Here is a 72,089-nt window from a genome sequence, read left to right as displayed (position 1 = left end):
TTTGTTTCTGCAAAGCAGATCATTTTTTTAGATAAATTACTGGTCCTTTCTTTTACAATCTGTCTAAACTATTATCAAATGGGTTTCCCAATAGTAACTTTAAACACATGTAAACATATGCAGGCACACACACATAGCCTTCACAACATTCATTTCAAGTAACATGTTTTTACAATGAGTGCTTCTGAGGAATGAGAAATTCTGAAATATTTTTGACAATGCAGTTTAATCATCAAAATTATTTGTCTGGTTATCAGCCCTCCAGTGATGCTCTGCAAGTCAACTGTGCACACATTGTTTTGGGTATATATGCAGCAATATACAAAATTATACTTTCATATAGAAAAACACTTGCTATATCTCAAAAATGGGTAGTCAAATGCAAAGTACTTTGTTGAGACTTTGTCGTGCTTCACATGGTTTTTTAAATAACACCATGTTGTAACACGCATCTCACACGTTTATCCTCCGTTGTCTAACTGCATGACTCTGAGCAAGTCTGGAAATGGTCCATCAAGATCAGTGCTCTGTCCTGGGAAACAAATACATTAAAATAAAATAAAATGCAGAAATGCAAGTATTTCTAAGTACTGCTTTAAGGAATTAGTTTAGTAGGATCAGCGGTAGACTTCACAAAATCATAATAATAATAAAAAAAACAAAGCAAAAGAACCTCTGGAGAATAAGGACAGTTAATGACAAAATCATGACTTGGCTTAGATACCCCGAAGTATGTGCTGCCGACCAGAGTTATAGCTATATCATATGGTGCCCAAAGATGAGGGCACCCCCAGAAAGGGTCTTCCACTTTAGAAATGTAACCTAGGCAATAGCAGTATTGGCATTTTTTAAATCATTGTAGAAATCCTAAGTGATACCACCATGGCTTCTTATACAAGTCCTAGCACTGCACTTGTGATCCATCAGCAGCTGTAATTGCATTCCCTAACAGCTTGTACCTGTGACAACTGCTCCATGACCATGCCCTAGTTATGGCTCTGCTGTCAACATGAAAAGGTTAAGAGGTAATGGCACAACACTACTGCAAAGATGAAGTCACGGGACATACTGTTTAAAATATATTCATTGTTTTAACCTATGAGGAACTCATCTCATGTCAAAACTTGTAAATGGATGCATTCTGTAATAAAAATGTTCAGTAATTTTCTCCAAAAATGTTGTATTAGCTGAGCAACCTCTGAGCTGGTCAAAATAGAAACTGCAGTTAAGCAGTGCTCACCGTATGGTGACTGGAATTTTTTAGTACTTATTGCCTTTTAAAAAGTGCTTTATATTTCTGAATAAAGACAAAAAGAAAAACAAATTATGAAAACGTGTTGTTGTTCTGCTACTATTAGGTCTCCTGCTGCTGTCATGAAATGAAAAAAGTTCTGTTTTATTTTAAGATTATACTTATACATTTCTGAAGGCATGTGCAGTGATAGCATCTGACACTTTCAAGAATGGTTCATAGGAATGCAGAGAGAGAATGATTCCTGTTAGCGGGTCACTGCTTCAGGGTAATGTTCTCTCTTATGCACTTTCTTTTTAAAAATACATAAGTTGCAAAGCCTACCAGATAGCCATTATTAGTGTGTTTCTTTCAGCTAAAAAGGTATTATTCAGATTTATGCCACTCTGTATTATATTATACGATGTTGTACTTTACTATACCACATTTTATACTAGTGCAGTACGCATAATAAGCTAAAGAAATTATTACATATAAAAGACAGACTGTGAAATATCCTCTGTGAAGAATAGAATCAGAGCTGATTTCATATTTTTAACGCAGATCCCCGATGTTTTAGTTGAGTTTTTCTGCTGCCTTCCTGATGTTGCTTTCACTGTGCATTTCCACTAACTGCATGTTTGCTTGTTTAGGAGTATGTCCTGTATTGTTATATTTCATCATTTCTTTATGTCTCTGCCACTGAACAGGCAGGTGCAGGAATTTTTTATGAATTTTTCCACACTGGCCATCTCATTTTAACAGAACTCACCACAAGAGTGGAGCAAACTCTTACTCTCAGCAACTCACAGGCTACGTGCTCTTAAGTAAGTGCTTCCAGTACTGCCTTCCTGATTTCGTTTGTGCTTCCTGATTTGGTTCCAGTATATGTGGCTTAGTGGTCACAGACTGTGTTAGCTATGTGGACCTGGTGTAACCTTGAGCCATTGTTTATTATTTTCTTTTTGTGCAAATTAGTTTTCATTTTTAACTACAGAATTCACATTATCAGCAGGTCTGGTAAAGGTTTTACACATATCTTTTAGCTTTTTAAACCCTATTATTTTGCTAATCATGCTAGGAGAACTGCAGATCTTCTATAATTTTGGGATCATCAACCCATACGTGCTCCTGTGTATCACTCTGTATTTCAAGCACAGCATGCATGTTGCTTAGTAAGTTCTTTTCCTTGGCCCTTTACATGGCTTGCTGACCTGCTTCTCCATCACTAAGTTTTGGATGTGCAGTGGACAGAGCTACCTCTTTCCCACATAAGATGTACAAGTTGTATCGGCCACTTAGTCCTACCCAGTCCAGCTGCCTTCTACAGCTCCTACGATGCTTATTGGTACCAGTTTGACTAGGTTACAGTCAGTGTATACTTTTCTACCACAGATCCAGCTTGGTTTCTGCAAGTGTCTGGTTGTCTTTTGCCATATCATTCTGGAACCCCTCCTTTTAATTTTTTTGTTTTCTAGGGCTATCCTTTCTATATTTTATAACAATAAAACAACCTTAAAGAACCCTTTTATCTTAAAAGTATTCTTTCAGGAAGTGAGCTTTCTTCTTGTGGAGGGAACATTTATTTGAATGTTGCAGTTATTTCAAGATGCCCTAGTGAGTAAATAGAGAAACTTCCCATCAAGCATAGCAACATATATGTTTTGAATGGATTTGACCATGCCAGGTTCAATGACAGGAACATCCATAAAGTTTTAATCCTCCAACTCATACCAGACAAAAGTTTGTAGGAGAGTTGAACAGTAGAAAGAAATTTATGACTTCAAAGGGTTATGAGCCTCAAATGTATTTGTCCAAACCAAAAGCTGTTGGTCACTGTAAATGGAAAGTCTCCTTCACCCCCTCCCCAAGGGTTGCAAAGTTCCAATTAGTTATTATAATAAGGAAATAAGTACAGAGGGTGCAACTTTCTGCATATGGGCAGGGGGAGGGGTATTTGCTCCTGAAGTTATAGTTTAAATACCATGCCATCCAGATGATTTCATATGAAACTTCATTTGGACTGTGTGCTTTTGATTTATTGTCCTAGATCTCTTTTGTAGAAATTCAACAATTACTGAACTTGTGGCTTGTATATTTTTGTGCCGGCTATGTGGGATGACAGTTTCCTTCTCAGAGTGCTGCTGTTATGCATTTTCCTTCTCCATCAAACTGTTAACCCGCTTTTTGCTGTCAGTCACCATAATATACAACCTTATCATTATGTCACTCAATTTTCTTTTAACGTGATTTTTTTAACCACCATCATCACTTATGTGCAAACAGTCTAATGACATTTGACATAAAACATATGGATGGGAAAAAGAAAGTTCACCCTGGGGATCACTCCAGTGGCTCTACTTGATAGGGAACTAATGTCAGGTGGCACAATGCCAGGGCACTTCTGTGGGCTAGGCTTGTAAAGGCTCCAGGGCCATTAGCCTAGTACACACCTATGAACATATAAATGACACTTTCATTTTCCCTAGCAGCAGTGACATGGGATCAAAACATAAAAAAATACTGTAAAATCAAAGGTGTAATTCTGAAGCCAAAAACAAAATTAAATATGGCAAAACATGGATAAACACACCTATACTCCAAAAATGAAAAGTGTCATTTAAGCACCCAAGACAAAATGAAATATAGTAAAACATTATTAATGAGACAAGGATTTGGAGGTCATGCCGAGCTTATTATCAGGCTGTATGCAGAGGCTTAATTCTATCTGCATGCTAAATCTGATGCAGTAACACATCACTGTCTACCATTACTAGAGATGTGTGTATTAAAGCACGTCTTACAGAGGTATGCTACACTTCAGTATCACAAATTCTGTAGCAAGTAACTAGAGTCTTTGCTTGAAACATTACCAAATAATCTCATGCATGATGAAGTAAAGCTAAAATCGACCCCTGTAAGAAACAAACAAACAAATACAAAAACAGTGCTCAGCACATGCTCTTCAAACAACTTGTATATCAGCCCCCTGTAAGAAACACACAAACAAACAAATACAAAAACAGTGCTCAGCACATGCACTTCAAACAACTTGTATATCAGCCCCCTGTAAGAAACACACAAACAAATACAAAAACAGTGCTCAGCACATGCACTTCAAACAACTCGTATATCAGCCCCTATAAGAAACACACAAACAAACAAATAAAAAAACAGTGCTCAGCACATGCACTTCAAACAGCTTGTATATCAGCCCCCTGTAAGAAACACACAAACAAACAAATACAAAAACAGTGCTCAGCACATGCACTTCAAACAACTTGTATATCAGCCCCCTGTAAGAAACACACAAACAAACAAATAAAAAAACAGTGCTCAGCACATGCACTTCAAACAGCTTGTATATCAGCCCCCTGTAAGAAACACACAAACAAATACAAAAACAGTGCTCAGCACATGCACTTCAAACAGCTTGTATATCAGCCCCCTGTAAGAAACAGACAAACAAACAAATACAAAAACAGTGCTCAGCACATGCACTTCAAACAACTTGTATATCAGCAGACATCACTTTTGTTCACCAAATGCTTTGGTCAGTAGTGTTTAACAAACCAAGTCACATCCATGTGATTTCCTGATAAACTGGTTTACTGTTAAAGAAAAGGTATGTGCCTTGGAGATTCTAGGAGGATGAATTCTTCTCAGCGTGATCTATTTTATAAATGATAGCATGGGATAAATTAGCCTTGTGGTGTTGGCACTATTGCAGTCATACAATTAATCTCAGCAGGACCGATGCTGCATTAGTAAACCACTTTAATATCTGATTTCTTCGAGTAACTTTAAGTCCCAAGTTTCCTACACAGTTCTGTTATCATTTATATTGGTAGTATCTTTTGTTTCATCAAGATAATTCTTACACCACTGAAAACTGTGTGTGTGTGTGTGTGTGTGTGTGTGTGTGTGTGTGTGTGTGTGTGTGTGTGTGTGTGTGTGTGTGTCTATAATATATGTGTTTGTATGTCTAGGCATGCACAGGAGGTTGGCGATGCACTTAGTGGCTCAAACATTTTCCTTGCAGCTTTCTGGTCAGCTACTGACTGGTAAAATGTGCCATGACTTGTACAAGTACTCATACATAAGTTGTCCATGGTAATGAATGGAGACTGTACCATGCAGTGGCACAGTGAGCAGCTGGTGTTTAAGGAGATCCCTATCTTTGGAGTGTTTGTTGGGTGAGGGATGTATTGGCAATGAGTTATACACAGAGAATGAGTGCATACCAGTCACTGATATTCCATTCTCTGAGGTGCTGTATTACTCTTGGTTTGGTACAGTATCAGGATTAGATTATATTACTTTGTGATGCATTTAATTAGTGGCGGGCACAGCTGTGAGTGATTTTTTTTTAAATGTTTTTCTGTTGTCTGTTGAGAAGTGGTGCTAATAAAACAAATGAAATTCTTCTCAGTGAAGAAACGAGGACAGGTAAAATGAAGTTAGCAACTGTCTTTCACTAAAGCATGTCAAAACTGCAATAAACTGTGGTAAATGTAATGTTTTAATAGAAAAACTATGTAGATAAAGTTGTGGATTCTATAGTGTGAAATGCATATGATATGCTTTTTGCTTTCAGTGAATTTTCCCTAGCATATGTATGTCTGTTTACATGTGCATTCTGTGATAGACTGGTGCCCTGTCAGGTGCAAGCTCTAGTATTCATTGGCAATTGAAGAAATGGGTAATAAAAGAAAGTCATATGGAACAAAGGATAATTTTTTGCTAAATAAAATCATAATGGAGAACTGTAAAAAAGGGGAAGAATCCAAGTATGGCATGGACTGACTACAAAAACAGTTGACAGTATATCACATTCATAAATAAAAGAGTGTTTAACAATGTATAAGACACCTTACACTGATCGATTACATTACAGTGACCATGAAACAGTGGCAGACCACTTTGCAATTAAACCATGTTGAAAGATGAATTATTATTCCAAGGATAAAAATTCAAAGGGGGATATTCCAGGGTGACTCAATGTCACAGCTGCTATTCTGTCTTGCCATTAACCCATTAAGCTGCCTACTTAATAGCTTAGGCCATGGCTATAATTTGGCTCCTAGAAAACAACAAAGTGTAAAGACTTCTTATCTTCTCTTTGTCAATGATTTAAAACGGTATAGCTCATCAGATAAGGAACTGAAAGCACAACTGCAAGTAGTCAAAACTTTTTCAGATGATATAAGAATATAATTTCATTTTTATAAAGCAGGAAAGCTGCAGCACCAAGAAAACATCAGCCTGGGACAATAATGTGATATAAAAGATCTTGAGCAGAAGGCAGTGTATAAATATGTGGGAATTGATGAAGGATCAACAATAAAACATGACCAAATGTGAATAAAACTTAATAAAAAATATTTTAGAAGACTTAAAATAATTCTGAAAACAACGTTCACATCTACTAAGAAAATTCAGGCTATAAACCAATTTGCTCTTCTTGTCCTAACTTACAATTTTGGAGTGATTGACTGGCCCCAAAATGCATTGGATAAATTAGACAGGAAAACAAGAAGGATGGTTCATGCTCACCAGATGATTTATAAAAATCAGTACATACCAAGATTATATATTCCCTGTTCCAAAAGAGGTATGGGCCTCTTTGAAATTGATTACATGTATAGATCTGCAATTGTGGGACTGCACACAATATCTGCTGACCTCACAAGACCCAAACATAGTGAAAGTTTTGAAACATGTGGAGAATAAATCTTAGATGACTTCCCTGCTTAGTCAAGTAGAAGCATATCGGCATCTAGCGGGAATGCAAATCAAACCAGAAGTAGATAAAAATCAGGCAGCAATTGAATGTGCCAAAAAACAAAAGAAAGAATATAAACTGGAGGATAAGATGATGAGGCAAGTAATGCGGAAAATGTATAAATGTAGTTGCAAATATAGAAAACTCCTGGAAGAACCTCATGTTGATCAGGATCGAATGCAGGAATGGTTAAGGAGAGGTCAATTCAAACCAAAAGATGAAAGGTTAATATTGGCAGCCCAAGACAGTGGGCTTCATGCACATTGGTTAACATGTGGGAGGAGCAGACAAATGTAGGTTTTGTAGAACAGAATTGGAAACAGTCGCACACCTTGTTGCTGGTTGTGATATACTAATGGCAGAAGGACTGTATACACTGAAAGGCATAATAATGTGGCAAGACTGTTGCACTGGGGATTGTGCAAATATTATGGTGTTTAAGTGGCTGAAAAACACTGGAAATATGAGCCACAAAGCATCATAGAAAATGATGAAGCCTACATCACATAGGATTACCCATTACCAACAGTTCGAAAGATAGATGTTAGAAAATTGGATATAGTGGTTCATGAAAAGAAGGCAAAAGTAGCATTGATCATTGAAGTCGCTACACCCAGTGACTACAGTGTCATGTGTACAGAGAGACCTAAAGTAATAAAATATCAGGATTTGCAGGCAGAAATGAGAGCAATGTGGAAGAAAGATACCCAGATAGTTCCAATAGTACTAGGAGCAGCTGGTCTTATAAAAAAGAATCTACAATCGTATTTAGACATGTTACCAATACATGTAACTCCATACAAATTGTAGAAGGAGTCATTACTGGGCACATTGCGGGTGCTGCAATGAGCACTTCTAGTTAACATCAAAGATCGAAACAATACTAATTTCCTGAACTTTAATCGTACTTTGACTTTAGGAATTAGGTCCATCCCCGTCATGGTATTAGAAATCCAAAAGACTTGAGAAATTACAAAAGAGAGAAGACTTTATAGGTTCTCCTTAGAGCAGGAATTGTCTAGGGACATGGAATCAAGGCCTTCCTTCTCTGTTTCTCTGAGAATGACTAGGTTGGTGTGAATCCATTCAGTGCATTTGAACTGGGACTGTTTGATAGTTCAAGGACCAAGTTAAGTTAATTAGCCTCTTTCCCCCTTCTATTTTTAGTGAGTCTAGTGTAGGACCCATGTCCTTCTATTCCTATGCCCCTTTCTTAGACCCAGTTCTAAACCCAAAGCTTTAGAAACAGCTGTTTTTTTTCACGTTTTTGATGTCACCACAGATAACACTTCAGCTAGTGGCATCAACCCCTCCCTTCATACCTCTCAGTCTCTTAGTGCAAGAAATCTGGACATAGTCTGACATAATGGGGGGACAAAGGGCCACGAATAGGGACACATTTTAAATACTGCTTTTACAACCTTAGAAAGTTGCTACAATAACAGGATTTGTGTTAGCATGCATTTTCTGAAGGATATGAAGTCTTAAACTCAAATGCATGTCATTATTTTGTGACTTTAGTCCTTGGATCATCCCAGTGATTTGTCAGAAAAACACAATTTTTATGAGGAACAGACTAAAAATGTGAGGCAAAAGTCTGGACATTCTGCAAAAATATGTACAGTTGATAGGTATGCCTGCCTTCCACCCTTGATATAGGTGGCCTGTATGCCATCTATTTAATTCATATATGTAGTTAAATACCAAATGTTTACATTTATACTACGTCCTCTGTTACTGCAGACTAATCTGTTTTTATCAAAATGTTTCTGTTCTATTGCAGCATTTTTAGATGTTCCTTTGTAATGCTAGCAGACAATAGTTGCCAAAATTTGAGTACTACAAAACTTACTCAGAAGATGTCCTACAATTTAAGATGAAAGCACCTACATTTTATGGAATAAGCAGAGTTTTACCTTGGATCTGACACTCACAGGCCTATGAAATAAACACAAGAAAGAATGTGGATTATTTGGCTTCTAATAACTAATCTAGAGAGTTTACCCAGTGAACACAAATCAGATACCAGTTGTTTAACCAGGTTATTTCCAAGTTAATGTACCACCCTGTAATTTTCCCTGGGATTTGTCCCTGTCAAGTTATGCAAAAGTTATTATGAGATCTGAAGTTGGTGTCCAACAGTTTATCAGAGTTCAGCTCTAGCCATTTGCTAAGTCAGGGGGAGGGGGGGGGGGTAACTTGATCTGGAATAAAACCACTTCTGAGTTTTCCTGGATTCCTAGTTAAGTTTTAGCATTATCTGCTAGATGATTGTGTAATCTAAGAATACACTGCCCAAGCACAATCATTCAGCATCTCATAACACGTTCAGGTTGATTGCATTTTATTTTTAATATTTGTAGGTAATTTATGTTAGTACTAATGAATTAGCATTCAGACACTGCAGATAGGATTATCGCATGACCACATGTTCCTTCTGCCATTATATTAGATTTCACTTTATACATGACATTTAAATGCATTTAATCCATGCTCTCAACAGAAGGTCGAACCAAAAAAGAATCAATACTGGCACCGTGCAATCTGAAACCCTATCTAAATACTGCTAGAACTGCAGAGATAAATTAACTTAGTAGGAAAGCAGTCACTGAAACATATATTAGCCAAAGTCAGATTTCTGTATTTTTCATGGCATTTTTAAAAATGTGGTGAATTATTGCTTTTCTTTATGCTTTCTTTCTTTCTGTCTTGTCAGCACCGGGATGAAAAAATAGACAAAGACAGAAGTGCATAAGAAGGGTTGGATAGCACATGACATAATTTCTGATTACAGGTATAATATTTGTTATAGTTTTACAAAGTAGGGTGAGGTTTGCGGGTGAATAATTTTTGTCATTGTCATATTGATTTTATTTATATACTTTTTTCATTTATTCAAAGTATGCCTTTTTTATTAGTAGTTTTGTCAAAAATGCTTAAGGCAAATTAATGTGACGAATAGGTATGGAAGAGATTATTGTGTTTGAACTGAAAGGAATGATATTTTTCTTTGTGCTCTCAACATGGTCATTAATTTAAACAGCAGAAGAGAAAGAGATATTCCCCAAAAACTATTTAATTAATATGCTGATCTAAATCTATTTTTGTGAAGCAGTGATTTGCGTTACTGAGTGCATGGCAGGTTTATGAGTGGGTGGCTGGCCGTTGGCAAAATTTGTAACAGATTTAACTATGAAGTGCAGTAAATTGAAAGAGAAAATCTTTTGAGATCATAGGAAGCAAGTCAGCATATCATTTTATTCACTTATTTTCTAAGTTATATGTTTAAGATTTCAGAAATTAAGCAGATATCTTGCTTTGTACATTTCATACAGTAAGAATGCATTAATGCACAATATCCTTCTTGGCAGAATTTCAGATTTTTTTTCTTCATAAGAGACATCCCTAATACATGGGTATAAAACAGCTGAGATGCAGGGAGTTTGTTTCTCATTTTATAACTTACTTAGCAAAGAAATGTCATAGTATGTATGAAACCTGCTGATAGCAGCACTCGTTTTTTCCGTCAACTGCCTATCATAATGAATGTATTCTTTCTGCTTCATAATCTCCACTCTCCATGTGGTGAGTATAATGCCAGGTCTTTAAAGGTGTTACAGAAATTGATTTTTATGTCCCGTGACAAACAATCTGAAATATAAAACAGAGAAATGCAGTCATGGTCTAACATGTCCATATGCTTAATTGCAGTACTATACGTGGAACACCAGCTCCTTAATTAGCTTTTGGAAATGTTTATTGCCTTTAAAATCATAAGGGTCCTCTTTGGATGAAATGGCAATATATGCAATTAGCAAAGTAGATTGGTGACAGACCATAACTTACAGTAAACCAGTCAGCTGTGGAAGGCACTAAAACTGCATCAGGCTTATGTGGGAGAATGATGGATTTATTTATTCTTTGATAATAACTGTACAAACTTAAACAAGTAGTTTGTTAGAAAACACCTTAGCATCTATTACCTGGCTAGCCTTTTCTGCAGTTCTTACAACCTTTTTCTTGATTTTTTTTTAACTATTTTGAACTGTCAGAAGCTTAAATCTACTGTACTGCCACAAGACAGAGTCGATAAGGAAAAACACTGAGTCCAGAATGTCTGGTCAACAATCACTAACTATGTTTTGAGTTATTTTGTAAGAATATTTTTGGTCAAATGTGACAGCTTAGTTATGCGGGGGAGGAAGACAAAATAGTTGTCTTTGCAAACGTTTGAAGCTCATAGCTTATAATTTTACAGGCCCATCTGTGGCTTCTAAACTGTCCTCTTCTATCTACAATCTTCTTTTCAAATCTTTACTCATGATGATACAGCAGGAGCATGTACCCTGCTCACATGTTTTCCCTTCTGCACTTTTCTTAGTTAATTCCCCACAATGCATTTAATGTTAACCTCTCCAGTGCTACTACCTGAAAACATTCCCTTTCTAAATTATATTTGCACCTTTCTGTCTCAACTCCAATAGCTCTGGACAAAGCCAAAAACAATTTAGAGGAAGGAGAACTAAAGGCCCTAAGTCGGAGACATTTTTTAAATATTATTCTAATTCACTTAAAAGTTAATAGAACAACAAATTTTCATCAATATTAATTTTCTGAAAAGTAAAAAGTATGAAACTGTTATGTCTGGCATTACTGGCTGACTTGAATCCTGAGAAATTTGCCAGAAAATCAAAAATTGTATGAGGGATAGGACAAAAATGTAAGGCAAAATCAGAAAGTTTCTGTGAAATCAAGGCCAGCTGAGATGTATGATTTACACATTTTAGACTAATGACTCAATAATTTTGTTTTGGGGTGAAAACTGGATAGTTGCAGCAAGTAAATGACCCAAAATATCCTTATCCTGCCCACCACTGTGTTATTCATATTCAAAATATAAGGTGTATAAACTATATTGGGAATGTAAGGCTAGGCCTCTTAAGATCCTTACAGATCAATAGCCTTGTAAGTACCTATGAACTTTAACCTGTAAACCAACATATGCAAAGATACAGCTTACTGATTCCACACGAGTGATAGCTGGAAAACAGGACAGAATCATGGGTACTGGAAATGTGATGCAGGAACCAATAAGACACCATGCTACCCAGAGACTGGTACTGTATGCACATTATGTATATGTGTGTGTTTATCTTGTATATGCTATGTGATTCCATGTATCACACTATTGATACCATGTTCTAGAACTCCTGTGTTTCTGTCTGTGGTACTCTGCCCTGCATTCAAGTACTTGTGTATATTTGACAAGCACTGGAAAGGGACAGTGTAACATGCAGCAGGGTAGTCAAGAGCAAAATGGAAAGAAAACGGGTTCAGGCACCTAGGTGGTGCGACACCCCCCGTGAGACAGCTGGATGTGGACACATGGCAGGTTGGCAGTTTAGCTGCAGTGACAAATGCATGCAGAATATTCCCTGTGGGAATAGAGGAACCTCCTGCACCCTAACCACAGGTGGGAGACACAAGCCACCTTAGTGATACATTCTACAGCCCCCCTAAAAACCACCATGTGCAACTGTCAGTGGAACATGTGTCTGGCATAGGATGCCAAGTGGACATGAAAGTGTTAGTGTGAAACCTGTGTGCTGTGGGCAAAGCCTTTATTAACACAATATGTAAAGTGATGTGTGCAGTGCTTGGTGCATATGAAACCCAGATATAATCACAACTTCTAGAAATGTGCCACAGTATGGAGAAAATCCTGCACATCACTGTAGTCACACTTATGTTGCAAGATGTGCTTTAGATGATGCTCCCTTACAACAATAGCCTTCCTACGTGGTGTCACAGGCATCCCCCTCAAAAGAGACTCTCGTCGGGTATCTGTCAGGTTCTGTTCCTGTTGCAGAACAGACAGAAGGTCGGATAGCTGCACAGTAGGGCGTCCCAGTAACACCTTCAGCTGACGATGCCATGCCTCTACCTGGTTATTAGTCTGTGGGAAGTCCATGTCAGAGACATCACACACATTCCAAAACCTCAAAGGGTAGGACGATGGCAGTCGTTGCTGTGCAGAGCAGTGGGATGCATATTTGCATGGTCGGCCTTGCACATAATTATGATCCAGAAGTACACCAATCGGCTGTGCACAGTCTGGCAAAGTAGCTACGATGTCCAGAAATGCAGGGACAACATCTTCCACTGGTAAGAATGCCAATGCAATTAGCTTGCGGATAGCAATTGAGAAAGCAGTGTCCATACCATAGAGGGTCACAAGGTGGTGATTCTGGATCTGGCGCCAAATGATCTGTGTGAAATGGAAAAGGCACCCCTTCAGAATACTCTTAGGGAATGCCTTACGGCTGGCATTGATCGCTGCCTTCTCAAAATCAGTCATAATATACTGTGGAGCCAAGGTGCACCTCTGTTCTGTGGCCATACCCTTCAGTATCTCCCACATACTGTTGTATGCAGACTCTGACTTCCTTGTCATGAGACAGTACACCAGGGGGGCAATCCTTGTTGAGGTGGGGGTGCCAATGCAGCCATGTAATGTATACAGCTGGTGACATATATCAGCCCATGTAGGGAAGGTGCCATCCCCAAGAATGATGTCAGATCTGCACAGATCAGTCAGATTCTGTGACATTGTAAGTAGAACCAAGGAATCAGTCCCATCCATATCGGACCTTCTATGGAGGATAAAGCTGCCACTACGGAGTGGATACTGGCTGACATCAATATCCGTGAGTGTTACTGGAGGTGTGGTCATGGATGCCCATGCCCTGGTTATGCTACGATGCAGGGTGGCATGGAAAGGCATCTCTTGTAGTACATTGTCATCCACTGAGCCTAGGACACTCTGCATTACCAGGCTTGGCAAGTCATTGCCGGTTACTGCCCTCTGCCGCAGTTCTGCTCGTAGTGTAGCCACTTGGGCTATTGTTGCATCTGGGCCATGCTGGTGTGGCAGTGATTTAAGCAGTTCTTCCCCCTCATCCTGACGAACAGTGATGGCACGACCTCTGCAGGCCTGTACTCTCCGCTCGATACATGTCCAGTACCGTTTAGGTGGTGCTTCATGCTCCAAATGGTAGAGGTATCCCTCCACTACCAGCATTGGTTTGCCCCATTGGCTGGGCACTGTGCTCTATCTGTTGCCAAGCTGACCAGGGCTATACAGGTACATAGATTCCATCATGGTAATGCCATTTGTTGATGGCCTCTCAGTATCCATCACGGTCAATGTAGCTGCGAACAGGATGTAGACACATCACCGGTACAAGTCACTATCAGATGTTAGAATAGTTGCTGTACACCGCCTTGTGTTGTACCCTGTAAAGTAGCGCTGCCTGCCACAGTTCCCTGTGCAGCTGTCTGTACTCCACCTTGCTCTGACTACCCGTTCTGCAAGGGTTTCACTATGTGCAGTTCACACAGCCATGGGGCTGACAAGTGCTTGTAGTCTGGTAGGCATCTACACGACTTGTGTGCAACACAATTTCTATGTGTACTGAACAGGTCCCCTTTAACTCCCAGCTGTTGCTGCCGGCCAATCAGGGTGTGGGGCCTAGTCTCAGTTTCAGTGACAGAGGTTACATAGGGAAGTTACTCAGTGTTCCACCCTTGTCTGCCTACATAGGCCTGCATACTTGTGTACCCCAGCTCCAGCAAACAATGGATGGGTTTGGCAGCCCCTGCAATACACACATGCTGCTGTGGACTAGGTGTAGGGTTGCTACCCCTGCATGACAGTGTTCCACTACTACAATCTTTATTCCCTGCAGTTGGCTTGGTAGTCTGTGCTTGCCTGAGTTTCATGTTCCCACCTGCCATTGCACTAGGGGGGCTCAGGCAGAACAGTTGCTGTCTGTTGCAGGCATGCCTCTCCATCACTTTGGGCTGGGCATGAAATGGAACTATTCACAACAGTGGTACTCACTGTGACACTGTGTCTATCATGCTGTGACATGCTTGGTTGCTGTTACACCAACAGGTTTTACAGTAGCATGTACTTTCTGAGGGGTATGAAGTCTGAAACTCATCTGTCTGTTCCACTACACTGCTGGATGTCCACATATGTGTGGTATTTAGGCTACATATATTCTGCACAGGTCAGGGCTGTTTGTGCTATTATATAATGGTAGACTGTATTGGCAGGGACTTGCTGTCTGAAAATGCGCATGTACATACACTCTGCTGCAGCTAGTATGGATTGTACTACTTGCTTCCCGGAAATGTTTAGTGTGCGTGTTTGTGAGGACTTCTGGTGATCTACAGGTATGTTGCTTTACTTTTCGTACTGAATGTATTTTTATGCTTTGTGTGGACATGTGGAGTGGTTGAGGTATGATACATTTACTTGCATTAATTTGGCTTTACTTGTTGTTGGCATTCCGCGCCTGTTTACACTGTCAGTTTGCAGCCCACGTAGCTGCTTTAGGGGTTGTCTCTGTTTGTTTGACGTGGGTTCCAATGGCGTATCTCCCTTTCAGCCGCACCACTCTATGGTCTAGCGGTGCTGCAGCCTTCTAGTTTTGGCATTGTAGCTCGCAGGCAATCGTCTTGCGATCTACACGCTGGAACCCAAAGAAAACCCACAACAGAGGTATGTTTTTTTTTCCTCCACAAGCAAAGACTATAAATCACAAATGCATGCAGTAGTGCTATGAAAGCTGATTAGGGCTATTTGCTTTCAGCAAGAACAATTACTGCCTCTTTTACTTCAAGGCCATTTTCAGGTGTACAGCCAATGGGAACTGCCTTCTTGTAGACCTCTACTACCATCTACTGGTACAGAGTTGTAGACCACAAATAAATAGTGTTCTGGGCTTCCTTGCCCTTCAGTATCTCTTCCATCAGTATGCTTCAACCCTCTCACCAAACTCACAAACACACACATGCACACAAACACATTTTCTGTACCTGAGAGTCACTTTTCACGGTGGCCGACTTTCCTTCAGTTGTTTGAAACTGGGCAAGTGCTGTTTTCAGACATTTTATTTTATCAAGTATTTAGCTGAGTTTTACTACCTTGACTTCACAAACAAGGGAAAATGACAGGTATACATATAGTAGATAAAAGCAGACTGTACAGCTCTAGTACCACACAAGGAGTCATTTTGCCTTGCTTGCAAATAATTACTAAAAACTGTAAAATGTTCTTAACTTCAAACAAGGAACTAAAAGAGAAGGCAAAAAACAAGCTTGCTTACTACCAGTAGCAGCCAGTGACTTCAAAGCAAGGAGAGCTGCAGGAATTGATGGAGTTAAGTGGACAGGGCAGGCTACATTATACCAGGGTCAATTCTGAGCGTGGTTATAATTTTAAATAAACAGGTTGTTATGTACTAATTCACATGCTATATAGTTTTCCAGCATTATTCTACGCCTTCATAATACACGCTAAAGTTAGTTTGAAGAAGAGAAAGGATTTTAGATGTATGAGGTATAAATGGCCTATTTGTTGACAGTGTACAGTGTAGACATCTGACTGCAAAACATAATAATAATAATGGCCACAGTAATGTATTTAAGTTTATTTCCAGCAATAACAACCCAGCAAAGTCAGATCAGTGATTGCTTATCTGATATCTAACAACATCAGAGGTCAGTCACTTTCATCATAGACTGTTCCTTAGTATCTAACAGTTATAGCCAACCACATTATTGAGTGCATACACCCCAGACATAAATAAAAACTATAATGGTCACAGTAATATATTTTAGATTGTTTAGCTCAAGCCAAATCAATGACTTTTTAAATGTCAGTTTCATCTGCAGACTACCTCACTACCCATCAGTTATAGCCATTTTATTGTGCAGATGTCTGACTTTGATCAAATGAATGAACAAATAATTAAATGACTTGAAGAAACAAATAAATGAATAATAGAAATAAAGGTGAGTCATAAGAAAACAATGTGAAATTGACAGTTGATAGCTGTATCTTTAAAATGTTTTTTACTTTACGTACAGGTAGAATGGCCTGGATGTTGGTTGTGCATAACAAGTGGGTACATAGAAACACAGACACTTGCATATATATTTTTCCCCCACACAGAAAAAGAAAAATAGTTATCAGTCATTTTCATTCTGACAGGATTTAGGCTCATTTGGCATTCATAGGTGCTCTGTAAATACATGCAACCTAGATTTAAAAGGAAACTTATCAATGTTAGGTTTCTGTTTAGGAAAAAGCAAATACTGAGGGGGCATCAGAATGGCTTATTTGAAAAGAAGATGGCTGAAGCAGTGAGGGATGGGGGAAATTGTATTTTTCAGATAAATAAGTGTGAAAATGAAATCGGAGAATACAAAACAAGGAAATGATACCTGAAGAGAGATGGAATGACATAGAATAATTTGCCTTACAAAGCAAAATGGGATGCTGCCATCTTTGGAAGTCACTATTGTGAATGAGGAAAACATACAGATGAGACAATAATAAAATCAGATTATAAAACAAATATGGTGGTTTGCTGAGAAGAGATAGTGGCAACATATAAAATTTTATAGGAGCAGGCAAACGTACTATTTTGATATGTCTATGAAAGACTATGCATCTGGGAGTCTAAAATAAGCCACTCATGGTTATGTTGTGCAAGAGAGAATCCAGGATGCACGCACCCAACTGAAAACCTCTTCTCCTCACTATGCTCTTTGAAAGGGTCTTGAGAGCATTAATTAAGTTAGTGGGTTGTTTTCTGATGTATATCAGTGTAACTTCACTGGAAATAGGTGTTGCAAGTTTATTTTAATTTAGTTTTCTAACTTTATTGCTAGGCAGTTACAGAATTTAAGACAGTGATTTTCTTACTACTATATTTGAGATTAGCAGATAAACTGAAAGGCAAGGATTTAGAGAAATGGCTGGCAAAATGGGATTAGGATTTAGATCTTAATCTGCACTCCATCTTTGATGCCCTTTGTACCATTATTCATAATAAGAGAATGTTATTCAAATCTAGTGTAACTTATGTTCAGATGTGTTTAAGTCTAATAATTCTTACTGAGAGAACGAATGCTAGTGATGAAGAACTCACACCACAGGAGGAGGGGTAGTATTTGGTATACCTTTAATGTTGACATATATATCTCTCCTCAAACATTGTTGCAAAACCAAATAAGAGTTCCTTGCACAACTGGATGGGTTTTACTGTCCTTTTAGGAAGTATCTAGTAGAATCCAGAGTCTTTAACTTGTCTGCAGAGACTGCTTGTCTAAGCAGTGCTGTACCCTGAACGGTTATGTATACTGTGTCTTCCCTGAGAATAACTGCAATACAGAGAAATAAATAAGCTAGCAGTGTGTGTCACCGCTGCAGTAATGACTGGAGCTGGAAATCTCAGAAGTCTTGAGAAAATGCATTCAACAGCAGGACCCCAGTCACTAGTAGCTATGTTAGCAGTTCATGAACAATCTAATTCAGACAGTGGACTGACATCAGTTTGCTAGTAATTCTAAGGACCATTTGTGGTGATGAGCCCAAGCACTCGTATTGGTAGCAGAACAGAAAATAAAATAATAAACAACATAAGTGCATGTAGCAAAACAGTTTTTAGTCAAACTGTTAACAGCTACTGTGTGTCAGCACGCACAACTCCCTTTCACACAAGATAAGGTCAAGACACGTAAACCCACATATGCGCAGATTCTCACTAAGAGCCTACCAAAAGACCAGAGACATCCAAGTGGCAAACAACATACATGAACAGAATCCATCATCACACACAACAACACATATCAGTGTCTCAACAATTAAGCCCCTAAGGAAAAACACCTCAAAACCTAATGTTCTGATCATAGGTGACTCAATAGTGATACACACAGATGTCCCCCTTACCAGATTGAGCAAAGAGAAGGTCACAGTCAGCTTCCTGTCAGGTGTCATGATCTGTCAAATCATGCATGCACTCAAGTCGCTCAGCAACAAGTACCGTTATGACTCTGTCATAGTACATGTTGGTGTGAATAACTTGAGATGTACTTCTCTGGACTATATGAAGAGATACATGATCAAACTCACAGATTATGTGTCCCAGGTAGGTATGTCCCTAGCCCTAAGCAGCATTCTACCTGCATTTAGGATGATGCCAAAGTACAGACAAAAATGATTGATTTCAATAATTGGCTTAGCTTCTGGTGTCACTCCAGGGGGATTCAGTATCTGTCTGCCTGGGAAGACATGATCAACAATCCATGCTGTTTTGCCAGAGATGGCCTTCACCTGTCTCTTGAAGGCTTTTGGATACTGGCAAAGATGCTTGCCTCCCCCATAGTGCCTTTTTTAGACACTGTCCAAACAACAAAAGTTGCGATATAAAGAAATCCACTAAAGACAATGCTGCTTAATGGTAGGAGCTTAAACAGTAAACTGCGGACCCTGGAAGCACTCCTCACCTTGCAAGATGCTGATGTTTGTGCAGCCACTGAAACTTGGTTCCAGACTACTGAGAGCACCCTGGCTATACAAGGATACAATGTCTTTCACATGTTCAGACCCCAAAATAAGTGTGAAAGAAACAGAGGTGGAGGTGTTTCCATGTTCAATAAATCCAAATACACCTTGAAATTGGTAAAACAATGTGACTTTCTAGAGCTATTCCAGGTCCAATTACCATTAGGTAAAATACCCCTCCACATTATAACTAGTTACTGGTCCCCTACCATGAACCAGGAGAAGAACACAGCCTGCTTGGACTTGCTAGAGTTGCTCAGTGTACAGCCAAACACCTTGGCCATGGAAGATTTCAACTATCCTTCCATCAATAGGGTGACTTACATGAGCAGAAACACTATCACTATTAGGTTCCTGGACTTTGTTAATTTAAATGCCCTAGAACAGTTGGTCTGCACCATTAAAAGTGGCTCAACTGTCCTGGGCCTAGTGCTCACCAACATGGGGGTGGGGGGGTTCACTGCACTACCCCCTGTATGTTGCCCTCACTAGTAAAGTCAGACCATAAATCTGTCTCGTTTGAAGTAAAGATCAAACCTGACAACCCGACAGAAGTAAAAACAACTGAAAACGTTCTCCAAAGCAAACTATTGCCTACTAAGCGATGGTATAAAAAGTTTCAAAGTGCCTGCCAACATAGCCAACAGTGATCCCTATGCAGATGAATACACAAATGCCCTATATAGCCACTTAAACAAATGCATTGACTTGGCTAAACCTAACAGGAACAAAATGGTCTTTCTGAAAAAATGAGCCACCCCGGTGGGCTGTAAGTATAAATAAGTTCAACAACAAAAGAAACTGATATCTAAGAAGAGCTTGGAACTTACTCAACAGAGGAAGAATACCCTCCACAGCTTGAACAAGGAACTCAAATATTTTGTAAAGTCTTCTAAGACTAGCTACAAGTCTAAATTAGCACCCCTAGCTACAGGCATTCATAAGGCATTCTGTAGCTACATCCAAAACCTAAAAGGGAATGCCCAGCTGTTGCTGAACTTATAGTGGATGGTACCACTCATACCGAACCTGGGGAAATTGTCAACCTGCTAGCTGACAGATTTGGAAATAACTTCACCCCCTCGTCCCCAACAGACATACCCCCAAAGCATTCCTGACACCAGTCCTCTACTGAGTATCTCCAAAGAATAGGTCATACAAAAACTCTCTAAGGCCAAAAGCACAGTCTGTATGGGTCCAGATAACATCCCAGGCTGCTTACTAAACAATCTAAAACAAGACCTGTGGAACCACTTGACACTGTCTTTAACCATAACCTGAGATCTGGCTTTGTCCTGGAAGAGTGGAGAACAGCAACAGTAATCCCCTTGCACAAAGTGGGTCCATCAACTGACGCTGGAAACTATTGACCCACAAGCCTAACCAGTCTTATCTGGAAGGGCATGGAAAGAATCATTGTGGACCTTATCCACAAGGACATCAGTGAACTTAGAACCCTTGACCTGACCCAGTTTGTTTTCATCAAGGGTAGATCTTGCTTATTAAACTTAGTGTACTTCTTTGAAAATCTCACCAAAGCCCTGGAGGAGAGCAAAACCATACATACAGTCTATATTGATTTAGCAAAGGCGTTCAACAGTTCCCCATTCAGATATCCTAGAGAAACTCTCGCATCTGGGGATTAACCCATACATTACTAGATGGGTAGCAAACCGTCTCACTGACAGAATGCACACTGTCAAAGTTGGGGAGTCCACCTCCACCAGTAGATCTGTTACCAGTGAGGTACCACAAGGATCTGTGCTAGGCCCTCTACTGTTTGGAATCTATTTCTCTGCAGTCAAGATGAAGGTAGATGGCCTGTGGCTTACCAGTTTGCAGATGAGTGTAAACTGGGCCCAATCATAGAGTCCCCTACTGATGTTAACATATTACAGAAAGGGCTGACACAGACAAATGATTGGTACCAAACTCACAGACTAAAATGTAATGTAAAAAAATGCATCATTACTCCCTTTGGGAAAGAAGTAGACCTTACTAATTAATTATAGTATCCCTCCAAGCTCAGACTCAGTGGTGTGAGACTTGGGAACACAGGTTGATAGCAATCTAAACTTTGAGCACCATGTGTCCATAGTGGTAACAAAAGCATTCTACATAGTGCATCTCATAAATAAGGACGTAGCGTCCAAAACCAGGGAAGTTATAGCTACATTGTACTCGACCCTTATCAGAGCACTAATTGAGTACAATACTCCATTCTGTATGTACCTCACCAGACACCTGCAGGAACATGAAAGACCACAGAGGTTTTTAACCAAGAGAATCCAGGGCCTCCCAGACATGACATACATCGAAAGACTGAAAGCCCTATCACTGTACTCTGTATCATACAGGCTGCTGAGGGGCAACCTGTGCCTGGCTTACTGGGCAGTCTCTGACCCTGACCTATTGGAAATTCTGCGCATCCTCAAATTAAATAGGACAAGAATAACTGACTCCAGGGAGCTCAACGTATCCTGCAACATTAATAGAACATGCTGGAGAGACGGATATCTCTGCTATCATGTCACTCCTCTGGAATAAGCTCCCATATCATGTGAAGCAGAGCTCCTCAATGACCCTATTCAACTGCAACCTTGACAACTGGATGGGTAACTGTAAATTCACACGAGAGGGTGGCACCTATGTCCCTCATAGACAGGGACAATCCGTGCTGATCACAGAATCGCTCTGCTAACAATGACCATCTAAATATGGTCAATAAGAGTACTCTGGTTATTACATGGCTAGGCTTGTAAAGGCCCAAGGGCCATTAGCCTAGTAACCTCCTATGATCCTAATTCAGACCTTGAAGTTTAGTAGTGTAATACAGATGGTTTAAGAAAATGAGTAGTTAACAGGTTTCTTCTGTAGAGCTGGGTTTGATTCCACTTACAAAATATATGACTTTACACTGGTCACTTTAACAGACTTGAGCTCTCAGGTAACCCCTGACATGGCATTTGTGTCTAGTAGGTCTTACTCTCATACAGTGATAATTAAAAGTAAAGAAAAGTACAAAGAAGCTAGCAGCAGCACCTGACTAACAACACCTCTACCTCTATCTGTTCCAAAAACTTTCTTTTCCCCTCTAAAAACTGTTTCTTTAGATTGAAACTTAAATAGACGTGAAGTGTACAAGGACAACATGAACATCAGGCTTCGTAGCCCTTTCCAGCATCTCAGATTGCAGTCATGCTACTAACTTTATTGTGTGATACATTGATTACAGCTCTGCTGGGGCAGTGGAATGATGTCATGCTGACATCATTGATTGTACACTATGGATGATAAATGAGTTTATTTTCCCATCAGTTTTGTAGTCAGTTAAATGTTATGCTTGGAACCCTTACGGACAGCTGCAGAATCCGATGGTATTCTGAAGTCCACTGCATGAATCCCTTTCATTTATACATTTCCTGGTAAACATTTCCTTAACTGTTGTATGCTTCTATTCTTTTATCTTCATTTTATTTTCTTCCACAATGAAAGCAGTATTGCAGAAGGGTATCTCGGCTCATCTGTGCCATCGGTATTGTGTCTTAGATGCAGTATGGAGGGACTGTGAGATGTCATGCAGACAGACGTTCACATCATGTATAGAAATGTGCATCTGCCATTTTGCAGTTAGTGTGCCATATAATGAAATTAATAGCAAACTGTGCCTGACTCAATAAACTTTTCATTTCAACAGCATACAGACTGTTAGGTATTGTGCTTGTGAAGAATGGGGTACATTTTTAAAGGTTAGGGGGTCACAGTGCAGGGGCACTGTACTCCTACATTTCAATAGCCAGATGATGCTATTTTAGGATGTGTTGGGAGAGGAAAAACACAAAATGTTAAAGACACACTGAAAGTAGACTCTACATTACTCCCTGGCAAAGCGAGGCTGGTGTTGTGTGATACAACACAGCTGAGCATGCAGTCTGCACTCAGATAGTTAGCTAGATATTTCAGAAGAGCATTCATTATTTCAATTTACAGAATATATGCAGTCCATAAATGCCATATGGTCATACGTTTTTATATATGTGAGCAGAAACTGTCGTTAGTGATGTCAGTCATTGACAAGTGACAGAGCTGGTATAGCAGATAGAACCAGCTTTGTCACTGTGATACACTAGTGATCTGGGAATATTCCCTTTCCCCACTATAGTGCAATCTCTGACTTGGTATATATAATTAGTAGGAGGAGCTGGGGGTCCAGGGAGGCTTTCTCCCTGCAAAAAACAAAAGAAACAAAAAAATGCATGCTTTTGTTTTTTCAATCTTTTGTGGCTTAATATTTGCTTTTTCAACACTTAAGTCTTTATCATCGTTGAAGTGACTAGTTGCTGTTTCAATAGAGTTTATGTATGACTTTGTTTCATATAGTCAAATGCTCAAATGAGCGATTAGCATTGCATCATGCCAAAAAAGATGAACAATGAGACAGAAGCATAATATTGAATGGGTCGAGACTGTTGTTGTGAGAGATCCCAGTATAGTGGGGACTAGTGTACTGGTCCTTTCCTCAATGTGGTGCGATCTCAGAGTTGGTATATATAATGAGCAGGAGGTATGGAGGCACAGTCTCCCACATGAGGGGGTGCAGGGGAAAAAGTAGATGTTTTGTTTGCCTGTTTAGTTATTTATTTATTTTTAATATTTTTTTTTTGTTTTGCTTTTGACATTAGTTGTCCTTGCTGTTACAGTTGATATTGTGCCAGTCTCCCACCTGAGCATTCAACAATACAATAAGAACCCAACTATGTTTGTGTTTTATATGTGGCAGAAAGACAAAGTGATGCAGCAGGCTTTCAAACAATTAATATATTACTTCATAACTGAGCTGTAGGTAAGCAAGCTTTCATTTATCTGGGGACTGAGACGAATGACCTAGAATGATCGGATCAGCTGTAAAGAAAGTAAAGTTTAAGGTGGCTATTTGTTATAAAAAAAGATAGTCTGCATATTTTGCTAATTGTAATGATGGCTTAGTGTGATAACAACTGTTAAGATGGTAGGATGGTAAGATGTGATGGGCACAGGGCATGCAGTTAACCTATGTTGTTGCATTCGTACCTTCACTCAGTTTGTAGGTAGAATTTTAGCTGAGCTTTGAACTGAGGGGCTGTTGGGTTATTCTGTGTCCTTTGTGTGAGGCTATCCCAAACCATTAGTACCATTTTTATGAATGTTTATTCTGAATAACAAAATCTGATTGAGTGGGGGCTATGTAGTGTTTTTCCACATTCATTGGAAATGTTGTATAGTTATGTCAAATAATTACCCATACAGGATACCAAATAGTTGAGCTATAATTACAATAGATAGCTTTAGTAAGTCTGGAAGATCTTGCAGTTAAGTACTATATATAAAACTCTGTCAAGCTCATACCTCCTTTTTGTTTTGGATAAACCAGTTTAGAATATGACATTGTGATGTTTTTTGGGTGTGATATGACCTATACCAATCCTGTTGTAGGTTATTATAGTCCTGTCAACAGACAAAATTAGAACAAACCAATAAGAAATTTGCACAATTTATAACCGGAATAGTAAACTCGTCATCACTGCCTAACTTTAAAATCTAAATTTGCTAGAGTTATCGAACATCATCTACCCTCACACCTCAAATGGCACATACCCTTTCAAACCCTCAAAATAACCATCAACAGGTCAAGTAATATGTACTGCAATGTTGCAGTGACAACTATGCTCTCAAAATAAGTACTCAGTGTTGGCACAAATACATACCTCTCAACCACTTTGAGCAAGAAATCTAAACAAAGCCATAAATAATGAGGGGACAAAGGCCTAAAAATTGGGACATATTTAAAATATTGTTTTACAAACTTAGAAAGTTAATAGAACAACAGATTTTGCATTAGTATGATTTTTTTGAAGGGTATAAAGTCTGAAACTCAAATGTCTGTCATTATTTTCAAACTTCAGTCTTTCATGATTTGCCAGAAAACCACAATTTTCTAAAAAGCTGACAAAAAATATGAGGCAAAATGAGGACATTCTGGAAAAATCTGAACAGCTGAAAGGTGTGAGATATCAAATAATCAGGCAGATGGTACTCTATACATCTTTTACATATTAAAATTATGAAACTCAACCCCAGCATACAGTGTGCAAGACTCATTCTGTTAACAACTTCAGAAAATCAGTAAAAGAGTACTTAGCAGATATGTAACTAATTCTACCCTATGTAAATATTTCAAATATCCTCAGAAAGTGTACCTAAGCATATGAAATTGGATAAGCTCATAACCTCTAATATGCACAACAATGCCATATAATAATGTAATAACTGTGATGCACTTCATACCCTGTTCATTCTTTGTCTAAAATATTTTATCAGCTATGCATTTTTGTTAAGTATAACATGTTATGGCACTATTACCTTAAAATATATGCTGGTACAGACTAGGAGCCAAAACATCCTATATCTCCCTAACAATATCCGTGGATGCTTCATTTGCATGTATATTCATATACTCACATGTGATGTAAATATGTAAATAGTAGACTGTAAATAATTATTAGCAGTCTTAAATAATGCCTTATCTATCTATCTATATATATATATATATATATATATATATATATATATATATATATATATATATATATATATATATATATATATATATATATATATTACTTTGTGTACTCCAGTAAATGATAAGAAAGCAATGGTCACTGCTGTTTTATTATTTATATTATCTAGATTGTGGAGCTTTCCTCCCTGGACCACCACTCAAAAAAGGGCTTTGGACAGTTGTAATTTTCCAGGACACAAATGCAGTTATTAAATAACTAATTAGTTAAATAAACAGATAAGTAAATAATGTGATTGTCAGAAAGCTATTTATACTATGTATGTTTTTAAATTATTCATAATAAAAGACTAAAGCTAAATGATAAAATCAATCAATCAATCAATCAATCAATCAATCAATCAATCTATCTAGCTAGCTGTCCATTGTTAACCAGATTAATCCCACAAGACTAATGGCATCTTTTCTGGAAAGACCAGGAAAATCACATTACCTGTAAAAAGAACTGTGACAGTCTTAAATGATAAATAAATTAATATATTAATTTAAGTCACTAATAATGACTTATAAGTGTACGTGGTGTTTTAAGTTGTTTTATTTTTGCTGCTAACTGCAGCATTACTCTTTCACTATTATTCACGCCTTCATATTAGAGCCATAATATAATCTTTTTTACAGGTGTATAGTCCCAATAACATAAGTAAGTAATGAGAGGTTCCTGACTCCCCTTCCCCACTATGCAGATGTGTGGTAAGGAAGGTGATCTCATGTTGTTACCAGAGGAAAGGAATATTTAACTGAAGGGGAAGCGAGATTGAAGAACTGCCCTCTCCCAGGCTGTCCAGGTGTACAGTGATGTTCTGTCCACTCCTCTACATTCTGGTGCATTTAACTGTTATATATCTGCTCTAACCCTTCGTAACTACTGTCAGATGAAAAAATGCATAAAACTGCAGGAACCTGTCTGCCAAATAGCACAGAGGATGAAGGCTACGAGTGGTTAATGAGCTGCTTACCGTTGTCTGGGTTTGAATCCCTTCACCATTATTTGTTTACTGCATGCTCTGAACAAATCAGATAATCTGACAGTCATCTGGGACCATTGGGAAAATCTGCCTTTGGACCTCACCCTGCAGTCTCAAAGAGGAAGTGCCCCAGTTACAGCTGAAACCCCCAGCAACACCCCCCCCCCCCAAGAAAGAGAGCTGCCATCAGCTGCTTGATCCAGTCCCCAGCTAACACCTTCAGTGAGCAATATGAAGATCAGTGTCAGATATGTGTGCATATGGTGGGATACTTGTGTGTGTCAGTCCTGAGGTTTATTGTTTGTATGGATATGTGCTTGACAGATGTTGGAGACTCCGCACGTCAAAGGCATCAGGCAGCATGACATTCTTAGTAGTCCCTGCTGTAAGTCGCTTCTTGTCCTGCAACATCATGATTATAGTGCGGTGACACTGTAATAGCAGTAGGGGGCCATGCATTATATATGAGATGACATAGACATAAGATAACCAGACCTATGCTGTGCATACTGATCACATATACAATGCTGTATTTGTGGTCTGGAATATAGAATTTGCTGAGGACAATTTATAGTTGTGTAACTGGGTTACATTTAGCCACAGGTACTGACATGACAAAGACAGGTGTACAGTTTTCCTGAGGTGAGAACAGATTAACTAAGTCTGGCAGTATAGGCACATCCCCTGCAGAAGTTTAGCAAGAGAAAGAGGTCATAACAGCTTCCTTGGCTACATGCATGCACAGATGTGCATATAAATAATATAAATGCTTTTGGTGGCCTAGGCCACACCTGCAGGTGGCAGATTGTGGACCTGTATAATAAGGCCAGGAAAAACACATGCAGTTTGGGGAGGGAGAGGAAGCATGCAAACAGTGGGCTTCCATGATGTGTGGCAATGTTACAAAAGAAGGAAATAGTAACAACACTACATGGCAGGTTATCAGTGGAGATAGTTTCCGTCCATCTACAACCCCTTTTTTCCCAATTTTGTTCATGAGGTCAGGGTGTGAATTCAACATTGACTATCATCTACAACCAAGGTTGACACCACCAGGTGGCTAGCCCTACTGTGGTAGTTCTTCCGCACCACACACGTGCATGTGAACTCACACCTTTGGCCAATTTAGAGTGGCCAGTCCACCTACTGCATATCTTTGGACTGTGGGAGGAAACCCGAGCACCTTGAGGGGAAACCCATACAAACACATGAAAGACATGTAGACTCCACAGAGAAGACACCTCAGTCAAGAATCAAACAGGGGAAACCTCTTGCTGTGAGGTGACATTGCTATCTGCTGTGCCACTATGCCGCCCTTTCAGTGGAGATGGCTATTAAATGAATATTCAGTTGGTAGACTTGGATAGGGTAGACATTAATTTATGCAGTTGTTGGTATTATAAATGAGGATGTTTTACACTGACAACTATATGCACAAAATCTGTTTCTTAGTGTTTCTGTATGGTTGACCATGGTGTTCGTTCCAGCTTAATCAGCACAGACAGACACAGAGTTTGATGTGTCATTTACTTGTTGAGCCACAGAAACATCACAAGGCATGATGACTGTGGAATCACCACCAAAAGGCATGCTGAACATGGAGCCACCACCACGAGGCTTGCTGACCATGGAGCCGCCACCACTACAAGGCATGCTGTCCATGGACCCACCACCACATTGCATGCTAACTATGCAGCCACCACCACAAGGCATGCTGACCATAGAGCCATCTTCAAAATGCATGCTACCGCTCATGTTTCACTTGATGGCTGGGCCTGATTCACGTAGTCCCTCTGGACCACAGATACATATTGTGATACTGCAGGCAGTGCAGTGGGCAGTAAGTGCCCTGTACTGACCTCATCCCCTATTTGTCTATGGTGTGCACTTCATTTAATCAGTGTCCTACACCCCTATGTACATGCAGCAGTACAGATACATGGCATGTGTCAACATATAAAAAGGATATTCAGTTCAAGTGCTGGCCTTGTACAGTCACATGATCAGTAGCCCTATAGTGTTACAGGTCCTGGGTGCAATGCTTGTGTCCCAGGATATTGCCTCACTGGAGATCACTAGTGTGCTGCACCATATTTTGCTAAGGAGATCGCTGTGCTACATGAGGTGATGGTTGAGGTCCATGACATCACTGTTGGTGATTAGATGGTGGTGATGCTGTGCCTGCATTGTCCGAGAATACAGCCCCATCTGAACATATGATGCAGACATGGTTAATACTGTACATGGTGCTCCATGTGACTTGGCAGCATCAAATGTAGCTACACAGCTGAAATTAAGCAGTTTGATGCCACATCCTGGACTGGTGGTGTTTCTGTTTTGAGTGCAGGGATCTGGGAGGTATGGCAGTACCACATAAGGATACATATAACTTTGGCAGTCAGGCATCCTCATGGTGATCCAAAGTCAGCAGTGCTTGGGCATGTGGCGTGAGCATCTATATCATCTGAAGATCTGCTTAGACACAGGCCCAAATGTATATGTGTGCCACAGTGCACTGTATTAGGCTTTCACAACCACAGTCTTCCTGTTAGAAAACAGTAGTGGCGGAGTGAGTCAAGTTCCAATGAAAGTATGCAGACCGCAGGGATAGACAAGACACAGACACCATTGTCACCTTGAATGCAGTCTTTGGTACAGTCACAAAACCACCCATCTCAAAAAATCCCAATCATTCTAACAAGGAAGTGCATTATGAAGTTAAAACATACTCTGACAAATAGAGATTGTGTTTGTTTGTATGTTTGTTTATAATATGGGAAAGTCTTGGCAGATGAGAAGACGGTGAAATTAATTAAAACCCAGGTATACATCTTGGAAATATTTTAGATGCTTTCACTTGATTTTGAAGTTGCCTGCCAATGTGCAACACCTAAGAAATGCAGGAAAACAATCACACCTATCTTAACACAACCTTGCACTTTTCAGTCTTATTATTCTGGGATTGATCCCCGGTTCTCACCTGTACATCTTTTGATCTCATATCTCTGAAAGCAGTTATTTTGCCCATTGGTCTGCTGGAAGTACCATTGTATATGCATCGCTTGTAGCAACGCAGATTGTTCTAGCATTATTTTAAAGGAGGAGAATAATTTCTACAGCAGTACCTTAAAGAGAAACGATAGCTAATGCTATTTAATGCAAGAGAAATAGACAAACATAATAGATGTGAACCCTGGAATTATGTTAAAACTTTAGTGATGAAGACGAAAACATATATACACTGAAAGTTAATAAACTGTAGCCGTAATATTAAGTTATATCCAAAAATGTTCAAAGAAACCTAGGAAACAGTAAAAGGAAACAAGAAAAAAGTGTTCAGATTGTTTTGGCATTCATTTATGTGGCCTTTAGAAAAAGCCTTGTACAAGTATAACCTTTTGATGAGTACATTTAGTGTGAAATCGACCTGAAAGTAAAAGGACAAAATACATTTATTACTGCAGCCAAGAGAATCGACAGCTGTGACACATCACTCAGTGAGTGCAAAATAATTCTTGTATTCAGGGGTAAGTTTAGTGGGAATAGGTGGGGAGCTCCCTGACATATATTGTTTCTTAATGCTATTTTTAAAGATCTAGGTCTTTGAAGACAGGATGTTTCATTAGTAGAAACAAAAAGACAGCTCTAGTAGAAGAAGATTTAAATTAAGGGCCTGCCAGACTTGATTTATCCACGTCTCAAGCTTTAGAAGGTGGGAATGACATTGCTATAGGTGTCCATCAGAACTTCTACGTGAGCTGATTAGAGACCTTTTCAGAGAGGAGCAGAATAAAAAAAAGAGATGATGGAAAAATCATTGTACCTGTATATGAAACAAGAAGCAGAAGGGGAGGATCACATTAACAATGGGTGTGGAAAATTTAAAAATATGTCATAAAAGCATTCTTCTCTGAATGACCAATAAATGCCTATGACATTCTTCTTGCAAACTTAGCTACTTGTTATGGTGGTAGTCTTCCAAACTACAGTTGTTTTTTAAATTTATTTATTACATTTTGTTAACCTGGTAGGTTTCCTCCATTTAGTGTCTTTTTTCCTGATGTGTCCCAGAACTGTTAATGTGGTACAGAAAGAGAGAAGCAAACACAACATATCCATATTAAATATGCTTGTTACAACACCATACAGATGTCTGATATTTTAATAAAGGAGTGTGAAGCACTGGTTAACACAGCAATTAATCCACCATTCTTGTATTGATGCTGATGTCCTAAAGAAAGAGCTGAAAAAGAGAATTTTTCATTTTTGCTGAAGTACAACATTGATCCGCTAAAGAAAAAAAAATGTAAGCATTAACTTCTCCAAATGTGCGCCAATAATTTATTTTGGTTTAGCAGCAGACCTTTGAAATGTTTACCTCCACAATGTGATATATATTTTTATAGCTCATATTATGCTGTAACAACATGTGTTTGCTTTTGTGTTTGGTTATGTAGGTATGTATATAAGGGGGTAGCATGTCATTTCCTTGAATGTTTTTTATATCAAGTGACAAAACCCTGATATCCAGAATACAAATGTGTAGTGGAATGGTGTTATCTGGGAACCACCTGTGTACATCATGGTATGGTGGGGATTAGGGAACTGGCCCTTTCTCTGCTGCAGTCCAATCTCAAAGTTAGCATGTATAATTAGTGGGAGTGTGAGGCATACCTCTCAACTGTCCCTGATTTTGACTCAAACTTTGGCTCTGTCCCTCTTAATCCTTCCTAAAACTAGTGACTTTTGGAGGAAAGGTGGTGAATTACACTTAATGAATAATGACAATAATTAAGAGTTATAGACTTCTTTTACTTCAGAAAATGTGTATTAATTCATATGCTCTGATTCTGTCAATGTTTCAAGTTAATAGCACTAATATTTTAAGTGTCCCTGATTGTCCCTTTTTTTTTCGTGACTTGTCCCTGATTCTGTTGAAATTTGTCCCCAATTGGTTGAGAGGTCTGGTGTGAGGGATGCCCCCCACCCCACAAGGAAGATATTTTTATTTCTTTTTTTTTTTCTTTTTTGATGTTCTGGATGTCAGTGTTTTGTCAGTCGAAGTTCAGGACATGAATCAGTAAGGGGAGTGGTTGTAGCAGCCCATCTGGACTTTGTGTTGGTTCACCATGCATATTTTATGTAATTTCCTGTCTCGTTCACATAGTTGCAATTACGTCTTAGGAATTCCCAGACTGTACCAAAGGTTTCAGGTTGAATAGCAAAAGTTCATCACCGAGGTTCATGGAAATGCTCTGTGTGTGTGTGTGTGTGTGTGTGTGTGTGTGCGTGTGTGTGTGCGTGTGTGTGTGTGTGTGTGTGTGTGTGTGTGTGTGTGTGTGTGTGTGTGTGTGTGTGTGTGTAGGACATGTTCTGTGAATCCTTACTGGTAGACATGCATAACTCATGAACAGAATCTCTGACATGACAGTGTACTACATCCGGGTAGTTCACGGAAACATACAATGCACTGAGAATTCTGAGTGATGTCACACGTTCCCATGGTAGATAGAGAGCTTGCACACATGCAGACTGATTTTTGTTGGATGGAGTGTTTCATATATACTCTTTACATTTGTAGGGCATGTGTGGGAATGAATGAAGTGCATCACAGATGTGGGGTGGGGTGTAGGTTATTGTTGTTGGTTATCATGTACAAAAATAGGTGCATTATATAGCCTCATCACAGGCATATAAAATAAAAACATGCAGTGTCAGTTTTTGTGTGTATATATATGTGTGGGTGTGTGTGTGTGTGTGTGTGTGTGTGTGTGTGTGTGTGCAGTGTATCCAGTTCTTTAGCTGTAGCCGAGTAATTATTTATTATTATTTATTTATTTATTTACATTTGTTGACCGGGAGAGTCCAACTGGACACAGGTCCATTTTCAGCGAAGGCCCGGGGAGAAAAGCTCCACATTAAGTATTATTTGCATTATACAGTTACAAAAACATAGCATTTAAATATAGACATTAGTCCAGTTAAGGGCACAAGACAAGAAGAAAACAGATGTAAAACAGCTGTAGAGCAAAGTACAATTTTAAAATATGGTGACATATACTAAACATGGTTAAAATGTAGTTGAAATTCATCAGTGAACAATTGATACAAACTGTTTCTGAGGTACATAACAGCCATTAGCAGTTGTTGCTACAAGAAGTTAGTATTATGTGGTAGGTAGCTGGAAACATGAGTAGCCAAACTTGCTAAGAGTAGGTTGTTAATAGGGGGCTGAGAGAGGTAGTGGGTGGGGGGAGTGAATGGTATTAGAGGGGGGGTTGCAAAGGCATATCTGGCAAGTTTTGAAGTGTGATTTTTACTAAGGATTTAAAGTGGGTGCAAGAAGTTACAGAAGTAATTGAGGATGGGAGGGAGTTCCAGAGTTTGGCTATAGTGCAGGAGAATAATGCTTCTCCATCAGAGTTAATGGCTCTTGTGACCTGTAGGAGGTTTTTGTGGCTGGATCTTAGTGGTCTCGTGGTTATGCAGGGTTGGAGTAGATTCTGGAGGGATGGGACTTTTAGTGGTTGGTTTATTAGTTTGTGGGCGAGTGTGAGTTGGTACCATTGAAGGAGGTGGAGGAGCTCTAGCCAGCCCAGTTCTTCTAGTGATTGACAGTGGTGAGTATGGTAGGAAGCCCCTGTGGCGAATTTGGCGATTTTGTTGTAGCAAGTTTCAAGCTTATTTAGATCGCATTGTCTAAGGTTAGTAAATATTGGAGAGGCATAGAGTAGGGTAGAGATATGATGAGAATATTCTAACGAAATTTTAGCTGCTTTGGTAAGTAGTTGCTGATTTCTATATAATGCTCCTAGTTTTTTGTGCACTTTTTTAATGGTCATGGAAATGTGAATGTCAAAGTTCAGTTTATTGTCTATTTCTACTCCTAGTAATTTGATGTGTTCTGTAGGATGGGTGGTGGTGTTGTCTTTTGCTGTGATGTTAAAGTGAGAGCTGTCTAGGGTAAGTTTGGTGGGTTGGAAGATTAGTAATTTTGTTTTGTTTGGGTTGAGTATTAGTTGAGCATCGGATAACCAAGTTTCAATAGAAGAAAATGCTTCCTGTGTGACTTTTTTTCAGTTCTGGTAAGGAGTGGGCTGTGCAGATGATGGTTGAGTCATCTGCGTATTGTATGAGTATGCCATGTGTTGTGGCTGAGGCTAGATTATTGGTGAAAAAAGAGAAGAGTAGGGGTCACAGGATGGACCCCTGGGGAACCCCTATGGAGACTGGAGCTGGGGGATAGGTCTTCCTGCCAAACAACTGCTTGTTGGCGGTGAGATAGATAACTCTGAAACCAGTTGATGACTGGTTGAGAGAAGGATAGGTTATTGAGAAGAGAGATGAGTTGTTTGTGTGGGACTATGTCGAAAGCTTTAGAGTGGTCTAGAAAGGTAGCTGAGGAGAGATAACCTGCATTTTTATTTTGTAGGGTAGTGTTAGAGAAAGAGAGTAAGGTGGTTGGTGGTGCTATGGTTAGGTTGGAAACCGTGTTGTGTGTTGGAGAGGAGGTTGTTAGCAAGGAGGTGATCTGAGACTTGAGAATGAATGCATCTCTCTAGTATTTTGGAGAGTGGCGAGAGAAAAGCTATGGGCCGGTAATTGGTTAGATCTGTGGAGGGGCCTCCTTTGTGTAGGGGAATTATGTGTGAGACTTTCCATAGTGTAGGAATATAACTTTCTGACAGAGATCTGTTAATCAAGAGTGATACGGGGTAGGCTAGAGCGTCAGCTGCAAGTTGAATGTATTCACCTGAGAGGTTGTCTGCTGCTAATCTGGTGGTTTTAAGTTTAGTTAGTAGTTGTTTTATTTTGGAGGTAGGAACAGGAGAGAAAGAGAAGCTAGTTGGGAGATCGTTAGTTCTAGTTGGTGTGGGTTTATGGGGGGGGTTGTGTTGTCTAGCTAGTGATGGCACGGTTTGTGTGAAGTGATTGTTGAAAGAGGTCACAATATTTTCGGAGGAGTAAGTTAAGTTAGGAGTGGGTGTAATTACTGTACCTGGGTGGAGGATGGAGTTTATTGAGGACCAGAATTGTTTGGGGTTATGTTGTTGGGAAAAGGTAAGGGCAGACTGGTAGTATTGGATTTTGTCCTGTTTTAGAAGCTTTTTGGTTCTATTGCGTAGTTCTAGGAATTTTTGCCTAGTAGAGGGGTTTTTGGTTTTGCGCCAGTTGTCCCATGCTTTAACCCTGTTTTTCATTTCAGACTTCGTTGTGTTTTTTTGTAGCCATGGGGATTGTTGGACTCTAGTTCGGGAATCCCTTATGGGGGCGTGGTAATTAAGGATGCTTAGGAATGTTTTATTAAAGTAGTCAACTGCGTCATCTATTTTGAGGTATTTTAGAGGTTGGCAGTTACAGTCATTTAGGGATGAGCTGAATGAGAGATGGTTGAAGTTAGTTTTTTTGCGTATTTGATGGTAGATGATGGGTTTTGCTTTATAAAGGTGTTTTCTTAGTAAGAAGGTTGGGGAGTGATCAATGAGGCTGTCAGGTAAGCAGCCTGCTATATATGACGGGGGCTCTTATTGACTAGTATCCAATCAAGGGTAGTGTGTTTGTTGGAGTTATTTATCCTAGTAGGCGACTGGACTAGTTGGGTGAAGTCATGAAGATTTACATGATGGGTTGGATGGTTGCTACAGCAGGATTGCCAGTCAGTGTTGAAGTCTCCTAGAATTAAAGTTTCTTAGGGTAGGTGGTGGGTAGTCCAGCTGAGGAGGTTTTCAAGTGGAGAGATGTCGTGGCCAGGTGGGAAGTAGCAATTATGTTTAGGGTTTTATTTTGGTTTATTTTAAGGTTGGCATTACTCATTAATTACTCATTTCTAGATGTTGCATGTCATAAGACTCAGTAATATACAGCTGGGTACTGGTGTGATTGCTGTGTAAACTATTGTGTCTCCAAATCATGTAGGGCTTTGGTGTGGGCTCTTACTTGTGCACCCCCTCCTCTTTGTGTAACAGGTTTATGAATCCTAATATATGCAATGACTGTCATACATGGCACATGAAAATATGCAAGAAGATTGTCACATTTCATAAAGCTTTTGATCAAAATGTACTAGTTTTCAACACTTTGAACATGTTTTATAAATTGCTGTACACTTTGCAGTTCAGCCTAGCATGTAGCACTTGAATACCATATATTCTTGTGAAACTAAATGCACAGCACTCATTTCTTCCGTACTGTATCCCCATTGTAGTTCTGTACCTTGGTATAGCCTGCATCCTCTAGTGCACTGATGTGTAATGCAAATAGTGTGAGAGGCTATAATCTGACATGTATCAACTGCTGTAAGCAGTGGTTTCAGATCCAGCTTATACAGGTAGAGTTTGGGTTCATAATACACACATTAAGCCCTTAAAAAATTATTTTACTCCACTTGAATTAAACATTTGTAGGACATCTGACTCTGGGGAGCGCACAGTTAGATTAATGGCCTGGCCACTGGATGAACTGGCCATGAAGGAATGAAGATGAGCCATCAGCACAAATTTAGCCATGCATTGGTGGGCAAGATGCTGTGGAAAAAGACCACAAATGAATGCCACACTCACCAGGATGTGGCAGCATAAATCAGTCAAAAAATGTACGAGTCCAAAGCATATGAGGTATGTGGGACTGTACACCTGTTCTGGGGTAATCATTGCGACAAGTGTACGGAGCTTCTCAGCTGACATGAAGAGGAAGGCTGTTGCAACATTCAAGAAAATCTTCTGACTTCTTGCAGAATGAAAGCTTAGCTCTTGCCTTTTCTATTCCAACTTCCTCTGATGTTATGGGTTCAGTTGGGAATGAATGAATGTACCTAATAGAGGAAGTAAAGATTGAGGGTTCAATGGGGGGGGGGGGGGGGTAAGAGAGAAAAGCACCAACAATAAAATAAGTAAATAAATATCTAAATTCTGCATGTCATCCTTGCAGATGAGTTGAACATGGAATATACTGCGTAAGTATTTAATAACTAATTTTTGTTTTATTATTTTGTGTGTCATTTCATCCTGGCAGTTACAATACATTATGTTCAACAGTGAATGGTTCCAATCCAGCATGGTAAGGCTGGAAATAACATGCGACATTAAAGAACAAAGTCTTAATAAGGAAGAGCTATTATGTGGCCTGGAAAGCATGGCATGATGTACAGGAAATGGTCTGGAAAGGTTTCATCAACCAGCACGCAGGTTCCACTTTGAATTTATAAACAATCCAAGGGACACATGTAACCAGATGAATAAACAAGATCCAAATAAAGCATTCTTTGAATGTGTAGTTGCAGCTCTGGAGGATAGCAGGCATGCTGACAAATATATAATGATCTCATTGCAAACTGAAGCTGTGTAGCAACCCCGTGTCTATTAAACTTTGTGATTTGACAGATGCTAATAAAGTTGCTTGACTGAACATCACTTTTGGCCAAGCAGTGCCATTTTCTCTAATGACAGGCTTATCAGAGTTTGAGTGCTCCAAAAATTGCAGCAGTTATTATAGGGCTCATTTACAAATGCAGATTTAATGGTACTGCATCCTGCCAAGTGCTTTATGAAAATGACCATAACACATAAGAATGAGATTAAATATATATTTACACATAATACTATACCAAAGATTTTAATGTGGCAGCATATTCTTTTTGCAGCTAGAAGAATTACTTGTAAGATATAATTCTGATGATACAGTAGATGAGGTACTATCATAAAATATAAAACTGCTCAGACAGTTGCATGTTAACTACTGATTTGTGCTGTGTTCATGACTTTGCCGCTCTGGAGTGGTTATTTTTGAGAAGCCCTAGAGCACAGTGTAGAAATAAGCACAGGAGATGCGTGACGCATGCAGTAAATGGCCTTATATAATGGAGAAGTGATTTGCATTGTTTGTCGGTGAAATAAGTATAATACTCCATAGGTAGCTGTCCTAGGGACTCGTGGTCTAGCCATTGTTATGGTGTGCTGGCTGTCATGTGACTTGCTTGGCAGATACCATTTTATTTTTTTAAACATATTTCCTTCCTTTAGTCATAGCTTCTGTCCCTGCTATCTGTGGATCAGTCCTGAGGCGTGTACCATAAAGAATATTGCTTCTTTCTGTCCCTACTTCCTCAATGTTGTCAGCCCTGCTATTAAGTGATGGGTCTGTTTGCTCCCTCTGAAGGAGAGCTGGTTTTAGCATAATCATCCTGACAGATATTGGGGGCTTTTTTCTTTTTTTTTGACACTAACATCCCACACTCATACCCCCTGTTGCTTATGGGCTGAGTATGTAATAGGGCTATGCAGAGGCATATCATCTGCTTCTGCAAGTGGTATAAACCTTCAAGAAGCCTCACACCACTTGTAAGAAAGTGCTTTGTTGTGTCCTCCCAATATTACACCTCTGGGATATCTACTTCCTTTCCTGTCCCTGAGCAATCACTGCATCATGACTTCTGTCCCTCCCCTGACCAGTTCCTCTATAGCACATGGCACGCTAATCATGGATGAAGGATGGCTTTATCAATGCGCAGATGTTATCCCTGTGTATTATGGGGCTTTGCCAGTATATGATTTTATATAAGACTGAATGACATCTCTGGTACAGTCAGGGTCTTATCCCTATATGCCATGTAGAGGGAGAATTAAATGTCCTTCAGATGAGATAGTAAACTGATGCCCCATCTGCCAGAGTTGATGGTAGCTGAGGTTAATGTAAAAGATCACAGGGATTTTATCTAAAAGAAAAGGTAATTTCCCCTCTGTCCTGCCACAGTTCCTCCTACTCTATCTAAATATTACCTCAGGTGTCCCCTAAAAGAGAAAGAGGCCAGCAGCCAGGTGGGAGTTCCTCAGTCAACAAAGAATAATAAAGTAAATAAAAGAGTATAGCTGATGTACTATATGGCTTTATATATGTGTGTGTGTGTGTGTGCGTGTGAGATATCTATATCTATATATCTATTTATATATATATATATATATATATATATATATACATATATATATATATATATATATATATATATGTATATATAGATATATATATATACATATATATATATAATATATATATATATATATATATATATATATATATATATAAATATATATACACACACACACACACACACACACACACACACACACACACACGCATACACAGTGGATATAAAAAGTGTACACACCCCTGTTAAAATGCCAGATTAAAAAAATATATAAAAAATGAGACCACAGAAAATCATTTAGACTTTTCCCACCTTTTATGTGATGTATAACCTGTACAATTCAATTGAAGAACAAATCTGTTAGGGGAAAAAATATAAAAAATAAAAAACATACAATAAGCTGGTTGCATAAATGTGCACACCCTTAAACTAATACTTTGTTGAAGCACCTTTTGATTTAATTACAGCATTCAGTCTTCTTGGGTAGGAGTCTATCCAGATGGCACATCTTGACTTGGCAATATTTGCCTACTCTTCCTTGCAAAAGCACTCCAAATCTGTCAGATTGCGAGGGCATCTCTTGTGCACAGCCCTCTTCAGATCACCCCACAGATTTTCTGTTGGATTTAGGTCTAGGCTCTGGCTGGGCCATTCCAAAACTTTAATTTTCTTCTGGTGAAGCCATTCTTTTGTTGATTTGGATGTAAGCTTGGGGTCATTGTCATATTGAATGGTGAAATTCCTCTTCATCTTCAGCTTTCTAGCAGACGCCTGAAAGTTTTGGGCCAAAAGTGAGTGGTATTTCGAACTGTTCATAATTCCCTCCACCTTGAGTAAAGCACACTTATGCAACTAGCTTATTGTACATTTTTTATGTTTTATATATTTTCCCCTAACAGATTTGTTTGTTTTTCAGTTGAATTGTACAGGATATTGGTCCCATTAAAGATGGGAAAAGTTTTGAAATGAGTTATTGTGGTCTCATTTTTTATATCACAAAAACCTGGTATTTTAACAGGGGAGTGTACACTTTTTATATCCACTGTATCTCTCTCTCTCTCTCTATATATATATATATATATATATATATATATATATATATATATACATATATATATATATATTCCTTTCACATGATTGACGTTTCAAAACTTTGAACTGCAAATGCTGACCAAAAGATAGAAGTTTTTAAACTTTGAACATTTTCAATGGAGATCACTGTACAGTGCTGAAGGGGAAATTTACCATTGTCCTCACTGTAGTGCAAGAGTTAAAATACTTATTTAGGAGGGGGGTGCGGGGGGTAGGGGGCTTGCGTCTCCTACAAAAATGTAAAAAAAAAAATGATTTTTATTTTTTATTACAATTTCCAAGTTTCAAAACTTCGATCTTATGCTCTTGACCATTTGCAGTTTGGAGTTTTGAAACTTTGAGCTTGTGAAGTAGATCCATAAAAAAAAAAAAAAAATATATATATATATATATATATATATATATATATATATATATATATTTATATATATATATATATATATATATATATATATATATAAAAACAAACCCAACTGCAGCAACCAAACAAAACTGTAAAATTGTAAAATTCCCCAAAGCAGGCAGAAGACGGCTCAATATGCAGCTAAATCCAAAAACTTGATGAACCAGCAAGTAATCGTACCAAAAAACTTTATTGCAGAGAAAGAAAGTTAGCGCTTTCACGGTAATGCCATACCGCTTCTTCAGACAAACATGAATGGGGACAGAATAACTTGTATACAAACGACATCATCTCAAACAGCTTAACAGCCAATAAAACAAACATTCATGCAGCCACATTCTCAGCTTAAAGGCATATAAAGTAGATAATATTTACTGGCATAAAATCTGATAAAAAATAATAATAAAAACATTAACACAAATAAATAAAACATGAAAAATATTCATAAATATATAAACAAACAACAATAAACACCCTACAGCTGTTTATTCCTTAATACAGGCTTAATGGAGACATGATCATTCAACCCCATAGCTAGATGTGCCCCCAACCTCAAGATCCACTCCAGCTCGATCACCTCAGTACGAGTCACCTCACAGACCTGGGCCGATCACACATAATACCTGGAAGACAAAGTTGTGTTCAGGGCCAGTAGACAAAACTTGTTTCACTAAGACACTAAAATTATATTGCTTCTTCATGCAATGCACATGGTCCCTAATTCTTTCTTTTAAGCTCCTGTTTGTCTTACCAACATAAAATTTATAACAGCACTGACAATGTGCTAAATAAACCACATTCCTGGTGGAGCAATCAGCAGATGCCCTCAACTTCCATAAGTAGCCCATGACAGGGTGCCTAAAGAACCTAGACTCATCTATAAACTGACAAAAATTGCATTTATGACATTTAGATGTACCCATCAAAACTGGGGATCCAGACATAACATGTCTAGGAAAACATAACTGTTGCCTTAAATTACTGTGGTTCTTATATACAAATCTAGGCCATCTGCTAATATATCTGAACATCTGCTGTCAGTCTGTAAAATATGCCAGTTCCCGGTAACTATATCTTTCACCATATTTACACCATGGGAAAATTTTAAAACAATGGGAGGACAACAATACCTATGAGGTGATCTGATTGAATGCCTATACAGAGCAGAAAAATACGGACATGCTCTACTCTCACGCTCGGTTATTCTGGCACAAGCTTGATCAACTTCAGCTTAGGTATAACCCCTGATGGCAAACTCTTTCTTCAAATCTGACAAACGTCCTTCAAAGTCAGAAGTAGTACATGACAACCTCGAGACCCTGAAGGCTTGACCTCTCACAATGTTCCCAAATATATGTTGTGGATGCATACACTGCATGTGGAGATATGACGGTCTATAACAGTCCTTCCTAAGCATCCTGGTCAACATTTTGCCATTCTCCAGCCGGATGTTCACCTCCAAGAAATCAGCAGTGACTTGGGAACAAGTGAAGGTAAATTTCAAAAAAATACTTCTATTATTTAAAGAATGAAAAAACATGTCAAGCTCTTGCTTGTTGCCTTTCCAACCAATAAGCATGTCATCAACAAAACATCTGTATATGGCAATATGATCTCTGTGGTGTCCCAATACATGATGGAATTCCCATTCTAACGTCACCAAATTGGCGTAAGAATTAGCGCAGCTGGTCCCCATTGCCACGCCAGATTGTTGCCAGTAACATTTATCCTGAAACATAAAGATATGTTCAAGGTCCAGCTCTAGAAGCATGTACAAGAAGTCAATATGCTTCATGTCAAATTTATTACTCCTAGCCAAAACTGCCCTGACCATACTAATGCCTTCCTGGTTGGGAATGCACGTAAACAGGGATACAACATCTATCGTCACTAAAAATTGAATATCTGAAACATCCCCCTCACTGGTCACATTATATGAATCTCTCAAAAAGTTTTCAGTATCTTTCAATACAACTTCACTCATATCGAGAGCTATTCAAAGTTGTTTGTCCAAATAAATGGACATAGCCTGAGTCAACCAACCACTCCCAGCTACAATCGGTCTAAACTGTGGGAGTGTAGGGTGTTTGTGGATCTTGGGTAAGCCATGAATCTGAGGAATAACAGGAAATTCAGTAATAAAGTAATCAAATAGTTCCTCGGTATGTAGACCTAGATTAAAGCATTCAAGTAAACAATTATACATTCTATTCTTCATCACACTCACAATATCAGCTTCCACATTAATATATGCGTTAGTATCAGACAGCATCCGATTCATCATATAATAATATCCAGAATCTAAAATCACTACACAGCCGCCTTTGTCTGCCGGGCGGATGGCTATATTTTCATTCTTAATCAAATCATTCAAGGCTTGTTGTTCAAATCTAGTCAGATTATTACAACTTGTCATCTGTAATCTATTAATGACTTGTTATATTTCTTTCTCACAAACTGTGAGGAAGACATTAAGTGCTGGTGTAAAAACACTGGGTTTCCTAAAAACCTTAAATTCAGTATCCTGCCTCTCAGAAATATTAGGTCCATCATCAAAAAACATACGTAAAGACAAATTATGTGCAAACAAACGTAAATTAATCATACAGTCAACAAATTCCACTTTAGCTGCGGGTATAAATGATAACCCTTTTGACAATACTGACAATTCATGCTGTGTTAAAATATGTCTGGAAATATTCCAAACTAAGTTGTGGCTCCCATCCCCCACATCTTTTTCAAGGGATGGCTCTGTTGGACAGAAGGGGGTTCTTTGCACTTCTGTCCTTTCCGTGTTTCGTTGTTGAAAGAGTACACATATGTATATATATAGATGGATATAGATATGTAGATTTATATATATATATATATATATATATATATATATATATATATATATATAGATAGATAGAGAGAGTAGTATTGCTGAAAATGAATTCATTTTCAAGTCGTGGTAAGTACCTTCACAATGTGAACCTGTTTTTCACAAATCTCTCCAAGATGAAACTGTTATATTGACTGTATTTTATATAGCACATATCATAGATAGAAGTAGGTTAAAAAATAAAAAAAGCTGGGTGGACAGGACCAAGGATAAAGAATGCCCAGCATAGAATCCTAAAGATATGGAAACATTCCTACAATGGGGCTAGTCCAGGCCCAGGGGGAGGATGTACACTAAACACCGAAAGTGTAATAAGAGACTTAGAGACACAGGTGGACAGTGGTCTCAACTTCGATAACCACATCGCCACAACAGTCAGGAAATCCTTTTGTGTGGCACACCTCATCACTAAGGGTTTTTTATCCAGAAAAAAGGAGGTCATTGTCCCACTATACTCATCCCTCATTAGACCCATTATAGAATACAACGCCCCGTTTGGTATGTACCTCTCAAGACATCTGCAACATCTGGAAAGGCCACAAAAATACCTCACTAAAAGAATCACAGGCCTAAAGCAGATGCCCTATGCTGACCGTCTAAACAAACTCCAGCTATACTCTGTCGCATATCGTCTACTCAGAGGCGATCTCTGCTTAATATACAAGGCCATGTCAAACCCAGAGCTGTTGGACATGCTACACTTAAAGAAATTCCCATCCCTCAGAGCCACATGCTCCAGGGATCTACATCTTGTCATCACAATGAACAAAACATGCTAGAGGGATAGGTTCCTGACCCAGAGACTCTCCAGACTCTGGCATAGACTGCCTAAACATGTCAAGTAGCGCCTCTTTGGCCCTCTTCAAAAGGAACCTTGACAATTGGATGGGAGATAGGAAATTCACCCAGGGGATCACGTCAGTGGCCCTGCTAGACAAGGGTCCAGAGAAGTAAATATTTTGGGAAGAAATAACCAGGGAATTGTTATGACTAGGCTTGTATAGGCCCTAGGGCCAATAGCCTAGTACTAACCTTTGAACTTATGTTATAGAAGGAAGCAGCAGTCCACAAACAAATCACAAAAACTGATAGGCCTAAATATAGCCATACAGGCAACAGAGTGGACTATTGAGGATAAGAAAGAAATTATCTATTGTTACTATTATGCAAAAATCCCAGAATTTCCAGACAGAAGATATACAAAAAGATTGAGTGAAATTAGAGGAAAGAAAATATATTTCCACAAGAAAAACTGTCAGAAGCTGCAAATAAAAAATTGTGTCTGTTAATACAACAGATTTATGAAAAACATTATATACAGCAAGAAACTTTGGGCCATTTGGAAAAAGAAACGACTGAGGAAAAATATAAAAAACAAAATCAAGAAACTTTTGAAAGGAATTAAAAAGAAGTCTGAGCATGGAAAGAATGATGTGGTGCAATATTTATGCAAAGGAGAAAGCCAAATTAATCAACATAAAAAAGGTAGAGAAATACAGGCAAAGGCATCCAGATATGGAAAATTTCACAAAAAAAAAAAGATCCCAAAGAAGGAACGTAGGACAGAAGATTAGTAAAGTAGAAGTAAAAAAAATGAAGTTATGGAATACCTGCAAAGTGAAGGATTTAGTGTAGAAATTCTAACACAAGTTATATCACAGAATGATGGAACAACAACTCCCCCAAAGTAAGGAGAAACAGGAGAAGCAGGAGACATCTGAAGAAGAAATATGGGCATGGGAAAGGAAAAGAGATTTAATATGGTGTAATATCTACGCAAAGGAGAAAGCAAAACTAATCAATACAAAAAGGGCAACACCAAAGGTATTTGAAAAGAAATAACGCAAAGGCATCCAGAAATGGAAAACTTTACAGTACAAAAAATAAGAAAACAAAGAGGAAAAGTAGAAAAGAGGATTAGTAATGGAGAAGTTAATGAAACAGAAACTGAGGTTATGGATTACCTGTGTAGTGAAGGATTTAGGTGAACATTTCCCTTTCCCCACTGTAGTGCTATCTTGGAGTTAGTATGTTTAATTAGGGGGGGTTGGGGGGTGAAGCCCTCCACTTTAGAGGGTTTTACTTGCTTTGTTGTTTGTTTGTATTTTTTTTTTTTGTCCTGGTGACCAGCTGGTTCTTTTCCCAGGGATGGCTTTTGGAGTTCTGTGTTTTCGATGTTTTAAAGTTTCAAAGATGTCATCTCAATGAATTTGTCTTCAATTATGTGATGTTTTGATATTTTGAAGTACACCCATATACACACACACATGTATATATATATATATATATATATATATATATATATATATATATATATGTATATGTATATGTGTGTGTGTGTGTATTTATATATGTATCTCTCTCTCTCTCTCTATATATATATATATATGTGTGTGTGTGTGTGTGTGTATGTGTGTGTGTGTGTGTGTGTGTGTGTGTGTGTGTGTGTGTGTGTGTGTGTGTGTGTGTACATACCGCACAATCTTGGTGTTGGTATATAATTAGTAGGTTGTGTGGGGAGGCAGGAGATCTTGTCTCTTGCAAAAACATTTATGGTCTAACTAAGATTATATCTTGGTGCATACACTGTATGCAGATGATGCTTATTTGTTTTTTTATTTATTTATTTTTTTGGTCTGTGTGTTTTTTTGTTGACATTTATCTTCCTCAATCTTCTAAGGTATATCAATGTATACATGCATACATATGTATACATATATATATGGATCTACTTTGAAAACTCGAAAAGCCAGATTAGTGAACATGATTTGCACAAGATGTAAAATAAACACTTGCCTAATAGGGCCAGATTTACTGCTAACATGCCATCCATATCTCACCGCTGTCTGGCCCTCAGGTCGTTTCACTGGTTAGAGTTTCCAAACCACCTCAGATTTACCCAAGTCCTCATTATCCATTCCATTCTCAATAAACCCTCCTGCTGTCCAGGTCTTTCCTCTCTAGTCTCACTCTGTACCCCCACCTAATCTGTTAGGAGCTCTGATCACTGCCTGCTGCAGATTAACAACCCAAACAAACCTGCCGGACAGAGCTTATACAGCTACTGTCCTGCCATCCTCTGGAGCAGGCTTACCTTGACTTTTTAAGAAGCATACTCCATACCTAGACAATCAAGATCTCTCAAACATTACTTAACCCACCTCACTATATGCCCCTGTAACTCTCCCCTTGAGCCTTGTATAAATCTGGTTCACTACACACCTCTCTCACCCTCCCTTTTTCATTCCTTTTCCCCTTTCATCTCTCTTCCTCTCACCTTACTCCGGCCACTCACCTCCTGCCTTAATACCTCAGGCCTCCTCTCTCCTACCTACCTCCTGTCAGTAAGCTAATAATCTTTCCGGTCTCTCTACAGGCTACCCAACTGTCCATATTTGGACCCATATAATGCTAACTATATATCCTAACATCTCACATCATCTCTCAACACTAACTCCTTCTACCACCCTCCCCAAAACCCTTGTAGCTTGTCCTGTCACCTACTGCTACCCATCTAGAATGTGATAATCTTTAACATTATCTCTTGCTTTGAGTGTATGTTCACTTTCATATCTGACTAGCTTTATTTGTGATTAACTCTTGCTTGCTTCCACTATTGTAAATGCATCTGACAATCGATTCTCATTGTGCTGTATATTTACTGAATTTTGTAATCATCTATTTTTTGTACACTGGAGCTTTTCTCCCTGGGCCTCTGCTGAAAAACGGCTCTGTCCCAGTCAGACTGTCCCGGTCAACAAATGTCAAATAAATAAATAAATATGCCCTTTCCCCCACTGTACTGCAGTCCTGAACTGTGTGTATATAGTTAGGGGGATGTATGGGGAGCATCCCCCCCCACATTTGGTGTGTGGGGGGGGGGGGTTGTAGAGCCCACCTAGGTGGGTTTTACATACTGCATTGTGTTTCTGAGACCTGGCAAAACGTTTGCATTTGGGAAGTTAAGGTTTCAATGTTGCCATCTTGTGAAAGTGATATTCGGTAATCTGGACTTTCAAGCTTTCAAATTAGATCCGTATATATATGCATATTTATAAAGGTCTGTGAGTCTCAGATTTCAAAGGCTGTGAATGAACACAGACGCTGCTTTCATATTTTGTTGCCACAGGAGAAACAAGCCATACGAGAATTGCAGGCAAACACTAATATCAAGATCTGCCCAGCTGATAAAGGAGGCACCATTGTGTTTTTGGACACTCTTGTGTATGATAATAAAATGAGGGAACTTTTGTCTTATATGGCTACTTTTGGATTGACGAATGTTCTACAGTTGAAAATACATGACACACTTTCTGATTTATTGAAGTGTCGTATATTGGATGAGATACTCTATGAGTTTTTATTTGTACCTAGTCCAGTTGTTCCGTATATTAAAGGACTCCCTAAGATACATAAGAACTACAAGGATCCACCTATGTGACCTATAGTGAATGGCAAAGGTTGGGCAACTGAACCTATATCACTGTACACTGAACAGCAACTGAAAGATGTTTTAAAGTCTGCACCAGCACTGTTAAAAGATACTAGACAGTTCCCCGAGACATTATATGAATGGACTGCTTCATTGCACGGCTTTGATTCCTTCTGTATTTTTATTGTAGATGTTCATAGCTTGTTCACTCTCTATGCTTTATGTCAAGGCAGTTTACAAGATTTAAAAAGGTCTGTGATATATTTTGAATCTACTACAGACTTTTTAAGATTCACTATTCAGTATTCGAATGAACAGTTGAGTTTTATGGATGTTACTGTGCACCTTGATGAAGGAGGAGGCATTATGACAGGTGTTCATCATAAGGAATATAAAAGGAGCAGTTTGCTAGATTGCACCAGTATGCACCCATGTCATATTTATGATAATGTGCTCAGAGTTCAATTACTTAGGTATTCAAGATTGCATACAAATGATGAAGAACTATCCATTGCAAACAGAGCTCTAGGTCAGTGCTTCTTATGGAGAGGTTATAAGAAGAAGGATGTTATGGACAAGTTAGGAGAGATTGAACAGCTTAGGAACACTATGGGGAAACTTTTTTGTTCAGAGAAGGTTATGAACGATTCACAGTTGTTGGATGGAAATACTGAACATTAGGTGAAGACAAGAGTGACATTAACTTATTCAAGCAGTCCATTATGTTTGCAACATCATAAAAGATAATTGTCGAATTTTAAGCAGTGATGTTCATATTAGGAGTTTAGTGGGTGAAACCCCTTCTTTTGCATTGAAAAATGGCAAGAGAATTAAATGGCTGACATGTGATAGGACTGTGAAAAGAGATCAGCCTTTGACAAGTAGACAGGCTATGATTTCATGCAGACTATGCACTTCCTGTAGATATATCTCGGAAAGGCAAGCTTTTGTACATCCGACTACTGGAAGAGCATACAGATGGGCTATGCTGATTGTAAAACTAGAATGTTATTTATATTGCTTGCTGCCAGAAGTGTGCTTTGTTTTATGTTGGTAAAATGAATAGTCAGCTGATTTCTAAGCACGTAAGTGACATACGCTTCAGACATATGAAGAATCTTCTAATGAAACGTATTACTTTAAATGCTGGTCATAATTTTCTCTTTTTAGTGTTACAAGTTGTATTAGCAGATCCAAGGGGTGGTGATATCTGTTTAAGAACAGAAACAGCTGAGATGCATTGGATTGGCAACTTACATGCAGAGACACCTCGTGGTATTAACTCATGTCTTCCTCTCCACCCCGCCCTGAGAGGGCAGAGATTGAAACACTGAACTGTGACTGGTTGATGTTGACTTTTATATTCTTGCTTTGACAACAAGTTACTAGATCTGATGAAGGGTTCAGTATGTACCTGAAAGTACTTATCTTTTAGTTTTAACACCAGTTTTTAGTCATTCATTTATAAAATATTCGGTTTTAAGAACTTTATGTGCCTTGCCGTGGTGGTTGTGAAAATGTCTGCTATTCTGTGGTTTTAATTTTTACTTTATCCACCTTTAGTAGTTGTGTTTTTATTCTTTGTGTGTGTGTGTGTGTGTGTGTGTGTGTGTGTATATATATGTATATGTATATATATATATATATATATATATATATATATATATATATATATATATGCACACACAGCCATAGATATATGGCTGTGCACACCCAAACACATGTGTATACATACATGCATACATATCCATTCATCGGTTTTTCATTTACCTGGTTTACACTACTGGTTTACACTTCAGTAGGGTTGCTTGGTTCCTGGAGCTTATCATAGCCATCAGATGGAACAAGTCATTAAAAACCATTCTGTATGGTACATAATAGAATACACACACATATACACACACTACATGCACAACTTCTTACAGTTTAGAGAATGTCATTTCACATGCTTGGATATATTTGGAAGGTAGAAGGAAACTGGAGCACTCGTAGAAACCCCATTGCAGATTTAGGAAGGGTATGTTGATTGTACTCAGAACTGAAGATTCACGCAGGGAATAATCAAACTGCAAAGCTTTTACTTTCTGCTCCATAATTATATGACAATTACTCAAACAAAATCTTACCAAACCATATATCATTGTATCACCATGCATTAACCTCTTAAACAGGCTTTAATACGGGTTCGGCAGAGGTGGGTATAGTCCATTTCCTGCTAACATATTGCTAACACAACTCCAGATAGTGCATTAGCATGGCGACAGAAGGGGTGGGGTGACATCCAGTACAGTAAGTGTTATTTATACTTCTACATCTTGTCAGGACCTTATTGGGAATTATCCACCTCATTGGCTTCTTACTTGGTCCGGTACAGACTGGACATCCATGACCTGTTTCTTGTTAATCACATGTGCTTTGGCCACTATGCAGTTAATGAAATGTACTGTGCACACACACACACACACACACACACCATATGCCTGTGTGTGTGTGTGTGTGTGTGTGTGTGTGTGTGTGTGTGTGTGTGTGTGTGTGTGTTTGTGTATGTGCGTGCATGCGTGTGTGTGCATGTTTATGTGTTTTCATGTAAAAAGTAAGGAGAGAAAGAGGAAAGATACACACATGGAGACATATGTTCACAAGGTGTGTAAAACCGTGTTATGTGGAATAATTCAGTGCTGCTTGTATATCAAGATGCAGATATGTGCACAGCATATTCACAAAAAGGGTGATTGGCTAGGCTTAAAAGTGACCACAAGGGCAGCTAGCCTACTTACCTATGACCCTATGTAATTTTTGCTTATTTACCTTAGTGTTTATTTACCTGTTTCCTTTTGTTGATGCAATGAAACATATAAGTAAAAAATGTTATCACCTGTATCTTAACAATAGACTAAAATGGCAGTAATGTGGATAGAGATGAACATTTCCAGTACCTTGGAATTATTATTGCCTTGACACACTGCTAAGTGGATCAGCTCACACTTTCTTTAGTTTGCTTTATTGACCAAAAGCTATTTGCTCAGTCACTCAAAAGAAAGTTCCAGTTCAGTCATTGAATATAGAACTGGCTCACAGAATGCCACATTTCTCATACTTTCTTCATAAGAGCCTGCTTTTGTTGCTCTTCCTGAGCTCGTAGCCTCTTTGCATACCCATAATGTGAACTAATACAGATGTGAATTGAATGTATTTCTTTATTGATGACCACATGCCCTGTTTTCTAATGAGCAACAACTTTCCAGTTCTGTGTTTTATTCTTTTAATTTTAACTGTGAATAAACATTGAAACTGAACATTCACGCACTTGCATCATTCCTACTCAACTTTTTAATAACATTTTCTATGAAAGAAGTTTCATTTAGGGTTATAATGTATCTACACAGCTTCCCAGACTTTTTGTTTTAAGTGTTCACTCCTGTTGTGAGACAGCAGGATGTTTTACCGATTGACACTCATAATTATGTATTTTTTTATCTTTATTCAGTTTTAGAAAATTTCTAAAACAGGAATAAAATAAGAATAACATGCATTCGTAGCAGATAGTCTTTAAAGATCGTATGTAAAGTCCTGTATGTAAAAATGATACTAAAAGAATATGTGGTAACTTAAGACACAGTACTTAGTCAAAATTATTGTGATACACTATTTATGCACTGTCTTTTGGGGTGGAATTTAAAACATGGTTTTAAAATTTAATATGCTAGTTTTCTACATAGACTGTGTGTATATGTTTTTTCAATGACCAACATATAGACAAAGTCATCCTGACATCGCTAAGTGGACAGTAGCACTTTCTGTAATGATGTTTTCTCTCAGAGTGGCCTCATATTCATATTTATATTGTTTTCAATAGTGAAACATTTTCACCCTGTTTTGTATATATGTGTGTGTTTTTGTGTGTGTGTGTATGTGCACATTACATGCATTTGTTTTACAGAAAATTGGTAAGATAAGAGAAAGAAAGTGGGAGAGAGAGAAAAACAGGGACAGCAGTGCAAATGATATGAATTGGGCAACATGTCACTGCTGCTATATCTTATTATAATTTGCTTATATGTCAGCTCATTATGATATCGCAAATTTTAGTGTCTGATTGTAAGGTAAGGAATGTTTAGTTTGCAACCATTACAGGCTGGCAAAACTTTGCTTTTGATTGCTGTGAAATTCCATCCCTACCTTCCATGAAATAATGTCATCTTGCAAACTGCTGTTTGGTGTGTCTACAGTGGAGGTGTGTGAGTCTTAGGAAAATGTGGAAAATAAATGTCTCTTTCTTGCACATTTTGGGCATACATAGTGAAATTAAAATATACTGCAACTGCAAACAATAGTTAGTTGTACAGAAATGACTACAAAAATGAACCACATCTATGAGTCAGTACGTATACATGATCTTTGAAATAGTAAAGAATAAGTAGAATGCTCTTGTTTAATAGCTATTTGTTAAGAGTCTCACATCAAGAAAAGTGTGAATTATTTCCTGCTTCTGCGTTCTCTAAGTCTTATTCAGAGTTAAGGAAAACCTGGCTAAACCCCTGTCAATCATGTTAAAGTGTTAACACGTCAATACATCCTTGACCTGTGGTGACAGGATGGTGTGGTGTCATTTCTCAAGGGAGTTTGGAGGTCATTTCATACACAGACAAATGCTAGATCCACCAGCCTGACTGTTATACTGTGTAAAATCATTAGGAGATTCTTAATGGAGCTTAGCGAAAGTGGCACAGGAGACCTACTTTAGTTAGATGTAAAACAGTATGGGTTTGTTAGAGGAACGCTTGCCTTACGAATCACATGGTGTTCTTTTAAGTGGCTCTTGATGATAGATTGATTGTGCATGTCGCTTAAATTGACCTTTACTGTTATAATCACCTTTCTTACTACTATCCCACATAAAGAAAAAGCCGACAAATTAAAAGCATTAAATGTCAGTCCAAGTCAGTGGGTAAAACACAGATTAAGTAACAACATGCAATAATTCAAGGTGGCAGGACACTTGTCTATCCTAACAGGGGCTACAAGCAATATCTTATAGGGCTCTGTACTGGAGATAGTTCTTAATGGGTTATTTTCCTCATCCGAAAAAGAAGGATGCGGGTTATGCTGAACACAATATTGGCAACAATTAATTTGGTTCTGAAAGTTTTTCAAAATTATATACTAAAAATACACACGTGCTATAATAGTATTGCTCTCATGTTTAATATCAGTAAATGTATCTTCTAGAAACTTGCCAAAAATGGCACAAGTTATGACTGCATATGAATGGTTATAGCATAAAAGCTGACACCATCATTAAAAATGGAGGCTGACTGGCAGAGAACACTTTGAACTTTGGCCATTGTTTATCTGTCAACGTCAGAAACTCTGTTGTCCATCTAATTCTAACTGACCTGTGTGGCCACTCCACTGATCTGGTCAGTTATGGAATACAATGTTACATTTTGTAACCTTTTCCAGCTGAAAGAACTTGAAAAGGTACAGTGATTTTTTTTTTTTAACTACGAAAAAAGTTGGGGCTGGGAAACATAAGCTATTCAGAATTCTTAAGGAACTGTCAGTATATTCTTTCTTACAGATTGCTTAAAGGGAATCTGTGCATCACCTGCTAGGAGTGGCTGTTTAAAGGGAATCTGTGCATCACCTGCTAGGAGTGGCTGTTTAAAGGGAATCTGTGCATCACCTGCTAGGATTGGCTGCTTAAGGGGAATCTGTGCATCACCTATTAGGATTGGCTGCTTAAATGGAATATGTGCCTCATCTATTAGGCATTGGCTCCTTAAAGGGAATTTGTGCATCACCTGCTAGGATTGGCTGCTTAAGGGAAATCTGTGCATCACCTATTAGTATAGGCTGCTTAAAGGGAATCTGTGCATCACCTACTAGGATTGGCTGCTTAAGGGGAATCTGTGCATCACCTATTAGGATTGGCTGCTTAAAGGGAATATGTGCCTCATCTATTAGGCATTGGCTCCTTAAAGGGAATTTGTGCATCACCTGCTAGGATTGGCTGCTTAAGGGAAATCTGTGCATCACCTATTAGTATAGGCTGCTTAAAGGGAATCTGTGCATCACCTACTAGGATTGGCTGCTTAAAGGGAATCTGCACATCACCTATTAGGATTGGTTGCTTAAAGGGAATCTGTACCTCACCTATTAGGAGATGGCTGCTTAAAGGGAATATGTGCATCACCTATTAGACATTGACTTTTCTGGTCCCATGTAAAAATATATGCCTGGAATGCAACAGTAGGGGAGGTAAAACCAGATTGAGGAATCTAATGCAAAAAATAAGTATCAGTAATAGAAAAACATGACAGATACATTATGCAACACCATCTAAGATTATGAAATGAGCTTCTCATTACAGTGAGGAGACAGCAGTTCAACTTCCTGCATGTACAATGTTGATATATATATGGGAAGCAGAAAACATCAGCATATGGGGTTACATTAGTCATGCTGTGTCATGTAAACAACTATATCATAAACGTGGCAGTTACACCTGTGAAGGTATGACTTTTTGGAGTGGCATTTTCAGAAATGATTACCAGACTTTATCATCATCAGAAATAATTGGTGTGAACAAATATTAGTAAATTTGTGCTACATATAATTCATTATCACATTAATGCCTGAGTGGATGGCAGGGCATATAAAACTAAAATAATTATAACCATAAATAGTAACAAACATTATATCAAACACTAACTACAGAGAGGTATAGTGAGAGTGAAATTTTAATTTTTGCCCTATGTTTGTGGAGTAATGTAGAAAATAAAGGTCCTGTTTACATTATACAGCACATCTTATAGTTAGCAGTGTATAGAAGAACAGAAATTTAAGAACTGTGCTTCTAGCTTATATGCTGTTTCCTTGTTTGTAGCTATTTATGACTACCCAAGTACAGTTTTTGACATTTTTGAGATCGGGGGCTAAAGCACAAACGTTTTGTCACAAACACATACCTCTGAGCTGTCTAGATTTTCTCAGAATTTCCATACTTTTGCCTCATATTTTTGGTTTGCCCTTCATAAAAAATTTTATTTTTCTGGCATATCATTGAGGACTAAAGTCAGTAAATAATAAGAGAAATTTGAATTGCAGACTTTATACACTTCAGAAAATACATGCTAGTGCAAAACTCATTATTCTATCAACTAATTTTATAAGAGCAATATTTAAAAATTATCCCAATTTTTTTGGCATTTGTCCCCACAAGAGGTTGAAACGTTGCACAAACACATCAGCTGACCTAGATGATAAATTCTAAATCATCAGACTTTTAATCTGCTGATTTAAACTGACCAGTTTTTCACTCCCTATCACTCTTGTCCGTAGTGGACCACTGCATGTAGAATTTCAGTTTGCACCCCAACAGTAGTAGCATTGTGTGTGGTCTGTTCCATTTTCCACATGCTTGCATGACAGTGGAGTTACATATAATCTTGGATGACTGCCCTCAACATAGTATGTGAAGGGGAGGCAGAAGGTTTGACTGTTTGCCTGGTTGAACCTCCACCTGTTTTAACTCAACAAGATATTCGAAAGCACCACCCAAAAAAAAAGTCACAAAAATGATGACAAGCTTGCATTTTCTTTCAAAATTTTAACTGAAACAGGAAAGATACAATCAACTGTAAAGCCAGTACACAAAAATTAGCAGTAGTCCTAACACATATATTTTTAAATGAAGTATTTAAAATGTTACCAAATGAAAAGCAGTTTAAAGTTAAACATTAGACATATATATATGTACCAAGTACATACAGAGACATCATAAGCAGTAAGAAGTGAAGTAAGAATCACCTCAACCATCTAAATAAATGCAAAACTAACCTCAAAGCCCTTCCATCTATCAATAGGGAAATTCTTAAAAAATATTAAAAGACACAAAGTGCTAAAACATGACATAAACTTACAAAAATAATGGAAGCACTGAACTTAATAGGCTCATTTTGTTGTGTCTTTCGGCTTTTCACGGTTAGGGGTCACCACATCGGAACTCCGGTCTGCTAATGATTGGCAGTTGATTTTTACATGCTGAGTTGCCAGACCTAATGCACAACCTTCAACGAAGGTACGCCCATTCATGCATGTCTCCACAGAAGACGCTTTAGTTGAGAATCGAATGGGACAACGTCTTGCTGTGAGGCAGCAGTGCTACCACAGCACCACCACCGCAGATAACTTAATAGGCTCATTTACTTAATAGGCTCATTTAAAATGTTAAAATCAGTCCATTTAAACCCAAACTTCAAATTAAACAAAAAGATGATTAACTTAAATAACTACCCCTTCTCAAAAAAAAAAAAAAAACATGTGGGATATAAATGTTATAGAAGTCAATCAATTGAGGATTTGAGAAAAGCCTCAAATCTCCCTAAGAGCAGTACTATAATCTTGAGACAAATCAGAAAGGCAAGCGCTAGGCTTCTGGAAGATCCAGAAGGTAATGAAAATAATATAAATACACGAAATACAATATGGAACCTATTAAATGTGAAGAAGAAAATGTTATCAGAAAATAATATAAATACATGAAATACAATATGGAACCTATTAAATGTGAAGAAGAAAATGTTATCAGAAAATAATATAAATACACGAAATACAATATGGAACCTATTAAATGTGAAGAAGAAAATGTTATCAGAAAATAATATAAATACACGAAATACAATATGGAACCTATTAAATGTGAAGAAGAAAATGTTATCAGAAAATAATATAAATACACGAAATACAATATGGAACCTATTAAATGTGAAGAAGAAAATGTTATCAGAAAATAATATAAATACACAAAATACAATATGGAACCTATTAAATGTGAAGAAGAAAATGTTATCAGAAAATAATATAAATACACGAAATACAATATGGAACCTATTAAATGTGAAGAAGAAAATGTTATCAGAAAATAATATAAATACACGAAATACAATATGGAACCTATTAAATGTGAAGAAGAAAATATTATCAGGAAATAATATAAATACACGAAATACAATACGGAACCTATTAAATGTGAAGAAGAAAATGTTATCAGACTCATATAAACTGATTGTATCCCTTAAATATCAAAATACTATCCTCTACTCTAAGTATTGGATTAAACAAGGACCTGAAATTATGGACAATCAAAAAATACAATCTATCAAAAGAACTTCAAAGCTAATTCCATTTAAAAAAATTTAAATTCACTTAACTAATGATTACAAATAATGCATACTTAACCCCAGTTATAATAAATAACTTTAATTCAACGGTTTACCCAAAATGTCCCTATTGTCAGTTTCAAAAAGTGCATCTACTCCACATTTTTCTGGAGTTGTAAATGCTCCTACAAATTGTGGTGCTCATTGAGACCCAAGTTAGAGAAAATAGGCTACAGGAAATCAACACTTTCATGGGAATTTGCAATTTTACATATTCCTCCTCAAGGATTATCAAAGCAGAAATTACATATATTAGTGACCATTTTCTCCTTAATAAAATTACATATCACACAAAACTGGCTTGATAAGACACTGATGTCATGGGATGGTTTCAAACAGATGGCAATTAAACACATAACAGCACATAACTTAATAACAAATAACCCTAACAAACGTTTCTATTTCTTACAATATTGGAGACTTTTTCTTGACCATATATTGCATTAAAAAAACAAGGTATAGGGATAAGTTAAATAGGAAACCAGGAATAAATCAATAATATGATAATACTTAGGCAGCATAAATTGAATTCTTAGTGACATAAATACTCTCTTATAACACCAGAAGTATTGAAATGTATTATAGGAATATATCACTGTTTACATTTATTTCTCTTTTTATTTTTTCTTATTCATTCTTTGCCTGACATATTTCCTTCACTGCTAGAATGATGCTTTCACAGCTGGCATTTAAGTAATGATAAATCACATCCTGTTATAAACAGCATGAGATCCTGAATCACATCTGTGTAATTTTAATTTGCATAATTTCTGATTTTTCCTAACAAACCTGAGATGGAAACAGTGAAAGTCTGCACATGCCTAAGTTGTGTCCATGGTATGCATTTTTTTCCTTTCTGTCTGTCCTTTTTTATGTGTATACTGTGATAAGAGCCCAGCTCCACTTGTGTTCCCATGCTGCCTTTCATCACAGCAGTTCCATTCTGGCAGAGCACAGCTGGGATTTCTTCCTGAGGCTTGCAGTCATGAGTAAGCATTCCCCTTGTTGTCTTGTTACTGCCAAAAGATGCATTATTGAAAAGCAGTCATAGCATACAAGTTGATAATACTTTCCTTTATTTAGCTCAAATGGGCTAGTAATAGCAGCTGCCTGACCTATCACGGCATAATAGGATAGTGCTGCCTCCAGGTTGCATACATTTTGCTATTCAAATACAAGCTGTAGTCAAGCTTTATCTGACCTTTGACCTTCTTATAGTGCAATAATAAAACATTGCTAAATTTGTAATTGCAGTATTACTGCATAGCAACGTGTGGGTTTCAAGAGATGTAGTTTGTGGACTGGTTTATGAAATACATTTGATTGTGAGTTTTGTTGTAATTTCTGTTTCCTATATAACTCTGGCATAAGCTTTATAAAAGCAGATGCTTTGATTTTCACAAATGCAGACATGGATGGATGAGACATGATAGTACCAGATGCTTTTATTACATTCTAGGATGTAGGGATTCATTTCCAAAACCATATTCAGCTCCAGTGCTCTGATATTATATCTGGCACCAAGCATTCGACAGAGCAACAGAAAACATTTGCTTTGCTCCATTCCAGCTCAGCTTATGTTACATAATTGCCTGTACTTTTGCTGTGCTGCAGTTACTGCAATAACTGGCTGCAATTGTTCTTAACCCTCTCACTGACTAGAGAAAAACAAAACCATTTCCTTTCATCCACAGTTTGCTAGAATTTCTTTTTATCAGAAAGTACAAGCAACCTAACAGATAAATATGAGCTGCTGAACATGGCTGAGAAGCAGAATTTAAGCACTTTAAATTCATTTCATTACGTTTAGCTAAAATCAAACTATAATAATAAATCAGTAACTTGCTTTAAGGGGGTCACTGATGTTGCAATGTTGCCAACAAAATGGAAAACATAAGGTTTTGAGTTCATATTAATTTAACACCTAACTGTTCCTTACATATATGTAAAATTACAAATTATGTGCATTTGTTCATAATGCCATGCCCCATGACACCTTTTCTTGAGGTCTTTTGATTATTAGCCTCCATTATTATTTTACATCAGGAGAAGCTTGTCATCCAAGCAGCCAACAGGGTTATCTGCATTCCCTGTCCCTGGTTCCATTGTCGTGGCTTGGATGAGTTGAAGTCTAATGCTGTAGGCCGTTTTAGTGTGCTCTCTTATATGCTGCCCTGTGCCTGCTACAGATAACAAATGCACTGATGGGATTGCATTCATTCCCAACCCTTGCTGCTACACTAGTTAAGAATTCAGTCCTCTTCTGAATGTCAGTCTTGTAGAGGATCAAGCTGCTATCCCTTCTACCAGCAGTTGCAGTTCCCTTCAGCTCTCCCCAGACATTTTCTTTATTACTCGGGCCTGTCTAAATCCTGGTTGTCTGGTTCTCAGGCAAGACTTTATCTGCCTGCACCATAAAGATGACTTGTATGTTTATGTATAGTGTAGCCACACTCTGTTACGCAACTTGAATCTCTGAGCCTTTATACTGGGTAGGAAAATTATGTGGTATGTTGCTAGGATATATTAGAACAAGGAATCTTGCACAGGAAGATGAACATTGGTGGTAGAGCAATTCAAGTATAATGTTATGGGGATATAGAATTTCCGCAGGGTATATACTACACCTTATTAGGGGCAAATTCTACTTGCACATGCTAGCGTAATGTTCAGTCTGATAGAAATGTTTTTGGATAAAGAATATGAAATGGCTGACATAGACTATATTTTCATGATGGAGACACACTGCGCACTTTTATTTCCTGTCCCTATACTGCAAATGCCAAAATGAAGGCATCACAAGATTATAGAAGATGTTAATAATAGAAAATGAAAGAACATAATTTGTGAGAAAAAAGGAAGGAATAAGAATAACACAGGAAATGGGTTTGGAGAATGGAAGAAGAGATGAAACAAGACCTACGTGAGTGGCTGCCCCCCCCCCCCCCCCCCCCCCAATGAGGGACAGAAACCAGTACAGCAAGGCATTGCATGAAAAAGATGTAAGAAAGTTAGAATTGCCAGAGGTATAACATTTCAATACATTTAAAAGAAGCCTAACATTTTTTTTTCTATAGCTCAGAAATATAAATAACTATAGTTAGAAATCAAAGGAGTGTGCTGCCAATTTTAGTTAAGAGCTAACCTGTTTCCTGGCTTCAGAGACACCATAAATATTAACTGTATTTTAAAAATGAAGGCAGCAAAACTATGAGAGTTAGAATGCAGTTGGTTAGTTAGAAATGCATGGGGTTAAGCAACTACTTTTACACTGTTGACATTAATAGGATACTTGGCTACAACAGAGAGTGCCCCCCCCCCCCAACTCATACAATTTCTAATTGCTCCTTGAAGTGATAAGCTGCTCTGCTTTGCCTTGAGGATTTGTCAATTATTTCCTAGGATTAACATTTGCTACAGTTTTTGTCAGTTATTTCACAGAATTAATATCTGCTAGAGTTAAGTAAGGACTATTGTTACTTGCTCTATTTTTCAGAAAGATCATTACTGGTTTATCATTCTGGGTGATATCTTAAGAGAAACTCATGAACAAGTTCTCCTGTAGGTGTCCTAGTCATCCTGTTTATTAATGTTGACTTTCCCTGCTAGGAGAAAATCATACTAGTTACAATTGTGAAAATTGTGCTACTTTTTGTAAAAGGCCTTAACAATAAGTAGAAATCAAACGATTAATTGCAGGCATTTTTATAGCACAGGGATTGCCTCTTCTTTCTTCTTTTTCTTCTACGGGAAGAAAAGGTAAAATAAATAAATATCTGTCATAAGGAAAATTAAAGCAAGGAGTCTCCTTAAAGGGAAATTAAGAAAGCTGAATTAATGAAACCTCCACAGAGCACTAGTGGTAAATTAGTTGGCTTTTTTTTCCAGTTCTAATAATTGCTTTGAGCCTCAGTTTGTTACAGATCCCATCTTGAGTGCATCAGTGGTTATGGGTTTCTTTTTTGATGTACAGTTCACAAGCACAGTGAAGACAATAGACTATGTCCGCTTGAAGGATTTGGTACGAAGAAGGATAGTCGCCATATATTTAGTAGCATCAGATAACAATGTTCTTTCTTTGGGTTCAAAACATTGAAAATATAAATTTTGTTAATAAGCAGTTGAAGGAAGTTGAGTTCAGAGGTGGATGCAGCTGTGAACAGAAGCAGGCCATGGACTTAATAATTGCTTTTCCAGTGACTACATGTGTCATAGCCAAGGTGTCTTTAAATTCTTGAGGAGCTCCTTGTATGTTATTAATGCTGGACTTGAGGGTACTACCAATAGTCTGATGGCATGTGAGAGATGAAAAAGTAATCCCAGATATGTCTAATCTGGTACTGTGTGTATTTCCTCACAGCCAAAAAATGGCCACAGCTAAAACGTTCTAAGAACAGTTTGTAATTTACTTATATCTGAGACCACTTGTGTGACAAACATACCCATTTTGGTGACTTTTGTAAGAACATGTATTTCTACAGTCTATGGTATCATAGTCATCTGGAATTCATTTGTAAAATTTAAAAAAAAACAGGGATATTACACAAGGGTATGAACTGAAGCTTCAACTTATGCCTTCGCACTTGGCATTTTCAGTGTTTTGCTTTTATTTACAACTTAACTTGTTCATCAGTAGATGTCTGAACTTGCCCTGCTAAAAATATATATATTATTTTTACTTGGAATAGTGCCTAGGTGTGTTTTAATGCATCATGAAGGACCAGAAGCACTGAACATGCCACATCTTCTCTCTGGGGTTATACAACAGGGAAATAGCTGGAACCAAGATACTAAGTTTTGGAAGTTAGTCTTGTGGTCATTTCAACAGAGCATCTTCATGTAGGAAAGCAATCTGAGGGTTTTCTGATAGCAAAATTAAGTGATTTGCTTCATTTCTAACTTTCAATCAAAACCAGAGAGGCAGTATCTTGTGGTAATTTTGATCATTTATAGTAAGCTGAAGAAATATAATCTATTTCTTAGAGCTTGACAGCTATTTTTTATAAACAGCTTACATATGGACTTCCATCTGCTCTGTTTAACTTTTATGCTGTGTTTTTGTACAACTGAAAGAAGTGATACAATGGAATGTATGAGAAGTTATACTAGGTAGAAATAAGACTTTGCATGCAACACAACCGGAATCTGTCAAAATAGCTTACTTTCTCTAACTGACTTTTATGAATAGTTTAGTTTACTTAGCAGTCATTTTTCAAGTGCTAGCAATGGGTTCAGTCTACAGGAAAGGTAAAGGTTTAAAGATGACATTCTCAACAGAATAAAATGTCTGTCTGAAGAATTTGGATTTTACTTGTTGTTAACTGTAGTGTCAAAAGTAAACTTTTAAGAGTTTATGACAAGTTTCCAGCAAATTTCAAACTGCTAATGTATTCTCATCAGCATAAGCATATCATTATTATAGTGGTTTGAGCAGATGTTGAATCAGTCATCCATGAAACACTTGCTTTTTATAGCTATTCCTGCTTCACGTCTTTGGTCCCTGATTAGCCACTGCCTTTTTCCAGTGCAAAGCCTCCCCCCCAGTCCCTGCCCCGCATGTACAAACAGCTGACAGTTGTTTACTTGCACTGCAACTGTTTCCAGATAACAAGGACATGAGACAGTGTGCTGTAGTGTTCCTCCCTATTGTTTCCCCTTTGCATTTTCTGATGTATTGAGCATGTGTATGGGACTTACATTCCCATGCTTGCACTGTACATCAGTGCTGCTCAACAGAAGCAAGAGAGAAGAAATAATCTCAGTTATTTTTTTTTATTAGTATGAGGTAAAAATGTGGATGTTCTCTGAAAATATGGACAGTTCAGAGGTATGACAATCCACCCAGATAGTGCAGAAATATAAGGAAAATCAGGTGCATTTTTGATTCATTAGTTTTTCAGAATGTACCTGAGTCTTCATGTATCTGGTCTGCCTTCTGTAGCATATATCAATAGAAAAGTCTGGCCACTCAATGATACTTCAGCGGCTGGACTTTTTTCTATAGGTATATGCTTGATTTACAACAGGTAGGCTGGTTGGGCTGACCAATCAGCTTGCACATTTTTTTAATACTAATGAGAAGTCATTGTATAATTTTTACTAGGATATGCTATATAACTGTAAAAGATTGTGTAAGGGGCAGGTTAACATTTGAGCAAAATCAGAAACACATTCTTGCTCATAAAATATTGTTTTTTTTTTCATAAACCTTCCGAGTATTTGAGTATTTCATTTTCAGCAATGCTAAACAGTAAAAAAAAAAATCACACCAGTAAGCAACAACATAACATTTATAACATAACAGAAAACAACCTCACAGATTTCATCATTAAGACTGCCATTATAAGCAACTCTACAGCATACTTACCTTCCACACTAGATGTGCCTGTTATTATTAAATGACTTGGGCCTTAGTAATTTACAGATTACCAGACCTTTTATGTAGAGCAGGCCAGAAAAAATATCAGACATCTGGATAGTCTACAAAATCTACGTAGTTAAGAAGTACTCAAACCATACAGACTCCCAAAATAAAAAAAAATGTACTGTGCACACAGTTTCAGGTAGACCATGCTCAGTACATTTTGGATCACCCAGACTACCAGAAGAAGGCAGAAGAACACTAAAGTCCATTTATAAAATGGCATTATTTAGAAAAGGTAAGACTTTTTTTGTTCTTAAATAATGTCATTGTATGATAGCAATAATCTACTCCTGTGTGGGTAATGCATGATTTTCCCACAGTTGGCTTTGGTTAATGATGTCAACCTTGAGTAAATCCTGTATTACTCATACTGACTCATGGATTATTGCTAAATTGTTCATTGTCTTAGTGTTGTTTTGTCTTAAATTATTTTTTTATGATGGCCTGATTATAAAATGTTGGATGTTCTTCATCTCACATTGCTGCAGTCCTTACTTATGGGTAGTCCGCTGTCCTCGGTCGGCCCGAATACCAAAGTATTAGGCTGACGTCGGTCATGGGCGCCTAGATCTGACATCAGAGCGTCAGGGTATAAAGGCGCATGATCGACGTCATATCCTCAGTCTTTTTTGCCGCATGGTCCGATGCAGAAGCAGCTTTGCAAGTGCCGTTCGGCGTTCTGAAATTTTTCGTTTTCGGAGTTTCAGACCGATACCAAGTTGGGCTAAGTACCCCGTTGGGGAATATTTTTGTTTTTTCTTGCCTCAGTTACTTACCGGATGTCAGAAAAAGTGAATAATTGTATTTCTTGTGGGAAACAGATACCGCATAGGGATTACCACTCGCTTTGTATTCCTTGTTTGGGACCGGAGCACGACGTAGTCGGGTGTCGGTTTTGTGCTAGGTTTAATAAGCGCACTATAAAACGGAGGTTAGATGGCGCTAGGTTAGTCTTTGGCAAGAGGTGTACTTATAATATGCCGTCGGATGTTCCGACGCCTGCTTCTACTAAGAAGCGCAAAGACAAATCTTTAAAGCCTAGGCAGGATGATTCGTCCGTTTCGGACGCTGGACCTTTAGAAGCTACAGCTGAACAGGTGGATCCGGCTGAAGTTTCTGTTGAGTCCCAGGGGGAAACTTTGATTTTACAAGATGTGGCCTCTCAGGAGGCAGGTCAGGCTGAAGGGGCCTCTCAGGTTACTATTCTCCCTTCTATGCCTAAGGTGGTTAGGCCTTCTGCTACTGTTTCTAAGGCTCCTTCTAAGGGCAGGTCTGTTTTGCCTTCTTCTGGTGTCAGTTCTGGTTCTTCAGGGTCTGTGCCTAAAAAGCACATGCTTAAAATGGCAGAGGATTTGATTACTTTTATTAGAGGTTCTATTCCCCCTCCTGATAAGAGGCCCAGGATGGAGCCAGAGTTGGAAAGTTTGGAGCAGGCCTCAGATGATTCAGAGTCTTCTGCTGAAGACATTCAAGATTTCCCTCCTTATTCTGATTCTGATGCAGAGGATTCCACTCCTTCTGCTTCTCCTCCAGAGGATTTTTCATTTTCAGAAACTCTGCATTCCATGAGGGAGCATTTTAAGTGGGAGGAACAGGATTACTCTGATTCACAGAAGAGGCTTAGGGTGTTCTTGTTTTTACCACAGACCGGATAGGTATTTCAGGGTGCCTGAGGCTCATAAATATCTGTATGAGTCCTAGGGCGGACCCAGAAACTATTAGTCAGGGGCCTAGGGGTGTTAGAGCCTCTGTTGTTAAGAATCCGGTCCCTCTGGATAAGGAAGCTAGAGCTTTGGATAGATGGGATAAGAAGGTGTATACCTCTTCTACTTTAGCAATGAGAGCTTTGAACTGCCAGTTTCATAGGTTGAGGTATCAGAATTTCCTCCTTTCTCAGCTAAGATCTAAAGTGGATGCTTTGGCAGAGGGCATAGAGTGTAAAGAATTGCAGGATTTAGTGCATGTTTCTGAACAGGTGGGTAAGCACTCTTTGCAATGTGGTTTTGATGCTTTACAGGCTTCTTCTAGGGTGGCTGCCACTAGTTCAGTTATTCGTAGGCACGCCTGGCTTAATGATCAGAATTTGTCTGAGCATGTTAAGTCTAGAATTCTGGATGCCCCTTTACAGTCTGAAGTTTTGTTTGGTCCTCCTGTGGAGTCAGTCTTAAAGCAACTGGAAGACAAGGCTAAGTCTATGCAGACTGTTAAAGATTTTTTGCAGGTACAACCTCCAAAGTTTAGTAGAAATTGGCCTACTAAGGGGTGGACGTACCCTACTTCTGATTCTCAGTCTAGGGGTAGATCTAGGCTTGGTAGGGGCAGGGCTCAGAGTACCTTCAGGCCGAGACAATGGAGTTCACCTGCTCAATCTGCTGGTGAGGGCAGGGGCCAGTCCTTTCGTAAACAGGCCCAATGACCTGCATTTTCAGCTGCCAGATTCTTCTTGCCGGGCAGCTCCTTTGGGAGGAAAGTTGGCTCTTTTCAAGCAAAATTGGCATTTAGTCACCCAGGACAAATGGGTATTGGACATTATAAACCGAGGTTACAAGTTCTATTTCCACACCATGCCTCCTTTCAAAGGCATGTCAGACGTCCCTCCTCGGCAAAGGATAGAGGCTCACAGACAAATTTCTTTACTTCTTCAAATAGGAGCTATACAGCCAGTTCCTCTGTCAGAAGTGGGCCTAGGATTTTATTCTCGCCAGTTTCTAGTTCCAAAGAAAGGGAACACGTGGAGACCAATTTTGGATTTATCTATCCTCAACACTTACCTGGACATTCCAAAGTTCAAGATGCTGACTTTACAACAACTTTTACCTCTGTTGGGAAAAGATCACTGGATGGTTACTCTGGATCTCAAAGAGGCTTACCTTCATGTTCCTATCAGGCCCAGTTGCAGGAGGTACCTGCGTTTTGGCTGGAAATTTACATTATCAGTTCTCTGCATTGCCCTTTGGCTTATCTACTGCCCAGAGTGTTCACAAAGGTTCTGGCTCCAGTGATAGCATTTTTCAGACTAAGAGGAATACGGATTTATCCTTATTTGGACGACTGCCTGATTATTGCACAAGAAAAGGACGAACTTCTTCATCATCTAAAGTATGTGATGGCAGTGTTAAGATGCCTAGGGTATTCTGTGAATGAAACAAAGTCCAGTCTAGTACCCTCTCAGGACATGTGCTTTCTGGGTGTGAGACTGAATACAGCTTCCCAGATGGCCTTTTTGACCCCGGACAAACAAAGAAGCCTTTCTCTTTAATTCCAGCAAATGTCTCTACGGTCCAGGCTGACTGCATGGACAGTCCTTCAAGCCTTGGGGTTCATGGCATCTTGTATTCTGGTGCTTCCCAATGCCAAATTGCATATGAGGAAGCTTCAATGGTATTTCAAAAATGTGTGGACACAGCACTGCCAAGATCTAGACACTGTCATTCAGATAATACCTTGCATTCAGAAGGAGTTTTTGTGGTGGGCTCAGGAATGTCACCTAAACAAGGGACTCTCTGTGACCCGGCCAGAGGCGAGTCAGATTCTAACGACAGATGCCTCGGACAAGGCTTGGGGAGCACACCTCAATGGAAAATGGGTGCAAAACACGTGGCCTGTCAAACTCCAACATTTGCATATCAACTTGAAGGAAATGTTAGCAGTCCAGTTTGCATTGATGGCTTTCAAAGATTTACTTCACCCAGGGCAGGTGTTGATTCAAACAGACAACACTACTGTCATGTGGTACATCAACAAGCAGGGGGGAACCCATTCTTACCCTCTTTGCAGGCAAGCGATGATTCTGTGGGAAACTGCTCTCAATCTACACCTCAATCTTCAGGCAAGGTTTCTACCAGGAGCACAGAACTCCTTAGCAGATGTATTGAGCAGACAAAAAATTGGATCCTCATGTATTTCAACAGTTGACAGTGTTATGGGGAACTCCAGACATAGATCTGTTTGCTTCTCCAGTAAATTACCAGTTGCCAAAGTTTTGCACAAAATTGTTTCATCACACAGCTTGGAAGGTGGACGCTCTATCATTCAGTTGGAACAATCTGCATGTATATGTCTTTCCACCTCTGCCTCTTCTTCCCAAGGTACTTTTGAAGGCCAGACAAGACAAGCCAACCATGATTTTGATAGCACCGGATTGGCCTCGACAACACTGGTACCCACTACTGAGGAGTTTAGTACGAGAACCTCCATGGCTCTGCCTTTGATTCTGCACCTTTAGTCACAAGAGGACAGTCACTTCCTCAATGTCAAGATTCAGTCTCTGCATCTAACAGCCTGGCATATTCTGTTTTAGACTCTGGAAGGTCTCAGCTTCCACAACAAGTTTTGAATGTTATTTTGGAGGCCAGGAGGCCTAGTACCAGGAAAGTTTACGCGGATAAATGGAGGAGATTTTTTATTTGGAGCAAGGGAAAGGACCTTGATGTCTCCAAACCTGATTTAAGTGTTGCTCTTCAATATCTTACTGAGCTATTGGACAAGGGTTTGTCTTTCTCCTCAATAAAGGTTCATGCTGCAGCCATTTCTGCTCACTATGATTGTGACCCTCCTTTATTCTCTCATCCTTGGTTTAAGCAATTTCTTAGAGGGGCACAGAATATAAGACCCCCCGAGAGCTCCTACTCCTGCTTGGGATCTCAATTTTGTGTTGGAAAAACTTACTCTACAACCTTTTGAGCCTGCAGCTACTGCCGAGTTAAAGTATTTGTCATGGAAAGCTGCTTTTTTGTTGGCCATTACCTCTGCAAGAAGGGTTTCTGAATTACAGGCCCTCATGGCAGTGGAGCCTTTCCTGATTTTTCATAAGGATAGGGTATCTTTACGTACTAATCCTTCCTTTATGCCTAAAGTGGTTTCTAGTGTGGCCTTAAATCAAACTATTCATTTGCCTACTTTTTATGCAAACCCCCAAAATAAAGGGGAGAAACTTTTGCATACTTTGGATATTCACAGGCAGTTGCGTTTTTATTTGAGCAGAACCAAGGAGTTCAGACAGTCTCAGCAATTGTTTGTTTCTTTTGCTTTGGGTTCACAGGGTAAACCTGTTTCAAAACAAACTATTTCTAAATGGATTGGGTTTTGTATTTCTTTCTGTTATTCCCATCATGGTAAGGAGATTCCTGCTGGAATCAGGCCTCATTCCACTAGGGCTACTGCTACTTCTACGGCCTTTCTAAGGGGGGTAGCTACAAAAGACATTTTGGAGGCAGCTTCTTGGAGTTCAGTGCATACCTTTTCTAAACATTACCACCTTCCTCTTTATTCTAAGTCTAGGGCTGGATTTGCCACTGCAATTTTACAGGGCATTTTAGCGGCCTCTAATGCTTTATGATTTTTACCATCCTCCCTTTCCCGTTGCTTTGGGATTCTACCCATAAGTAAGGACTGCAGCAATGTGAGATGAAGAACATAGTACAGTTTTGTACCTACCATAAATGTAGATGTTCGAAGATCCACATTGCTGCAGTCCAATTTACCCTCCATCCTTCCCCACTATGCTTTAGGTGATGGTTGTTGTTGGGCATGTTTTTGGGAGGTATTCTCTTTTTGGCTGTGGCCTTTCTGGTTTGGCCTTCTGACATCTGGGGCAAGAAAAGACTGAGGATATGACGTCGATCATGCACCTTTATACCCTGACGCTCTGATGTCAGATCTAGGCGCCCATGACCGACGTCAGCCTAATACTTTGGTATTCAGGCCGACTGAGGACAGCGGACTACCCATAAGTAAGGACTGCAGCAATGTGGATCTTCGAACATCTACATTTATGGTAGGTACAAAACTGTACTTTCAGGTATAGATTTTACTTCAATCTTGTATACTGCCAGAAAAATACTACACCTATGTGAATATCTTAGAAAGAAATAGTTTTACAAAATTATTTGTGTTTTATTTTCAGATATATTCAGTTCTTTGTGACACCTGACAGTAATGTAGTTACCAGTTAGCAAGGCTTTGTGAAAAATCACAACACTAAAATCATCAGAATGTTTTCTTCTAGTTGCTTTTGGCTAAGATCAGGTTTATTCTAGCAATTCCTGCACATACATATTTAGGCAGGTGTGATTCTGGCTTCCTTTGCCTTTAGGCAGTTGGATTAGTTATTAATAATATGATAGAAGTAGCTAATCCACAGTGCTGGAGCAATTTGTGTTGCGGATTCACAGCACTTCATTGTACTGAGTCAGAGATAGTATCAGCAATGCCAGTGGTTCCACAGGTATCAGATTCACCTTTATTGCTAGAAGACCAGAAGGCTATAGGTTCTTCTCCCGTTCCAAGTGAATGGATTGCTGGCACTTCAGTGCAGCATTAGGTATAGGTGCTGCACTCCTCAATGTGCTAATCTTTGGATGAAACACTGAACCAAGGTCCCATCTGCTTGAGTTATTGGTAGCTCAGGTGGATATAAAAGACCTCATGGCACCTATCAAAAACAGTGGGAAAGTTTCCTGATACCCTGGCCAGATCTACCCTAGCAGTATAAATACCACATTGCGTCTTCCCTGAAAAAAAGGCTACTGACCTAGTGGGACTAACCAGTCAAGAAAGGATAAATAAATAATTAAAATAAATTGTCTGGTTCCTGTTCTGGGTGATGTCACTGTAGAGTTTCCTGACCCTTCAGATGTCCCCTTGGGTTTTCTCTGGGATCCTCAGTTTTTACCTTAATCCAAAGACATGGTGATAGGTAAAGACACACGCACATATAGATAGATAGATATAAAACATGCCTTAATTTTGTTTGTATTCAAACCTCACATTCGCACGTTGCAGCACACCATACAACAGGGGTTAGGGGTGTCCTGTATAGACACAAACACCTTGAAACTCAATTTTTCCGTTGACATCTGTCAGTGGAACCCTCCCAAGCTTCTCTATTGCATTATGGGTGCACTTGCGCAGCGTTGCCACACTTATCATCCATAGCCTTCAATAGAACAAGCACCTTTGTTAGTCCTACCACAAAAACTGGTCATACTAGTTCACTCCCTTCCCTAATAGTACACGTTAAAACCTGCTATAATGGATGGGCAGTTTCACATCATTTTACCAGCCAGCCTGATTGACATGGGCATCCTGAGGCAAAGTAGTAATTGCCTCATGTATACTGACAACCACTTACTCCTAAAACAAACAAATACCCTGTGTGAAAGATGCAATTACACTATGAAATTGGAATAAATTCTCTCACAACAAACCAGACATCAAACAGGTTGTCAGCACTCACACCACCTCTCACATAAAATGAGATCATGACACATAAACCCACATATGCGGAGGTACTCACTAGAAGCCTGCCAAAAGATCAGAGACCTCCCAAACGTAAAGCATCCCTGTTACTTGTGGATTAAAGTGGTTTTCTGAACTCTGCTGGCTTTTTTTCGGTCTTTTTTTTTGTTTTTATTTGTGAAGCATTTGCACATACTGCTATGCAAATAGAAACCACTACACATAATAATACACACAACAGTGTCTCAGGCAATAAGCCCATAAGGCAAAACACCTCAAACCTAATGTCTTGGTCAAAGGCGACTCCATAGTGAGACACACAGATGTCCCCTTCACCAGGCTGGACAAGGAGAAGGTCACGGTCACCTACCTGTCAGGTGGCAGGATCTGTCTAATCATACATGCATTCAAGTAACTCAACAACAAGTACCGTTATGACTCTGTCATAGTCTGTGTTGGGGTGAATGATTTGAGAAGTACCTCTCTGGACTATATGAAAAGAGGAATGACTGAACTCTCAGATGATGTGTCCCAGGCAGGTATGACCCTAGCCCTAAGCAGCATTCTACCTTCACCCAGGATGATGCGACAATGTAAACAAAAAAATGATTGACGTCAAGAATTGACTTAGCTTGTGGTGTCAGTCCAGGGTGATCCAGTATCTGTTAGTCTGGGAAGACATGATCAAAAGGCCGCTGTGCTTTGCTAGAGGTGGTCTGCACCTGTTTCCTCTAGGCTTTTGGATATTGGCAAAGGCACTTGCCTCCCCCATAGTGCCTTTTGTAGGCACTGTCAGAACAACAAAATTTAAAATGTAACAAAATCCACTTGAGACAAACACAAGATTCTGATGCTTAATGCTAGGAGTCTAAACATGAAACTGCACTCCCTGGAAGCACTCCTCATCTTGGAAGATGCTGACGTCTGTGCAGTCACTGAGACATGGTTCATGGCCATGGTGAGTACCCTGGCTGTGCAAGGCTACAATGCCTTCCACACATTCAGACCTCAAAATGAGCATGAAAGAACCAAAGGCGGAGAAGTATCCATATTCATTAAAGCCAATTATACCTCAAGACTGGTCAAACAGTACAACTCTCTCAAACTACTCCATGTCCAATTAACAATAGGCAAAATACCCTACCACAACATTGCTAGCTATAGGTTACCCTACCTGGGCTTACTGGAGTCACTCACCATTTAGCCCAAAACCTTAGTATTATGAGATTTCAACTATCCTTTCATTGACTAGGGGTCATGCATAAGAAAGACTATGCTTGCCCAGGGGTTCCTTGGCTTTTGTCAGTACAAATGCTCTGGAACAGATAGTCTGTACCCCCACAAGGGGTTCAAATGTCCTAGACATAGTACTCACCAACATGGTGGGGGGGGGTCACTGCACTCCCCCCTGTGTGATGCCCTCCCTGGTAAAGTCAGACCATAAGTCAGTCTT

This window comes from Protopterus annectens, chromosome 9.part0 (assembly GCF_019279795.1).
Source record: "Protopterus annectens isolate FY-2018-M chromosome 9.part0, PAN1.0, whole genome shotgun sequence".
Taxonomy (NCBI): Eukaryota; Metazoa; Chordata; order Ceratodontiformes; family Protopteridae; genus Protopterus; species Protopterus annectens.
The sequence above is the reverse complement of the archived record's forward strand: the minus strand, read 5'-3'. Positions refer to the sequence as shown.